The sequence below is a fragment of the Phyllobates terribilis genome, unplaced genomic scaffold (assembly GCF_046119375.1).
Source record: "Phyllobates terribilis strain yellow unplaced genomic scaffold, ASM4611937v1 Scaffold_7__3_contigs__length_470593459, whole genome shotgun sequence".
Lineage (NCBI taxonomy): Eukaryota > Metazoa > Chordata > Amphibia > Anura > Dendrobatidae > Phyllobates > Phyllobates terribilis.
Window position 1 is genome coordinate 101,899,286 of NW_027362767.1, and position 72,089 is coordinate 101,971,374.

A 72,089-nucleotide genomic window follows, 5' to 3' on the forward strand; every position below is an offset into this window, starting at 1 on the left:
CACCACTTTTCCGAGGGGCATTAAAACCGTCTTGTTAAGCTACTGGGACCTCCACGTCTCTTCTGAGGTGCATTAAAAGCATCTTGTTAAGCCATTGTGACCTCCACGTATCTTCTGAGGGGCATTAAAAGCGTCTTGTTAAGCTACTGTGACCTCCACCACTTTTCCGAAGGGCATTAAAACCATCTTCTTAAGCTACTGGGACCTCCACCACTTTTCCGAGGGGCCTTAAAACCGCCTTTTTAAGCTACTGGGACCTCCACGTCTCTTCTGAGGGGCATTAAAAGCGTCTTGTTAAGCTACTGGGACCTCCACCAATTTTCCGAGAGGCACTAAAACCATCTTGTTAAGCTACTGGGACCTCCACCACTTTTCCAAGGGGCATTAAAACCGCCTTTTTAAGCTACTGGGACCTCCACGTGTCTTGTGAGGGGCATTAAAAGCGTCTTTTAAGCTACTGTGACCTCCACCACTTTTCCGAGGTGCATTAAAACCGTCTTGTTAAGCTACTGGGACCTCCACCACTTTTCCGAGTCGCATTAAAAGTGTCTTGTTAAGCTACTGGGACCTCCACGTCTCTTCTGAGGGGCATTAAAAGTGTCTTGTTAAGGTACTGTGACCTCTACCACTTTTTCCGAGCGGCATTAAAAGCAACTTGTTAAACTACTGGGACCTCCACCACTTTTCCGAGGGGCATTAAAAGCGTCTTGTTAAGCTGCTGGGACCTCCACCACTTTTCCAAGGGTCATTTAAAGCATCTTGTTAAGCTACTGGGACCTCCACTTCTCTTCTAAGGGGCATTAAAAGCGTCTTGTTAAACTACTGTGATCTCCACCACTTTTCCGATGTGCATTAAAAGCGTCTTGTTAAGCTACTGGGACCTCCACCACTTTTCCGAGGGGCATTAAAAGCGTCTTGTTAAGCTACTGGGACCTCCACCACTTTTCCGAGGGGCATTAAAACCGTCTTGTTAAGCTACTGGGACCTCCACCACTTTTCCAAGGGGCATTAAATCCGTCTTGTTAAGCTACTGGGACCTCCACCACTTTTCCGAGGGGCGTTAAAACCGTCTTGTTAAGCTACTGGGACCTCCACGTCTCTTCTGAGGTGCATTAAAAGCATCTTGTTAAGCTACTGTGACCGCCACCACTTTTCCAAGGGGCATTAACAGCGTCTTGTTAAGCTACTGGGACCTCCACCACTTTTCCGAGTGGCATTAAAATCGTCTTGTTAAGCTACTGGGACTTCCACCACTTTTCCGAGGGGCATTAAAACCGTCTTGTTAAGCAACTGGTACCTCCACGTCTCTTCTGAGGGGCATTAAAAGTGTCTGGTTAAGCTACTGTGACCTCCACCACTTTTCCGAGGGGCATTAAAAGCGTATTGTTAAGCTACTGTGACCTCCACCACTTTTCCGAGGGGCATTAAAACCGTTTTGTTAAGCTACTGGGACCTCCACCACTTTTCCGAGGGGCATTAAAACGGTCTTGTTAAGCTACTGGGACCTCCAGGTCTCTTCTGAGGGGCATTAAAAGTGTCTGGTTAAGCTACTGTGACCTCCACCACTTTTCCGAGGGGCATTAAAAGCGTATTGTTAAGCTACTGTGACCTCCACCACTTTTCCGAGGGGCATTAAAACCGTTTTGTTAAGCTACTGGGACCTCCACCACTTTTCCGAGGGGCATTAAAACGGTCTTGTTAAGCTACTGGGACCTCCAGGTCTCTTCTGAGAGGCATTAAAAGCGTCTTTTTAATCTACTGTGACCTCCACCACTTTTCCGAGGGGCATTAAAAGCGTCTTGTTAAGCTACTGGGACCTCCGCCACTTTTCCGAGTGGCATTAAAACCGTCTTGTTAAGCTACTGGGACCTCCACCACTTTTCCTAGGGTCATTTAAAGCATCCTGTTAAGCTACTGGGACCTCCACCACTTTTCCGAGGGTCATTAAAACCGTCATGTTAAGCTACTGGGACCTCCACCACTTTTCCGAGGGTCATTAAAACAGTCTTGTTAAGCTACTGGGACCTCCACCACTTTTCCGAGGGGCATTAAAAGCGCCTTGTTAAGCTACTGGGACCGCCACCACTTTTCCGAGGGGCATTAAAACCGTCTTGTTAAGCAACTGGGACCTCCACCACTTTTCTGAGGGGCATTAAAACCGCTTTGTTAAGCTACTGGGACCTCCACCACTTTTCCGAGAGGCATTAAAACCGTCTTGTTAAGCTACTGGGACCTCCACCACTTTTCCGAGGGGCATTAAAACCGCCTTTTTAAGCTACTGGCACCTCCACGTCTCTTCTGAGGGGCATTAAAAACATCTTTTAAGCTGCTGTGACCTCCACGAATTTTCCGAGGGGCATTGAAAGCGTCTTGTTAAGCTACTGTGACCTCCACCACTTTTCCGAGGGGCATTAAAACCGTCTTGTTAAGCTACTGGGACCTCCACCACTTTTCCGAGGGGCATTAAAACTGTCTTGTTAAGCTACTGGGACCTCCACCACTTTTCCGAGGGGCATTAAAACCGCCTTTTTAAGCTACTGGCACCTCCACGTCTCTTCTGAGGGGCATTAAAAGCATCTTTTAAGCTGCTGTGGCCTCCACGAATTTTCCGTGGGGCAGTAAAAGCGTCTTTTTAAGCTACTGTGACCTCCACCACTTTTCCGAGGGGCATTAAAACCGTCTTGTTAAGCTACTGGGACCTCCACCACTTTTCCGAGGGGCATTAAAAGCGTCTTGTTAAGCTACTGGGACCTCGACGTCTCTTCTGATGGGCAATAAAAGCGTCTTGTTAAGCTACTGTGACCTCCACCACTTTTCCGAGGGGCATTAAAAGTGTCTTGTTAAGCTACTGGGACCTCCACCACTTTTCCGAGGGGTATTAAAAGCGTCTTGTTAAGCTACTTGGACCTCCACGACTTTTCCGAGGGGCATTAAAACCATCTTGTTAAGCTACTGGGACCTCCACCACTTTTCCGAGGGTCATTAAAACCGTCTTGTTAAGCTACTGGGAACTCCACCACTTTTCCGAGAGGCATTAAAACTGTAATGATAAGCTACTGGGACCTCCACGTCTCTTCTAAGCTGTATTAAAAGCGTCTTGTTAAGCTACTGTGACCTCCACCACTTTTCCGAGAGGCACTAAAACCATCTTGTTAAGCTACTGGGACCTCCACCACTTTTCCAAGGGGCATTAAAACCGCCTTTTTAATCTACTGGGACCTCCACCTCTCTTGTGAGGGGCATTAAAAGCGTCTTTTAAGCTACTGTGACCTCCACCACTTTTCCGAGGGGCATTAAAAGTGTCTTGTTAAGCTATTGGGACCTCCAAGTCTCTTCTGAGGGGCATTAAAAGCGTCTTGTTAAGCTACTGTGACCAACACCACTTTTCCGAGGGGCATCAAAAACCATCTTCTTAAGCTACTGGGACCTCCACCACTTTTCCGAGGGGCTTTAAAACCGCCTTTTTAAGCTACTGGGATCTCCACGTCTCTTCTGAGGGGCATTAAAAGCGTCTCTTAAGCTGCTGTGACCACCACTTTTCCGAGGGGCATTAAAAGCGTCTTGTTAAGCTACTGTGACCTCCACCACTTTTCCTAGCTGCATTAAAACCTTATTGATAAGCTACTGGGACCTCCACGTCTCTTCTGAGGGGCATTAAAAGCGTCTTGTTAAGCTACTGTGACCTCCACCACTTTTCCGAGGGGCATTAAAACCATCTTCTTAAGCTACTGGGACCTCCACCACTTTTCCGAGGGGTCTTAAAACCGCCTTTTTAAGCTACTGGGATCTCCACGTCTCTTCTGAGGGGCATTAAAAGTGTCTTGTTAAGCTACTGTGACCTCCACCACTTTTCCGAGGGGTATTAAAAGCGTCTTGTTAAGCTACTGTGACCTCCACCACTTTTCCGAGGGGCATAAAACCGTCTTGTTAAGCTACTGGGGCCTCCACCACTTTTCCGAGGGGCATTAAAACGGTCTTGTTAAGCTACTGGGACCTCCACGTCTCTTCTGAGGGGCATTAAAAAAGGGTCTTGTTAAGCTACTGTGACCTCCACCACTTTTCCGAGGGGCATTAAAACCGTCTTGTTAAGCTACTGTGACCTCCACCACTTTTCCGAGGGGCATTGAAACCATCTTGTTAAGCTACTGGGACCTCCACCACTTTTCCGAGGGGCATTAAAACCGTCTTGTTAAGCTACTGGGACCTCCACCACTTTTCTGAGGGGCATTAAAACCGTCTTGTTAAGCTACTGAGACCACCACTTTTCCGAGGGGCATTAAAACCGTCTTGTTAAGCTACTGGGACCTACACTTCTCTTCTGAGGGGCATTAAAAGTGTCTGGTTAAGCTACTGTGACCTCCATCACTTTTCCGAGGGGCATTAAAAGCGTCTTGTTAAGCTACTGGGACCTCCACCACTTTTCCAAGTGGCGTTAAAACCGTATTGTTAAGCTCCTGGGACCTCCACTTCTCTTCTGAGGGGCATTAAAAGTGTCTTGTTAAACTACTTTGACCTCCACCACTTTTCCGAGGGGCATTTAAAGCATCTTGTTAAGCTACTGGGACCTCCACCACTTTTCCGAGGGACATTAAAAGCGTCTTGTTAAGCTACTGGGACCTCCACCACTTTTCCGAGGGGCTTTAAAAGCGTCTTGTTAAGCTACTGGGACCTCCACCACTTTTCCGAGGGGCATTAAAACCGTCTTGTTAAGCTACTGGGACCTCCACGTCTCTTCTGAGGTGCATTAAAAGCATCTTGTTAAGCCACTGTGACCTCCACGTATCTTCTGAGGGGCATTAAAAGCGTCTTGTTAAGCTACTGTGACCTCCACCACTTTTCCGAAGGGCATTAAAACCATCTTCTTAAGCTACTGGGACCTCCACCACTTTTCCGAGGGGCCTTAAAACCGCCTTTTTAAGCTACTGGGATCTCCACGTCTCTTCTGAGGGGCATTAAAAGCGTCTTGTTAAGCTACTGTGACCTCCACCACTTTTCCGAGGGGCATTAAAAGCGTCTTGTTAAGCTACTGTGACCTCCACCACTTTTCCGAGGGTCATTAAAACCGTCTTGTTAAGCTACTGGGACCTCCACCACTTTTCCGAGGGGCATTAAAACCGTAATGATAAGCTACTGGGACCTCCACGTCTCTTCTGAGGGGCATTAAAAGCGTCTTGTTAAGCTACTGGGACCTCCACCAATTTTCCGAGAGGCACTAAAACCATCTTGTTAAGCTACTGGGACCTCCACCACTTTTCCAAGGGGCATTAAAACCGCCTTTTTAAGCTACTGAGACCTCCACGTGTCTTGTGAGGGGCATTAAAAGCGTCTTTTAAGCTACTGTGACCTCCACCACTTTTCCGAGGTGCATTAAAACCGTCTTGTTAAGCTACTGGGACCTCCACCACTTTTCCGAGTCGCATGAAAAGTGTCTTGTTAAGCTACTGGGACCTCCACGTCTCTTCTGAGGGGCATTAAAAGTGTCTTGTTAAGGTACTGTGACCTCTACCACTTTTTCCGAGCGGCATTAAAAGCATCTTGTTAAACTACTGGGACCTCCACCACTTTTCCGAGGGGCATTAAAAGCGTCTTGTTAAGCTGCTGGGACCTCCACCACTTTTCCAAGGGTCATTTAAAGCATCTTGTTAAGCTACTGGGACCTCCACTTCTCTTCTGAGGGGCATTAAAAGCGTCTTGTTAAACCTCTGTGATCGCCACCACTTTTCCGATGTGCATTAAAAGCGTCTTGTTAAGCTACTGGGACCTCCACCACTTTTCCGAGGGGCATTAAAAGCGTCTTGTTAAGCTACTGGGACCTCCACCACTTTTCCGAGGGGCATTAAAACCGTCTTGTTAAGCTACTGGGACCTCCACCACTTTTCCAAGGGGCATTAAATCCGTCTTGTTAAGCTACTGGGACCTCCACCACTTTTCCGAGGGGCGTTAAAACCGTCTTGTTAAGCTACTGGGACCTCCACGTCTCTTCTGAGGTGCATTAAAAGCATCTTGTTAAGCTACTGTGACCGCCACCACTTTTCCAAGGGGCATTAACAGCGTCTTGTTAAGCTACTGGGACCTCCACCACTTTTCCGAGTGGCATTAAAATCGTCTTGTTAAGCTACTGGGACTTCCACCACTTTTCCGAGGGGCATTAAAACCGTCTTGTTAAGCAACTGGTACCTCCACGTCTCTTCTGAGGGGCATTAAAAGTGTCTGGTTAAGCTACTGTGACCTCCACCACTTTTCCGAGGGGCATTAAAAGCGTATTGTTAAGCTACTGTGACCTCCACCACTTTTCCGAGGGGCATTAAAACCGTTTTGTTAAGCTACTGGGACCTCCACCACTTTTCCGAGGGGCATTAAAACGGTCTTGTTAAGCTACTGGGACCTCCAGGTCTCTTCTGAGGGGCATTAAAAGTGTCTGGTTAAGCTACTGTGACCTCCACCACTTTTCCGAGGGGCATTAAAAGCGTATTGTTAAGCTACTGTGACCTCCACCACTTTTCCGAGGGGCATTAAAACCGTTTTGTTAAGCTACTGGGACCTCCACCACTTTTCCGAGGGGCATTAAAACGGTCTTGTTAAGCTACTGGGACCTCCAGGTCTCTTCTGAGAGGCATTAAAAGCGTCTTTTTAAGCTACTGTGACCTCCACCACTTTTCCGAGGGGCATTAAAAGCGTCTTGTTAAGCTACTGGGACCTCCGCCACTTTTCCGAGTGGCATTAAAACCGTCTTGTTAAGCTACTGGGACCTCCACCACTTTTCCTAGGGTCATTTAAAGCATCCTGTTAAGCTACTGGGACCTCCACCACTTTTCCGAGGGTCATTAAAACCGTCATGTTAAGCTACTGGGACCTCCACCACTTTTCCGAGGGTCATTAAAACCGTCTTGTTAAGCTACTGGGACCTCCACCACTTTTCCGAGGGGCATTAAAAGCGCCTTGTTAAGCTACTGGGACCGCCACCACTTTTCCGAGGGGCATTAAAACCGTCTTGTTAAGCAACTGGGACCTCCACCACTTTTCTGAGGGGCATTAAAACCGCCTTTTTAAGCTACTGGCACCTCCACGTCTCTTCTGAGGGGCATTAAAAACATCTTTTAAGCTGCTGTGACCTCCACAAATTTTCCGAGGGGCATTGAAAGCGTCTTGTTAAGCTACTGTGACCTCCACCACTTTTCCGAGGGGCATTAAAACCGTCTTGTTAAGCTACTGGGACCTCCACCACTTTTCCGAGGGGCATTAAAACCGTCTTGTTAAGCTACTGGGACCTCCACCACTTTTCCGAGGGGCATTAAAACCGCCTTTTTAAGCTACTGGCACCTCCACGTCTCTTCTGAGGGGCATTAAAAGCATCTTTTAAGCTGCTGTGGCCTCCACGAATTTTCCGTGGGGCATTAAAAGCGTCTTTTTAAGCTACTGTGACCTCCACCACTTTTCCGAGGGGCATTAAAACCGTCTTGTTAAGCTACTGGGACCTCCACCACTTTTCCGAGGGGCATTAAAAGCGTCTTGTTAAGCTACTGGGACCTCGACGTCTCTTCTGATGGGCAATAAAAGCGTCTTGTTAAGCTACTGTGACCTCCACCACTTTTCCGAGGGGCATTAAAAGTGTCTTGTTAAGCTACTGGGACCTCCACCACTTTTCCGAGGGGTATTAAAAGCGTCTTGTTAAGCTACTTGGACCTCCACGACTTTTCCGAGGGGCATTAAAACCATCTTGTTAAGCTACTGGGACCTCCACCACTTTTCCGAGGGTCATTAAAACCGTCTTGTTAAGCTACTGGGAACTCCACCACTTTTCCGAGAGGCATTAAAACTGTAATGATAAGCTACTGGGACCTCCACGTCTCTTCTAAGCTGTATTAAAAGCGTCTTGTTAAGCTACTGTGACCTCCACCACTTTTCCGAGGGGCATTAAAACCATCTTCTTAAGCTACTGGGACCTCCACCTCTCTTGTGAGGGGCATTAAAAGCGTCTTGTTAAGCTACTGTGACCTCCACCACTTTTCCAAGGGGCATTAAAACCGCCTTTTTAATCTACTGGGACCTCCACCTCTCTTGTGAGGGGCATTAAAAGCGTCTTTTAAGCTACTGTGAACTCCACCACTTTTCCGAGGGGCATTAAAAGTGTCTTGTTAAGCTATTGGGACCTCCAAGTCTCTTCTGAGGGGCATTAAAAGCGTCTTGTTAAGCTACTGTGACCAACACCACTTTTCCGAGGGGCATCAAAAACCATCTTCTTAAGCTACTGGGACCTCCACCACTTTTCCGAGGGGCTTTAAAACCGCCTTTTTAAGCTACTGGGATCTCCACGTCTCTTCTGAGGGGCATTAAAAGCGTCTCTTAAGCTGCTGTGACCACCACTTTTCCGAGGGGCATTAAAAGCGTCTTGTTAAGCTACTGTGACCTCCACCACTTTTCCTAGCTGCATTAAAACCTTATTGATAAGCTACTGGGACCTCCACGTCTCTTCTGAGGGGCATTAAAAGCGTCTTGTTAAGCTACTGTGACCTCCACCACTTTTCCGAGGGGCATTAAAACCATCTTCTTAAGCTACTGGGACCTCCACCACTTTTCCGAGGGGTCTTAAAACCGCCTTTTTAAGCTACTGGGATCTCCACGTCTCTTCTGAGGGGCATTAAAAGTGTCTTGTTAAGCTACTGTGACCTCCACCACTTTTCCGAGGGGTATTAAAAGCGTCTTGTTAAGCTACTGTGACCTCCACCACTTTTCCGAGGGGCATAAAACAGTCTTGTTAAGCTACTGGGGCCTCCACCACTTTTCCGAGGGGCATTAAAACGGTCTTGTTAAGCTACTGGGACCTCCACGTCTCTTCTGAGGGGCATTAAAAAAGGGTCTTGTTAAGCTACTGTGACCTCCACCACTTTTCCGAGGGGCATTAAAACCGTCTTGTTAAGCTACTGTGACCTCCACCACTTTTCCGAGGGGCATTGAAACCATCTTGTTAAGCTACTGGGACCTCCACCACTTTTCCGAGGGGCATTAAAACCGTCTTGTTAAGCTACTGGGACCTCCACCACTTTTCCGAGGGGCATTAAAACCGTCTTGTTAAGCTACTGGGACCTCCACCACTTTTCTGAGAGGCATTAAAACCGTCTTGTTAAGCTACTGAGACCACCACTTTTCCGAGGGGCATTAAAACCGTCTTGTTAAGCTACTGGGACCTACACTTCTCTTCTGAGGGGCATTAAAAGTGTCTGGTTAAGCTACTGTGACCTCCATCACTTTTCCGAGGGGCATTAAAAGCGTCTTGTTAAGCTACTGGGACCTCCACCACTTTTCCAAGTGGCGTTAAAACCGTATTGTTAAGCTCCTGGGACCTCCACTTCTCTTCTGAGGGGCATTAAAAGTGTCTTGTTAAACTACTTTGACCTCCACCACTTTTCCGAGGGGCATTAAAAGCATCTTGTTAAGCTACTGGGACCTCCACCACTTTTCCGAGGGACATTAAAAGCGTCTTGTTAAGCTACTGGGACCTCCACCACTTTTCCGAGGGGCTTTAAAAGCGTCTTGTTAAGCTACTGGGACCTCCACCACTTTTCCGAGGGGCATTAAAACCGTCTTGTTAAGCTACTGGGACCTCCACGTCTCTTCTGAGGTGCATTAAAAGCATCTTGTTAAGCCACTGTGACCTCCACGTATCTTCTGAGGGGCATTAAAAGCGTCTTGTTAAGCTACTGTGACCTCCACCACTTTTCCGAAGGGCATTAAAACCATCTTCTTAAGCTACTGGGACCTCCACCACTTTTCCGAGGGGCCTTAAAACCGCCTTTTTAAGCTACTGGGATCTCCACGTCTCTTCTGAGGGGCATTAAAAGCGTCTTGTTAAGCTACTGTGACCTCCACCACTTTTCCGAGGGGCATTAAAAGCGTCTTGTTAAGCTACTGTGACCTCCACCACTTTTCCGAGGGGCATAAAAACCGTCTTGTTAAGCTACTGGGGCCTCCACCACTTTTCCGAGGGGCATTAAAACGGTCTTGTTAAGCTCCTGGGACCTCCACGTCTCTTCTGAGGGGCATTAAAAAAGCGTCTTGTTAAGCTACTGTGACCTCCACCACTTTTCCGAGGGGCATTAAAACCGTCTTGTTAAGCTACTGTGACCTCCACCACTTTTCCGAGGGGCATTAAAACCGTCTTGTTAAGCTACTGGGACCTCCACCACTTTTCCGAGGGGCATTAAAACCGTCTTGTTAAGCTACTGGGACCTCCACCACTTTTCCGAGGGGCCTTAAAACCGCCTTTTTAAGCTACTGGGATCTCCACGTCTCTTCTGAGGGGCATTAAAAGCATCTTGTTAAGCTACTGTGACCTCCACTTCTCTTCTGAGGGGCATTAAAAGTGTCTGGTTAAGCTACTGTGACCTCCACCACTTTTCCGAGGGGCATAAATACCGTCTTGTTAAGCTACTGGGGCCTCCACCACTTTTCCGAGGGGCATTAAAACGGTCTTGTTAAGCTACTGGGACCTCCACGTCTCTTCTGAGGGGCATTAAAAAAGCGTCTTGTTAAGCTCCTGTGACCTCCACCACTTTTCCGAGGGGCATTAAAACCATCTTGTTAAGCTACTGTGACCTCCACCACTTTTCTAAGGGGCATTAAAACCGTCTTGTTAAGCTACTGGGACCTCCACCACTTTTCCGAGGGGCATTAAAACCGTCTTGTTAAGCTACTGGGACCTCCACCACTTTTCCGAGGGGCATTAAAACCGTCTTGTTAAGCTACTGAGAACACCACTTTTCCGAGGGGCATTAAAACCGTCTTGTTAAGCTACTGGGACCTCCACGTCTCTTCTGAGGGGCATTAAAAGCATCTTGTTAAGCTACTGGGACCTCCACATCTCTTCTGAGGGGCATTAAAAGTGTCTGGTTAAGCTACTGTGACCTCCATCACTTTTCCGAGGGGCATTAAAAGCGTCTTGTTAAGCTACTGGGACCTCCACCACTTTTCCAAGTGGCGTTGAAACCGTCTCGTTAAGCTACTGGGACCTCCAACACTTTTCCGAGGGTCATTTAAAGCGTCTTGTTAAGATACTGGGACCTCCACCACTTTTCCGAGGGGCATTAAAACCGTCTTGTTAAGCTACTGGGACCTCCACGTCTCTTCTGAGGTGCATTAAAAGCGTCTTGTTAAGCCACTGTGACCTCCACCACTTTTCCGAGGGGCATTAAAAGTGTCTTGTTAAGCTACTGGGACCTCCACCACTTTTCCGAGGGGCATTAAAAGTGTCTTGTTAAGCTACTGGGACCTCCACCACTTTTCCGAGGGGCTTCAAAAACCATCTTCTTTATCTACTGGGACCTCCACTACTTTTCCGAGGGGCATAAAAACCGTCTTGTTAAGCTACTGGGGCCTCCACCATTTTTCCAGGGGCATTAAAACGGTCTTGTTAAGCTACTGGGACCTCCACGTCTCTTCTGAGGGGCATTAAAAGCATCTTGTTAAGCTACTTTGACCTCCACCACTTTTCCGAGGGGCATTAAAATCATCTTGTTAAGCTACTGTGACCTCCACCACTTTTCCGAGGGGCATTAAAACCGTGTTGTAAAGCTACTGGGACCTCCACCACTTTTCCGAGGGGCATTAAAACCGTCTTGTTAAGCTACTGTGACCTCCATCACTTTTCCGAGGGGCATTAAAAGCGTCTTGTTAAGCTACTGTGACATCCACCTCTTTTCCGAGGGGCATTAAAAGCGTCTTGTTAAGCTACTGGGACCTCCACCACTTTTCCGAGGGGCATTAAAACCGTCTTGTTAAGCTACTGGGACCTCCACCACTATTCCGAGGGTCATTAAAACCGTCTTGTTAAGCTACTGGGACCTCCACCACTTTTCCGAGGGGCATTAAAACCGTAATGATAAGCTACTGGGACCTCCACGTCTCTTCTGAGGGGCATTAAAAGCGTCTTGTTAAGCTACTGGGACCTCCACCAATTTTCCGAGAGGCACTAAAACCATCTTGTTAAGCTACTGGGACCTCCACCACTTTTCCAAGGGGCATTAAAACCGCCTTTTTAAGCTACTGGGACCTCCACGTCTCTTGTGAGGGGCATTAAAAGCGTCTTTTAAGCTACTGTGACCTCCACCACTTTTCCGAGGGGCATTAAAACCGTCTTGTTAAGCTACTGGGACCTCCACCACTTTTCCGAGGGGCATTAAACGCGTCTTGTTAAGCTGCTGGGACCTCCACGTCTCTTCTGAGGGGCATTAAAAGTGTCTTGTTAAGCTACTGTGACCTCTAACACTTTTTCCGAGGGGCATTAAAAGCATCTTGTTAAGCTACTGGGACCTCCACCACTTTTCCGAGGGGCATTAAAAGCATCTTGTTAAGCTACTGGGACCTCCACTTCTCTTCTGAGGGGCATTAAAAGCGTCTTGTTAAACTACTGTGATCTCCACCACTTTTCCGATGTGCATTAAAAGCGTCTTGTTAAGCTACTGGGACCTCCACCACTTTTCCGAGGGGCATTAAAAGCGTCTTGTTAAGCTACTGGGACCTCCACCACTTTTCCGAGGGGCATTAAAACCGTCTTGTTAAGCTACTGGGACCTCCACCACTTTTCCAAGGGGCATTAAATCCGTCTTGTTAAGCTACTGGGACCTCCACCACTTTTCCGAGGGGCGTTAAAACCGTCTTGATAAGCTACTGGGACCTCCACGTCTCTTCTGAGGTGCATTAAAAGCATCTTGTTAAGCTACTGTGACCGCCACCACTTTTCCAAGGGGCATTAACAGCGTCTTGTTAAGCTACTGGGACCTCCACCACTTTTCCGAGTGGCATTAAAATCGTCTTGTTAAGCTACTGGGACTTCCACCACTTTTCCGAGGGGCATTAAAACCGTCTTGTTAAGCAACTGGTACCTCCACGTCTCTTCTGAGGGGCATTAAAAGTGTCTGGTTAAACTACTGTGACCTCCACCACTTTTCCGAGGGGCATTAAAAGCGTATTGTTAAGCTACTGTGACCTCCACCACTTTTCCGAGGGGCATTAAAACCGTTTTGTTAAGCTACTGGGACCTCCACCACTTTTCCGAGGGGCATTAAAACGGTCTTGTTAAGCTACTGGGACCTCCAGGTCTCTTCTGAGGGGCATTAAAAGTGTCTGGTTAAGCTACTGTGACCTCCACCACTTTTCCGAGGGGCATTAAAAGCGTATTGTTAAGCTACTGTGACCTCCACCACTTTTCCGAGGGGCATTAAAACCGTTTTGTTAAGCTACTGGGACCTCCACCACTTTTCCGAGGGGCATTAAAACGGTCTTGTTAAGCTACTGGGACCTCCAGGTCTCTTCTGAGAGGCATTAAAAGCGTCTTTTTAAGCTACTGTGACCTCCACCACTTTTCCGAGGGGCATTAAAAGCGTCTTGTTAAGCTACTGGGACCTCCGCCACTTTTCCGAGTGGCATTAAAACCGTCTTGTTAAGCTACTGGGACCTCCACCACTTTTCCTAGGGTCATTTAAAGCATCCTGTTAAGCTACTGGGACCTCCACCACTTTTCCGAGGGGCATTAAAACCGTCTTGTTAAGCTACTGGGACCTCCACCACTTTTCCGAGGGGCATTAAAAGCGTCTTGTTAAGCTACTGGGACCTCGACGTCTCTTCTGATGGGCAATAAAAGCGTCTTGTTAAGCTACTGTGACCTCCACCACTTTTCCGAGGGGCATTAAAAGTGTCTTGTTAAGCTACTGGGACCTCCACCACTTTTCCGAGGGGTATTAAAAGCGTCTTGTTAAGCTACTTGGACCTCCACGACTTTTCCGAGGGGCATTAAAACCATCTTGTTAAGCTACTGGGACCTCCACCACTTTTCCGAGGGTCATTAAAACCGTCTTGTTAAGCTACTGGGAACTCCACCACTTTTCCGAGAGGCATTAAAACTGTAATGATAAGCTACTGGGACCTCCACGTCTCTTCTAAGCTGTATTAAAAGCGTCTTGTTAAGCTACTGTGACCTCCACCACTTTTCCGAGAGGCACTAAAACCATCTTGTTAAGCTACTGGGACCTCCACCACTTTTCCAAGGGGCATTAAAACCGCCTTTTTAATCTACTGGGACCTCCACCTCTCTTGTGAGGGGCATTAAAAGCGTCTTTTAAGCTACTGTGACCTCCACCACTTTTCCGAGGGGCATTAAAAGTGTCTTGTTAAGCTATTGGGACCTCCAAGTCTCTTCTGAGGGGCATTAAAAGCGTCTTGTTAAGCTACTGTGACCAACACCACTTTTCCGAGGGGCATCAAAAACCATCTTCTTAAGCTACTGGGACCTCCACCACTTTTCCGAGGGGCTTTAAAACCGCCTTTTTAAGCTACTGGGATCTCCACGTCTCTTCTGAGGGGCATTAAAAGCGTCTCTTAAGCTGCTGTGACCACCACTTTTCCGAGGGGCATTAAAAGCGTCTTGTTAAGCTACTGTGACCTCCACCACTTTTCCTAGCTGCATTAAAACCTTATTGATAAGCTACTGGGACCTCCACGTCTCTTCTGAGGGGCATTAAAAGCGTCTTGTTAAGCTACTGTGACCTCCACCACTTTTCCGAGGGGCATTAAAACCATCTTCTTAAGCTACTGGGACCTCCACCACTTTTCCGAGGGGTCTTAAAACCGCCTTTTTAAGCTACTGGGATCTCCACGTCTCTTCTGAGGGGCATTAAAAGTGTCTTGTTAAGCTACTGTGACCTCCACCACTTTTCCGAGGGGTATTAAAAGCGTCTTGTTAAGCTACTGTGACCTCCACCACTTTTCCGAGGGGCATAAAACCGTCTTGTTAAGCTACTGGGGCCTCCACCACTTTTCCGAGGGGCATTAAAACGGTCTTGTTAAGCTACTGGGACCTCCACGTCTCTTCTGAGGGGCATTAAAAAAGGGTCTTGTTAAGCTACTGTGACCTCCACCACTTTTCCGAGGGGCATTAAAACCGTCTTGTTAAGCTACTGTGACCTCCACCACTTTTCCGAGGGGCATTGAAACCATCTTGTTAAGCTACTGGGACCTCCACCACTTTTCCGAGGGGCATTAAAACCGTCTTGTTAAGCTACTGGGACCTCCACCACTTTTCTGAGGGGCATTAAAACCGTCTTGTTAAGCTACTGAGACCACCACTTTTCCGAGGGGCATTAAAACCGTCTTGTTAAGCTACTGGGACCTACACTTCTCTTCTGAGGGGCATTAAAAGTGTCTGGTTAAGCTACTGTGACCTCCATCACTTTTCCGAGGGGCATTAAAAGCGTCTTGTTAAGCTACTGGGACCTCCACCACTTTTACAAGTGGCGTTAAAACCGTATTGTTAAGCTCCTGGGACCTCCACTTCTCTTCTGAGGGGCATTAAAAGTGTCTTGTTAAACTACTTTGACCTCCACCACTTTTCCGAGGGGCATTTAAAGCATCTTGTTAAGCTACTGGGACCTCCACCACTTTTCCGAGGGACATTAAAAGCGTCTTGTTAAGCTACTGGGACCTCCACCACTTTTCCGAGGGGCTTTAAAAGCGTCTTGTTAAGCTACTGGGACCTCCACCACTTTTCCGAGGGGCATTAAAACCGTCTTGTTAAGCTACTGGGACCTCCACGTCTCTTCTGAGGTGCATTAAAAGCATCTTGTTAAGCCACTGTGACCTCCACGTATCTTCTGAGGGGCATTAAAAGCGTCTTGTTAAGCTACTGTGACCTCCACCACTTTTCCGAAGGGCATTAAAACCATCTTCTTAAGCTACTGGGACCTCCACCACTTTTCCGAGGGGCCTTAAAACCGCCTTTTTAAGCTACTGGGATCTCCACGTCTCTTCTGAGGGGCATTAAAAGCGTCTTGTTAAGCTACTGTGACCTCCACCACTTTTCCGAGGGGCATTAAAAGCGTCTTGTTAAGCTACTGTGACCTCCACCACTTTTCCGAGGGTCATTAAAACCGTCTTGTTAAGCTACTGGGACCTCCACCACTTTTCCGAGGGGCATTAAAACCGTAATGATAAGCTACTGGGACCTCCACGTCTCTTCTGAGGGGCATTAAAAGCGTCTTGTTAAGCTACTGGGACCTCCACCAATTTTCCGAGAGGCACTAAAACCATCTTGTTAAGCTACTGGGACCTCCACCACTTTTCCAAGGGGCATTAAAACCGCCTTTTTAAGCTACTGGGACCTCCACGTGTCTTGTGAGGGGCATTAAAAGCGTCTTTTAAGCTTCTGTGACCTCCACCACTTTTCCGAGGTGCATTAAAACCGTCTTGTTAAGCTACTGGGACCTCCACCACTTTTCCGAGTCGCATTAAAAGTGTCTTGTTAAGCTACTGGGACCTCCACGTCTCTTCTGAGGGGCATTAAAAGTGTCTTGTTAAGGTACTGTGACCTCCACCACTTTTCCTAGCTGCATTAAAACCTTATTGATAAGCTACTGGGACCTCCACGTCTCTTCTGAGGGGCATTAAAAGCGTCTTGTTAAGCTACTGTGACCTCCACCACTTTTCCGAGGGGCATTAAAACCATCTTCTTAAGCTACTGGGACCTCCACCACTTTTCCGAGGGGTCTTAAAACCGCCTTTTTAAGCTACTGGGATCTCCACGTCTCTTCTGAGGGGCATTAAAAGTGTCTTGTTAAGCTACTGTGACCTCCACCACTTTTCCGAGGGGTATTAAAAGCGTCTTGTTAAGCTACTGTGACCTCCACCACTTTTCCGAGGGGCATAAAACAGTCTTGTTAAGCTACTGGGGCCTCCACCACTTTTCCGAGGGGCATTAAAACGGTCTTGTTAAGCTACTGGGACCTCCACGTCTCTTCTGAGGGGCATTAAAAAAGGGTCTTGTTAAGCTACTGTGACCTCCACCACTTTTCCGAGGGGCATTACAACCGTCTTGTTAAGCTACTGTAACCTCCACCACTTTTCCGAGGGGCATTGAAACCATCTTGTTAAGCTACTGGGACCTCCACCACTTTTCCGAGGGGCATTAAAACCGTCTTGTTAAGCTACTGGGACCTCCACCACTTTTCCGAGGGGCATTAAAACCGTCTTGTTAAGCTACTGGGACCTCCACCACTTTTCTGAGGGGCATTAAAACCGTCTTGTTAAGCTACTGAGACCACCACTTTTCCGAGGGGCATTAAAACCGTCTTGTTAAGCTACTGGGACCTACACTTCTCTTCTGAGGGGCATTAAAAGTGTCTGGTTAAGCTACTGTGACCTCCATCACTTTTCCGAGGGGCATTAAAAGCGTCTTGTTAAGCTACTGGGACCTCCACCACTTTTCCAAGTGGCGTTAAAACCGTATTGTTAAGCTCCTGGGACCTCCACTTCTCTTCTGAGGGGCATTAAAAGTGTCTTGTTAAACTACTTTGACCTCCACCACTTTTCCGAGGGGCATTAAAAGCATCTTGTTAAGCTACTGGGACCTCCACCACTTTTCCGAGGGACATTAAAAGCGTCTTGTTAAGCTACTGGGACCTCCACCACTTTTCCGAGGGGCTTTAAAAGCGTCTTGTTAAGCTACTGGGACCTCCACCACTTTTCCGAGGGGCATTAAAACCGTCTTGTTAAGCTACTGGGACCTCCACGTCTCTTCTGAGGTGCATTAAAAGCATCTTGTTAAGCCACTGTGACCTCCACGTATCTTCTGAGGGGCATTAAAAGCGTCTTGTTAAGCTACTGTGACCTCCACCACTTTTCCGAAGGGCATTAAAACCATCTTCTTAAGCTACTGGGACCTCCACCACTTTTCCGAGGGGCCTTAAAACCGCCTTTTTAAGCTACTGGGATCTCCACGTCTCTTCTGAGGGGCATTAAAAGCGTCTTGTTAAGCTACTGTGACCTCCACCACTTTTCCGAGGGGCATTAAAAGCGTCTTGTTAAGCTACTGTGACCTCCACCACTTTTCCGAGGGGCATAAAAACCGTCTTGTTAAGCTACTGGGGCCTCCACCACTTTTCCGAGGGGCATTAAAACGGTCTTGTTAAGCTCCTGGGACCTCCACGTCTCTTCTGAGGGGCATTAAAAAAGCGTCTTGTTAAGCTACTGTGACCTCCACCACTTTTCCGAGGGGCATTAAAACCGTCTTGTTAAGCTACTGTGACCTCCACCACTTTTCCGAGGGGCATTAAAACCGTCTTGTTAAGCTACTGGGACCTCCACCACTTTTCCGAGGGGCATTAAAACCGTCTTGTTAAGCTACTGGGACCTCCACCACTTTTCCGAGGGGCCTTAAAACCGCCTTTTTAAGCTACTGGGATCTCCACGTCTCTTCTGAGGGGCATTAAAAGCATCTTGTTAAGCTACTGTGACCTCCACTTCTCTTCTGAGGGGCATTAAAAGTGTCTGGTTAAGCTACTGTGACCTCCACCACTTTTCCGAGGGGCATAAATACCGTCTTGTTAAGCTACTGGGGCCTCCACCACTTTTCCGAGGGGCATTAAAACGGTCTTGTTAAGCTACTGGGACCTCCACGTCTCTTCTGAGGGGCATTAAAAAAGCGTCTTGTTAAGCTCCTGTGACCTCCACCACTTTTCCGAGGGGCATTAAAACCATCTTGTTAAGCTACTGTGACCTCCACCACTTTTCTGAGGGGCATTAAAACCGTCTTGTTAAGCTACTGGGACCTCCACCACTTTTCCGAGGGGCATTAAAACCGTCTTGTTAAGCTACTGGGACCTCCACCACTTTTCCGAGGGGCATTAAAACCGTCTTGTTAAGCTACTGAGACCACCACTTTTCCGAGGGGCATTAAAACCGTCTTGTTAAGCTACTGGGACCTCCACGTCTCTTCTGAGGGGCATTAAAAGCATCTTGTTAAGCTACTGGGACCTCCACATCTCTTCTGAGGGGCATTAAAAGTGTCTGGTTAAGCTACTGTGACCTCCATCACTTTTCCGAGGGGCATTAAAAGCGTCTTGTTAAGCTACTGGGACCTCCACCACTTTTCCAAGTGGCGTTGAAACAGTCTCGTTAAGCTACTGGGACCTCCAACACTTTTCCGAGGGTCATTTAAAGCGTCTTGTTAAGATACTGGGACCTCCACCACTTTTCCGAGGGGCATTAAAACCGTCTTGTTAAGCTACTGGGACCTCCACGTCTCTTCTGAGGTGCATTAAAAGCGTCTTGTTAAGCCACTGTGACCTCCACCACTTTTCCGAGGGGCATTAAAAGTGTCTTGTTAAGCTACTGGGACCTCCACCACTTTTCCGAGGGGCATTAAAAGTGTCTTGTTAAGCTACTGGGACCTCCACCACTTTTCCGAGGGGCATTAAAAGTGTCTTGTTAAGCTACTGGGACCTCCACTACTTTTCCGAGGGGCATAAAAACCGTCTTGTTAAGCTACTGGGGCCTCCACCATTTTTCCAGGGGCATTAAAACGGTCTTGTTAAGCTACTGGGACCTCCACGTCTCTTCTGAGGGGCATTAAAAGCATCTTGTTAAGCTACTTTGACCTCCACCACTTTTCCGAGGGGCATTAAAATCATCTTGTTAAGCTACTGTGACCTCCACCACTTTTCCGAGGGGCATTAAAACCGTGTTGTAAAGCTACTGGGACCTCCACCACTTTTCCGAGGGGCATTAAAACCGTCTTGTTAAGCTACTGTGACCTCCATCACTTTTCCGAGGGGCATTAAAAGCGTCTTGTTAAGCTACTGTGACATCCACCTCTTTTCCGAGGGGCATTAAAAGCGTCTTGTTAAGCTACTGGGACCTCCACCACTTTTCCGAGGGGCATTAAAACCGTCTTGTTAAGCTACTGGGACCTCCACCACTATTCCGAGGGTCATTAAAACCGTCTTGTTAAGCTACTGGGACCTCCACCACTTTTCCGAGGGGCATTAAAACCGTAATGATAAGCTACTGGGACCTCCACGTCTCTTCTGAGGGGCATTAAAAGCGTCTTGTTAAGCTACTGGGACCTCCACCAATTTTCCGAGAGGCACTAAAACCATCTTGTTAAGCTACTGGGACCTCCACCACTTTTCCAAGGGGCATTAAAACCGCCTTTTTAAGCTACTGGGACCTCCACGTCTCTTGTGAGGGGCATTAAAAGCGTCTTTTAAGCTACTGTGACCTCCACCACTTTTCCGAGGGGCATTAAAACCGTCTTGTTAAGCTACTGGGACCTCCACCACTTTTCCGAGGGGCATTAAACGCGTCTTGTTAAGCTGCTGGGACCTCCACGTCTCTTCTGAGGGGCATTAAAAGTGTCTTGTTAAGCTACTGTGACCTCTAACACTTTTTCCGAGGGGCATTAAAAGCATCTTGTTAAGCTACTGGGACCTCCACCACTTTTCCGAGGGGCATTAAAAGCATCTTGTTAAGCTACTGGGACCTCCACTTCTCTTCTGAGGGGCATTAAAAGCGTCTTGTTAAACTACTGTGATCTCCACCACTTTTCCGATGAGCATTAAAAGCGTCTTGTTAAGCTACTGGGACCTCCACCACTTTTCCGAGGGGCATTAAAAGCGTCTTGTTAAGCTACTGGGACCTCCACCACTTTTCCGAGGGGCATTAAAACCGTCTTGTTAAGCTACTGGGACCTCCACCACTTTTCCAAGGGGCATTAAATCCGTCTTGTTAAGCTACTGGGACCTCCACCACTTTTCCGAGGGGCGTTAAAACCGTCTTGATAAGCTACTGGGACCTCCACGTCTCTTCTGAGGTGCATTAAAAGCATCTTGTTAAGCTACTGTGACCGCCACCACTTTTCCAAGGGGCATTAACAGCGTCTTGTTAAGCTACTGGGACCTCCACCACTTTTCCGAGTGGCATTAAAATCGTCTTGTTAAGCTACTGGGACTTCCACCACTTTTCCGAGGGGCATTAAAACCGTCTTGTTAAGCAACTGGTACCTCCACGTCTCTTCTGAGGGGCATTAAAAGTGTCTGGTTAAACTACTGTGACCTCCACCACTTTTCCGAGGGGCATTAAAAGCGTATTGTTAAGCTACTGTGACCTCCACCACTTTTCCGAGGGGCATTAAAACCGTTTTGTTAAGCTACTGGGACCTCCACCACTTTTCCGAGGGGCATTAAAACGGTCTTGTTAAGCTACTGGGACCTCCAGGTCTCTTCTGAGGGGCATTAAAAGTGTCTGGTTAAGCTACTGTGACCTCCACCACTTTTCCGAGGGGCATTAAAAGCGTATTGTTAAGCTACTGTGACCTCCACCACTTTTCCGAGGGGCATTAAAACCGTTTTGTTAAGCTACTGGGACCTCCACCACTTTTCCGAGGGGCATTAAAACGGTCTTGTTAAGCTACTGGGACCTCCAGGTCTCTTCTGAGAGGCATTAAAAGCGTCTTTTTAAGCTACTGTGACCTCCACCACTTTTCCGAGGGGCATTAAAAGCGTCTTGTTAAGCTACTGGGACCTCCGCCACTTTTCCGAGTGGCATTAAAACCGTCTTGTTAAGCTACTGGGACCTCCACCACTTTTCCTAGGGTCATTTAAAGCATCCTGTTAAGCTACTGGGACCTCCACCACTTTTCCGAGGGTCATTAAAACCGTCATGTTAAGCTACTGGGACCTCCACCACTTTTCCGAGGGTCATTAAAACCGTCTTGTTAAGTTACTGGGACCTCCACCACTTTTCCGAGGGGCATTAAAAGCGCCTTGTTAAGCTACTGGGACCGCCACCACTTTTCCGAGGGGCATTAAAACCGTCTTGTTAAGCAACTGGGACCTCCACCACTTTTCTGAGGGGCATTAAAACCGCTTTGTTAAGCTACTGGGACCTCCACCACTTTTCCGAGAGGCATTAAAACCGTCTTGTTAAGCTACTGGGACCTCCACCACTTTTCCGAGGGGCATTAAAACCGCCTTTTTAAGCTACTGGCACCTCCACGTCTCTTCTGAGGGGCATTAAAAACATCTTTTAAGCTGCTGTGACCTCCACAAATTTTCCGAGGGGCATTGAAAGCGTCTTGTTAAGCTACTGTGACCTCCACCACTTTTCCGAGGGGCATTAAAACCGTCTTGTTAAGCTACTGGGACCTCCACCACTTTTCCGAGGGGCATTAAAACCGTCTTGTTAAGCTACTGGGACCTCCACCACTTTTCCGAGGGGCATTAAAACCGCCTTTTTAAGCTACTGGCACCTCCACGTCTCTTCTGAGGGGCATTAAAAGCATCTTTTAAGCTGCTGTGGCCTCCACGAATTTTCCGTGGGGCATTAAAAGCGTCTTTTTAAGCTACTGTGACCTCCACCACTTTTCCGAGGGGCATTAAAACCGTCTTGTTAAGCTACTGGGACCTCCACCACTTTTCCGAGGGGCATTAAAAGCGTCTTGTTAAGCTACTGGGACCTCGACGTCTCTTCTGATGGGCAATAAAAGCGTCTTGTTAAGCTACTGTGACCTCCACCACTTTTCCGAGGGGCATTAAAAGTGTCTTGTTAAGCTACTGGGACCTCCACCACTTTTCTGAGGGGTATTAAAAGCGTCTTGTTAAGCTACTTGGACCTCCACGACTTTTCCGAGGGGCATTAAAACCATCTTGTTAAGCTACTGGGACCTCCACCACTTTTCCGAGGGTCATTAAAACCGTCTTGTTAAGCTACTGGGAACTCCACCACTTTTCCGAGAGGCATTAAAACTGTAATGATAAGCTACTGGGACCTCCACGTCTCTTCTAAGCTGTATTAAAAGCGTCTTGTTAAGCTACTGTGACCTCCACCACTTTTCCGAGAGGCACTAAAACCATCTTGTTAAGCTACTGGGACCTCCACCACTTTTCCAAGGGGCATTAAAACCGCCTTTTTAATCTACTGGGACCTCCACCTCTCTTGTGAGGGGCATTAAAAGCGTCTTTTAAGCTACTGTGAACTCCACCACTTTTCCGAGGGGCATTAAAAGTGTCTTGTTAAGCTATTGGGACCTCCAAGTCTCTTCTGAGGGGCATTTAAAGCGTCTTGTTAAGCTACTGTGACCAACACCACTTTTCCGAGGGGCATCAAAAACCATCTTCTTAAGCTACTGGGACCTCCACCACTTTTCCGAGGGGCTTTAAAACCGCCTTTTTAAGCTACTGGGATCTCCACGTCTCTTCTGAGGGGCATTAAAAGCGTCTCTTAAGCTGCTGTGACCACCACTTTTCCGAGGGGCATTAAAAGCGTCTTGTTAAGCTACTGTGACCTCCACCACTTTTCCTAGCTGCATTAAAACCTTATTGATAAGCTACTGGGACCTCCACGTCTCTTCTGAGGGGCATTAAAAGCGTCTTGTTAAGCTACTGTGACCTCCACCACTTTTCCGAGGGGCATTAAAACCATCTTCTTAAGCTACTGGGACCTCCACCACTTTTCCGAGGGGTCTTAAAACCGCCTTTTTAAGCTACTGGGATCTCCACGTCTCTTCTGAGGGGCATTAAAAGTGTCTTGTTAAGCTACTGTGACCTCCACCACTTTTCCGAGGGGTATTAAAAGCGTCTTGTTAAGCTACTGTGACCTCCACCACTTTTCCGAGGGGCATAAAACCGTCTTGTTAAGCTACTGGGGCCTCCACCACTTTTCCGAGGGGCATTAAAACGGTCTTGTTAAGCTACTGGGACCTCCACGTCTCTTCTGAGGGGCATTAAAAAAGGGTCATGTTAAGCTACTGTGACCTCCACCACTTTTCCGAGGGGCATTAAAACCGTCTTGTTAAGCTACTGTGACCTCCACCGCTTTTCCGAGGGGCATTGAAACCATCTTGTTAAGCTGCTGGGACCTCCACCACTTTTCCGAGGGGCATTAAAACCGTCTTGTTAAGCTACTGGGACCTCCACCACTTTTCCGAGGGGCATTAAAACCGTCTTGTTAAGCTACTGGGACCTCCACCACTTTTCTGAGGGGCATTAAAACCGTCTTGTTAAGCTACTGAGACCACCACTTTTCCGAGGGGCATTAAAACCGTCTTGTTAAGCTACTGGGACCTACACTTCTCTTCTGAGGGGCATTAAAAGTGTCTGGTTAAGCTACTGTGACCTCCATCACTTTTCCGAGGGGCATTAAAAGCGTCTTGTTAAGCTACTGGGACCTCCACCACTTTTCCAAGTGGCGTTAAAACCGTATTGTTAAGCTCCTGGGACCTCCACTTCTCTTCTGAGGGGCATTAAAAGTGTCTTGTTAAACTACTTTGACCTCCACCACTTTTCCGAGGGGCATTAAAAGCATCTTGTTAAGCTACTGGGACCTCCACCACTTTTCCGAGGGACATTAAAAGCGTCTTGTTAAGCTACTGGGACCTCCACCACTTTTCCGAGGGGCTTTAAAAGCGTCTTGTTAAGCTACTGGGACCTCCACCACTTTTCCGAGGGGCATTAAAACCGTCTTGTTAAGCTACTGGGACCTCCACGTCTCTTCTGAGGTGCATTAAAAGCATCTTGTTAAGCCACAGTGACCTCCACGTATCTTCTGAGGGGCATTAAAAGCGTCTTGTTAAGCTACTGTGACCTCCACCACTTTTCCGAAGGGCATTAAAACCATCTTCTTAAGCTACTGGGACCTCCACCACTTTTCCGAGGGGCCTTAAAACCGCCTTTTTAAGCTACTGGGATCTCCACGTCTCTTCTGAGGGGCATTAAAAGCGTCTTGTTAAGCTACTGTGACCTCCACCACTTTTCCGAGGGGCATTAAAAGCGTCTTGTTAAGCTACTGTGACCTCCACCACTTTTCCGAGGGGCATAAAAACCGTCTTGTTAAGCTACTGGGGCCTCCACCACTTTTCCGAGGGGCATTAAAACGGTCTTGTTAAGCTCCTGGGACCTCCACGTCTCTTCTGAGGGGCATTAAAAAAGCGTCTTGTTTAGCTACTGTGACCTCCACCACTTTTCCGAGGGGCATTAAAACCGTCTTGTTAAGCTACTGGGACCTCCACCACTTTTCCGAGGGGCATTAAAACCGTCTTGTTAAGCTACTGAGACCACCACTTTTCCGAGGGGCATTAAAACCGTCTTGTTAAGCTACTGGGACCTCCACGTCTCTTCTGAGGGGCATTAAAAGCATCTTGTTAAGCTACTGGGACCTCCACATCTCTTCTGAGGGGCATTAAAAGTGTCTGGTTAAGCTACTGTGACCTCCATCACTTTTCCGAGGGGCATTAAAAGCGTCTTGTTAAGCTACTGGGACCTCCACCACTTTTCCAAGTGGCGTTGAAACAGTCTCGTTAAGCTACTGGGACCTCCAACACTTTTCCGAGGGTCATTTAAAGCGTCTTGTTAAGATACTGGGACCTCCACCACTTTTCCGAGGGGCATTAAAACCGTCTTGTTAAGCTACTGGGACCTCCACGTCTCTTCTGAGGTGCATTAAAAGCGTCTTGTTAAGCCACTGTGACCTCCACCACTTTTCCGAGGGGCATTAAAAGTGTCTTGTTAAGCTACTGGGACCTCCACCACTTTTCCGAGGGGCATTAAAAGTGTCTTGTTAAGCTACTGGGACCTCCACCACTTTTCCGAGGGGCATTAAAAGTGTCTTGTTAAGCTACTGGGACCTCCACTACTTTTCCGAGGGGCATAAAAACCGTCTTGTTAAGCTACTGGGGCCTCCACCATTTTTCCAGGGGCATTAAAACGGTCTTGTTAAGCTACTGGGACCTCCACGTCTCTTCTGAGGGGCATTAAAAGCATCTTGTTAAGCTACTTTGACCTCCACCACTTTTCCGAGGGGCATTAAAATCATCTTGTTAAGCTACTGTGACCTCCACCACTTTTCCGAGGGGCATTAAAACCGTGTTGTAAAGCTACTGGGACCTCCACCACTTTTCCGAGGGGCATTAAAACCGTCTTGTTAAGCTACTGTGACCTCCATCACTTTTCCGAGGGGCATTAAAAGCGTCTTGTTAAGCTACTGTGACATCCACCTCTTTTCCGAGGGGCATTAAAAGCGTCTTGTTAAGCTACTGGGACCTCCACCACTTTTCCGAGGGGCATTAAAACCGTCTTGTTAAGCTACTGGGACCTCCACCACTATTCCGAGGGTCATTAAAACCGTCTTGTTAAGCTACTGGGACCTCCACCACTTTTCCGAGGGGCATTAAAACCGTAATGATAAGCTACTGGGACCTCCACGTCTCTTCTGAGGGGCATTAAAAGCGTCTTGTTAAGCTACTGGGACCTCCACCAATTTTCCGAGAGGCACTAAAACCATCTTGTTAAGCTACTGGGACCTCCACCACTTTTCCAAGGGGCATTAAAACCGCCTTTTTAAGCTACTGGGACCTCCACGTCTCTTGTGAGGGGCATTAAAAGCGTCTTTTAAGCTACTGTGACCTCCACCACTTTTCCGAGGGGCATTAAAACCGTCTTGTTAAGCTACTGGGACCTCCACCACTTTTCCGAGGGGCATTAAACGCGTCTTGTTAAGCTGCTGGGACCTCCACGTCTCTTCTGAGGGGCATTAAAAGTGTCTTGTTAAGCTACTGTGACCTCTAACACTTTTTCCGAGGGGCATTAAAAGCATCTTGTTAAGCTACTGGGACCTCCACCACTTTTCCGAGGGGCATTAAAAGCATCTTGTTAAGCTACTGGGACCTCCACTTCTCTTCTGAGGGGCATTAAAAGCGTCTTGTTAAACTACTGTGATCTCCACCACTTTTCCGATGAGCATTAAAAGCGTCTTGTTAAGCTACTGGGACCTCCACCACTTTTCCGAGGGGCATTAAAAGCGTCTTGTTAAGCTACTGGGACCTCCACCACTTTTCCGAGGGGCATTAAAACCGTCTTGTTAAGCTACTGGGACCTCCACCACTTTTCCAAGGGGCATTAAATCCGTCTTGTTAAGCTACTGGGACCTCCACCACTTTTCCGAGGGGCGTTAAAACCGTCTTGATAAGCTACTGGGACCTCCACGTCTCTTCTGAGGTGCATTAAAAGCATCTTGTTAAGCTACTGTGACCGCCACCACTTTTCCAAGGGGCATTAACAGCGTCTTGTTAAGCTACTGGGACCTCCACCACTTTTCCGAGTGGCATTAAAATCGTCTTGTTAAGCTACTGGGACTTCCACCACTTTTCCGAGGGGCATTAAAACCGTCTTGTTAAGCAACTGGTACCTCCACGTCTCTTCTGAGGGGCATTAAAAGTGTCTGGTTAAACTACTGTGACCTCCACCACTTTTCCGAGGGGCATTAAAAGCGTATTGTTAAGCTACTGTGACCTCCACCACTTTTCCGAGGGGCATTAAAACCGTTTTGTTAAGCTACTGGGACCTCCACCACTTTTCCGAGGGGCATTAAAACGGTCTTGTTAAGCTACTGGGACCTCCAGGTCTCTTCTGAGGGGCATTAAAAGTGTCTGGTTAAGCTACTGTGACCTCCACCACTTTTCCGAGGGGCATTAAAAGCGTATTGTTAAGCTACTGTGACCTCCACCACTTTTCCGAGGGGCATTAAAACCGTTTTGTTAAGCTACTGGGACCTCCACCACTTTTCCGAGGGGCATTAAAACGGTCTTGTTAAGCTACTGGGACCTCCAGGTCTCTTCTGAGAGGCATTAAAAGCGTCTTTTTAAGCTACTGTGACCTCCACCACTTTTCCGAGGGGCATTAAAAGCGTCTTGTTAAGCTACTGGGACCTCCGCCACTTTTCCGAGTGGCATTAAAACCGTCTTGTTAAGCTACTGGGACCTCCACCACTTTTCCTAGGGTCATTTAAAGCATCCTGTTAAGCTACTGGGACCTCCACCACTTTTCCGAGGGTCATTAAAACCGTCATGTTAAGCTACTGGGACCTCCACCACTTTTCCGAGGGTCATTAAAACCGTCTTGTTAAGTTACTGGGACCTCCACCACTTTTCCGAGGGGCATTAAAAGCGCCTTGTTAAGCTACTGGGACCGCCACCACTTTTCCGAGGGGCATTAAAACCGTCTTGTTAAGCAACTGGGACCTCCACCACTTTTCTGAGGGGCATTAAAACCGCTTTGTTAAGCTACTGGGACCTCCACCACTTTTCCGAGAGGCATTAAAACCGTCTTGTTAAGCTACTGGGACCTCCACCACTTTTCCGAGGGGCATTAAAACCGCCTTTTTAAGCTACTGGCACCTCCACGTCTCTTCTGAGGGGCATTAAAAACATCTTTTAAGCTGCTGTGACCTCCACAAATTTTCCGAGGGGCATTGAAAGCGTCTTGTTAAGCTACTGTGACCTCCACCACTTTTCCGAGGGGCATTAAAACCGTCTTGTTAAGCTACTGGGACCTCCACCACTTTTCCGAGGGGCATTAAAACCGTCTTGTTAAGCTACTGGGACCTCCACCACTTTTCCGAGGGGCATTAAAACCGCCTTTTTAAGCTACTGGCACCTCCACGTCTCTTCTGAGGGGCATTAAAAGCATCTTTTAAGCTGCTGTGGCCTCCACGAATTTTCCGTGGGGCATTAAAAGCGTCTTTTTAAGCTACTGTGACCTCCACCACTTTTCCGAGGGGCATTAAAACCGTCTTGTTAAGCTACTGGGACCTCCACCACTTTTCCGAGGGGCATTAAAAGCGTCTTGTTAAGCTACTGGGACCTCGACGTCTCTTCTGATGGGCAATAAAAGCGTCTTGTTAAGCTACTGTGACCTCCACCACTTTTCCGAGGGGCATTAAAAGTGTCTTGTTAAGCTACTGGGACCTCCACCACTTTTCTGAGGGGTATTAAAAGCGTCTTGTTAAGCTACTTGGACCTCCACGACTTTTCCGAGGGGCATTAAAACCATCTTGTTAAGCTACTGGGACCTCCACCACTTTTCCGAGGGTCATTAAAACCGTCTTGTTAAGCTACTGGGAACTCCACCACTTTTCCGAGAGGCATTAAAACTGTAATGATAAGCTACTGGGACCTCCACGTCTCTTCTAAGCTGTATTAAAAGCGTCTTGTTAAGCTACTGTGACCTCCACCACTTTTCCGAGAGGCACTAAAACCATCTTGTTAAGCTACTGGGACCTCCACCACTTTTCCAAGGGGCATTAAAACCGCCTTTTTAATCTACTGGGACCTCCACCTCTCTTGTGAGGGGCATTAAAAGCGTCTTTTAAGCTACTGTGAACTCCACCACTTTTCCGAGGGGCATTAAAAGTGTCTTGTTAAGCTATTGGGACCTCCAAGTCTCTTCTGAGGGGCATTTAAAGCGTCTTGTTAAGCTACTGTGACCAACACCACTTTTCCGAGGGGCATCAAAAACCATCTTCTTAAGCTACTGGGACCTCCACCACTTTTCCGAGGGGCTTTAAAACCGCCTTTTTAAGCTACTGGGATCTCCACGTCTCTTCTGAGGGGCATTAAAAGCGTCTCTTAAGCTGCTGTGACCACCACTTTTCCGAGGGGCATTAAAAGCGTCTTGTTAAGCTACTGTGACCTCCACCACTTTTCCTAGCTGCATTAAAACCTTATTGATAAGCTACTGGGACCTCCACGTCTCTTCTGAGGGGCATTAAAAGCGTCTTGTTAAGCTACTGTGACCTCCACCACTTTTCCGAGGGGCATTAAAACCATCTTCTTAAGCTACTGGGACCTCCACCACTTTTCCGAGGGGTCTTAAAACCGCCTTTTTAAGCTACTGGGATCTCCACGTCTCTTCTGAGGGGCATTAAAAGTGTCTTGTTAAGCTACTGTGACCTCCACCACTTTTCCGAGGGGTATTAAAAGCGTCTTGTTAAGCTACTGTGACCTCCACCACTTTTCCGAGGGGCATAAAACCGTCTTGTTAAGCTACTGGGGCCTCCACCACTTTTCCGAGGGGCATTAAAACGGTCTTGTTAAGCTACTGGGACCTCCACGTCTCTTCTGAGGGGCATTAAAAAAGGGTCATGTTAAGCTACTGTGACCTCCACCACTTTTCCGAGGGGCATTAAAACCGTCTTGTTAAGCTACTGTGACCTCCACCGCTTTTCCGAGGGGCATTGAAACCATCTTGTTAAGCTGCTGGGACCTCCACCACTTTTCCGAGGGGCATTAAAACCGTCTTGTTAAGCTACTGGGACCTCCACCACTTTTCCGAGGGGCATTAAAACCGTCTTGTTAAGCTACTGGGACCTCCACCACTTTTCTGAGGGGCATTAAAACCGTCTTGTTAAGCTACTGAGACCACCACTTTTCCGAGGGGCATTAAAACCGTCTTGTTAAGCTACTGGGACCTACACTTCTCTTCTGAGGGGCATTAAAAGTGTCTGGTTAAGCTACTGTGACCTCCATCACTTTTCCGAGGGGCATTAAAAGCGTCTTGTTAAGCTACTGGGACCTCCACCACTTTTCCAAGTGGCGTTAAAACCGTATTGTTAAGCTCCTGGGACCTCCACTTCTCTTCTGAGGGGCATTAAAAGTGTCTTGTTAAACTACTTTGACCTCCACCACTTTTCCGAGGGGCATTAAAAGCATCTTGTTAAGCTACTGGGACCTCCACCACTTTTCCGAGGGACATTAAAAGCGTCTTGTTAAGCTACTGGGACCTCCACCACTTTTCCGAGGGGCTTTAAAAGCGTCTTGTTAAGCTACTGGGACCTCCACCACTTTTCCGAGGGGCATTAAAACCGTCTTGTTAAGCTACTGGGACCTCCACGTCTCTTCTGAGGTGCATTAAAAGCATCTTGTTAAGCCACAGTGACCTCCACGTATCTTCTGAGGGGCATTAAAAGCGTCTTGTTAAGCTACTGTGACCTCCACCACTTTTCCGAAGGGCATTAAAACCATCTTCTTAAGCTACTGGGACCTCCACCACTTTTCCGAGGGGCCTTAAAACCGCCTTTTTAAGCTACTGGGATCTCCACGTCTCTTCTGAGGGGCATTAAAAGCGTCTTGTTAAGCTACTGTGACCTCCACCACTTTTCCGAGGGGCATTAAAAGCGTCTTGTTAAGCTACTGTGACCTCCACCACTTTTCCGAGGGGCATAAAAACCGTCTTGTTAAGCTACTGGGGCCTCCACCACTTTTCCGAGGGGCATTAAAACGGTCTTGTTAAGCTCCTGGGACCTCCACGTCTCTTCTGAGGGGCATTAAAAAAGCGTCTTGTTTAGCTACTGTGACCTCCACCACTTTTCCGAGGGGCATTAAAACCGTCTTGTTAAGCTACTGTGACCTCCACCACTTTTCCGAGGGGCATTAAAACCGTCTTGTTAAGCTACTGGGACCTCCACCACTTTTCCGAGGGGAATTAAAACCGTCTTGTTAAGCTACTGGGACCTCCACCACTTTTCCGAGGGGCCTTAAAACCGCCTTTTTAAGCTACTGGGATCTCCACGTCTCTTCTGAGGGGCATTAAAAGCATCTTGTTAAGCTACTGTGACCTCCACTTCTCTTCTGAGGGGCATTAAAAGTGTCTGGTTAAGCTACTGTGACCTCCACCACTTTTCCGAGGGGCATAAATACCGTCTTGTTAAGCTACTGGGGCCTCCACCACTTTTCCGAGGGGCATTAAAACGGTCTTGTTAAGCTACTGGGACCTCCACGTCTCTTCTGAGGGGCATTAAAAAAGCGTCTTGTTAAGCTCCTGTGACCTCCACCACTTTTCCGAGGGGCATTAAAACCATCTTGTTAAGCTACTGTGACCTCCACCACTTTTCTGAGGGGCATTAAAACCGTCTTGTTAAGCTACTGGGACCTCCACCACTTTTCCGAGGGGCATTAAAACCGTCTTGTTAAGCTACTGGGACCTCCACCACTTTTCCGAGGGGCATTAAAACCGTCTTGTTAAGCTACTGAGACCACCACTTTTCCGAGGGGCATTAAAACCGTCTTGTTAAGCTTCTGGGACCTCCACATCTCTTCTGAGGGGCATTAAAAGTGTCTGGTTAAGCTACTGTGACCTCCATCACTTTTCCGAGGGGCATTAAAAGCGTCTTGTTAAGCTACTGGGACCTCCACCACTTTTCCAAGTGGCGTTGAAACCGTCTCGTTAAGCTACTGGGACCTCCAACACTTTTCCGAGGGTCATTTAAAGCGTCTTGTTAAGATACTGGGACCTCCACCACTTTTCCGAGGGGCATTAAAACCGTCTTGTTAAGCTACTGGGACCTCCACGTCTCTTCTGAGGTGCATTAAAAGCGTCTTGTTAAGCCACTGTGACCTCCACCACTTTTCCGAGGGGCATTAAAAGTGTCTTGTTAAGCTACTGGGACCTCCACCACTTTTCCGAGGGGCATTAAAAGTGTCTTGTTAAGCTACTGGGACCTCCACCACTTTTCCGAGGGGCTTCAAAAACCATCTTCTTTATCTACTGGGACCTCCACTACTTTTCCGAGGGGCATAAAAACCGTCTTGTTAAGCTACTGGGGCCTCCACCATTTTTCCAGGGGCATTAAAACGGTCTTGTTAAGCTACTGGGACCTCCACGTCTCTTCTGAGGGGCATTAAAAGCATCTTGTTAAGCTACTTTGACCTCCACCACTTTTCCGAGGGGCATTAAAATCATCTTGTTAAGCTACTGTGACCTCCACCACTTTTCCGAGGGGCATTAAAACCATGTTGTAAAGCTACTGGGACCTCCACCACTTTTCCGAGGGGCATTAAAACCGTCTTGTTAAGCTACTGTGACCTCCATCACTTTTCCGAGGGGCATTAAAAGCGTCTTGTTAAGCTACTGTGACATCCACCTCTTTTCCGAGGGGCATTAAAAGCGTCTTGTTAAGCTACTGGGACCTCCACCACTTTTCCGAGGGGCATTAAAACCGTCTTGTTAAGCTACTGGGACCTCCACCACTATTCCGAGGGTCATTAAAACCGTCTTGTTAAGCTACTGGGACCTCCACCACTTTTCCGAGGGGCATTAAAACCGTAATGATAAGCTACTGGGACCTCCACGTCTCTTCTGAGGGGCATTAAAAGCGTCTTGTTAAGCTACTGGGACCTCCACCAATTTTCCGAGAGGCACTAAAACCATCTTGTTAAGCTACTGGGACCTCCACCACTTTTCCAAGGGGCATTAAAACCGCCTTTTTAAGCTACTGGGACCTCCACGTCTCTTGTGAGGGGCATTAAAAGCGTCTTTTAAGCTACTGTGACCTCCACCACTTTTCCGAGGGGCATTAAAACCGTCTTGTTAAGCTACTGGGACCTCCACCACTTTTCCGAGGGGCATTAAACGCGTCTTGTTAAGCTGCTGGGACCTCCACGTCTCTTCTGAGGGGCATTAAAAGTGTCTTGTTAAGCTACTGTGACCTCTAACACTTTTTCCGAGGGGCATTAAAAGCATCTTGTTAAGCTACTGGGACCTCCACCACTTTTCCGAGGGGCATTAAAAGCATCGTGTTAAGCTACTGGGACCTCCACTTCTCTTCTGAGGGGCATTAAAAGCGTCTTGTTAAACTACTGTGATCTCCACCACTTTTCCGATGTGCATTAAAAGCGTCTTGTTAAGCTACTGGGACCTCCACCACTTTTCCGAGGGGCATTAAAAGCGTCTTGTTAAGCTACTGGGACCTCCACCACTTTTCCGAGGGGCATTAAAACCGTCTTGTTAAGCTACTGGGACCTCCACCACTTTTCCAAGGGGCATTTAAAGCATCTTCTTAAGCTACTGGGACCTCCACCACTTTTCCGAGTGGCATTAAAATCGTTTCGTTGAGCTACTGGGACCTCCACCAATTTTTCGAGGTGCATTAAAACCGTCTTGTTAAGCTACTAAGACCTCCACGTCTCTTCTGAGGGTATTAAAAGCGTCTTGTTAAGCTACTGTGACCTCCACCACTTTTCTGAGGGGCATTAAAACCGTCTTGTTAAGCTACTGGGACCTCCACCACTTTTCCGAGGGGCATTAAAACCGTCTTGTTAAGCTACTGGGACCTCCACCACTTTTCCGAGCGGCATTAAAACCTTATTGATAAGCTACTGGGACCTCCACGTCTCTTCTGAGGGGCATTAAAAGCGTATTGTTAAGCTACTGTGACCTCCACCATTTTTCCGAGGGGCATTAAAACCGTCTTGTTAAGCTACTGGGACCTCCACCACTTTTCCGAGGCTCATTTAAACCGTCTTGTTAAGCTACTGGGACCTCCACCACTTTTCCGAGAGGCATTAAACTCGTAATGATAAGCTACTGGGACCTCCACGTCTCTTCTGAGGGGCATTAAAAGCGTCTTGTTAAGCTACTGTGACCTCCACCACTTTTCCGAGGGGCACTAAAACCATCTTGTTAAGCTACTGGGACCTCCACCACTTTTCCGAGGGGCATTAAAACCGCCTTTTTAAGCTACTGGGACCTCCACGTCTCTTGTGAGAGGCATTAAAAGCGTCTTTTAAGTTACTGTGGCCTCCACCACTTTTCCGAGGGGCATTAAAACCGTCTTGTTAAGCTATTGGGACCTCCACCACTTTTCCGATGGGCATTAAAAGTGTCTTGTTAAGCTACTGGGACCTCCACTTCTCTTCTGAGGGGCATTAAAAGTGTCTTGTTAAGCTACTGTGACCTCCACCACTTTTCCGAGGGGCAATAAAAGCATCTTGTTAAGCTACTGGGACCTCCACCACTTTTCCGAAGGGCATTAAAAGCGTCTTGTTAAGCTACTGGGACCCCTACCACTTTTCCGAGGGTCATTTAAAGCATCTTGTTAAGCTACTGGGACCTCTACTTCTCTTCTGAGGGGCATTAAAAGCGTCGTGTTAAACTACTGTGATCTCCACCACTTTTCCGAGGGGCATTAAAACCGCTTTCTTAAGCTACTGGGACCTCCACCACTTTTCCGAGGGGAATTAAAACCGTCTTGTTAAGCTACTGGGACCTCCACCACTTTTCCGAGGGGCATTAAAACCGCCTTTTTAAGCTACTGGCACCTCCACGTCTCTTCTGAGGGGCATTAAAAACATATTTTAAGCTGCTGTGACCTCCACGAATTTTCCGAGGTGCATTAAAAGTGTCTTGTTAAGCTACTGTGACCTCCACCACTTTTCCGAGGGGCATTAAAACCGTCTTGTTAAGCTACTGGGACCTCCACCACTTTTCCGAGGGGCATTAAAACCGTCTTGTTAAGCTACTGGGACCTCCACCACTTTTCCGAGGGGCATTAAAACCGCCTTTTTAAGCTACTGGCACCTCTACGTCTCTTCTGAGGGGCATTAAAAGCATGTTTTAAGCTGCTGTGACCTCCACGAATTTTCTGAGGGGCATTAAAAGCATCTTGTTAAGCTACTGTGATCTCCACCACTTTTCCGAGGGGCATTAAAACAGTCTTGTTAAGCTACTGGGACCTCCACCACTTTTCCGAGGGGCATTAAAAGCGTCTTGTTAAGCTACAGGGACCTCGACATCTCTTCTGAGGGGCAATAAAAGCGTCTTGTTAAGCTACTGTGACCTCCACCACTTTTGCGAGGGGCATTAAAAGCGTCTTGTTAAGCTACTGGGACCTCCACCACTTTTCCGAGGGGTATTAAAAGCGTCTTGTTAAGCTACTGGGACCTCCACGACTTTTCCGAGGGGCATTAAAACCGTCTTGTTAAGCTACTGGGACCTCCACCACTTTTCCGTGTGTCATTAAAACCGTCTTGTTAAGCTATTGGGAACTCCACCACTTTTCCGAGGGGCATTAAAACCGTAATGATAAGCTACTGGGACCTCCACGTCTCTTCTGAGGGGCATTAAAAGCGTCTTGTTAAGCTACTGGGACCTCCACCACTTTTCCAAGGGGCATTAAAACCGCCTTTTTAAGCTACTGGGACCTCCACCTCTCTTGTGAGGGGCATTAAAAGCGTCTTTTAAGCTACTGTGACCTCCACCACTTTTCCGAGGGGCATTAAAACCGTTTTGTTAAGCTACTGGGACCTCCACCACTTTTCCGAGGGGAATTAAAAGTGTCTTGTTAAGCTACTGGGACCTCCACCACTTTTCCGAGGGGCATTAAAAGTGTCTTGTTAAGCTACTGGGACCTCCACCACTTTTCCGAGGGGCTTCAAAAACCATCTTCTTTATATACTGGGACCTCCACTACTTTTCCGAGGGGCATAAAAACCGTGTTGTTAAGCTACTGGGGCCTCCACCATTTTTCCAGGGGCATTAAAACGGTCTTGTTAAGCTACTGGGACCTCCACGTCTCTTCTGAGGGGCATTAAAAGCATCTTGTTAAGCTACTTTGACCTCCACCACTTTTCCGAGGGGCATTAAAATCATCTTGTTAAGCTACTGTGACCTCCACCACTTTTCCGAGGGGCATTAAAACCGTGTTGTAAAGCTACTGGGACCTCCACCACTTTTCCGAGGGGCATTAAAACCGTCTTGTTAAGCTACTGTGACCTCCATCACTTTTCCGAGGGTCATTAAAAGCGTCGTGTTAAGCTACTGTGACATCCACCTCTTTTCCGAGGGGCATTAAAAGCGTCTTGTTAAGCTACTGGGACCTCCACCACTTTTCCGAGGGGCATTAAAACCGTCTTGTTAAGCTACTGGGACCTCCACCACTATTCCGAGGGTCATTAAAACCGTCTTGTTAAGCTACTGGGACCTCCACCACTTTTCCGAGGGGCATTAAAACCGTAATGATAAGCTACTGGGACCTCCACGTCTCTTCTGAGGGGCATTAAAAGCGTCTTGTTAAGCTACTGGGACCTCCACCAATTTTCCGAGAGGCACTAAAACCATCTTGTTAAGCTACTGGGACCTCCACCACTTTTCCAAGGGGCATTAAAACCGCCTTTTTAAGCTACTGGACCTCCACGTGTCTTGTGAGGGGCATTAAAAGCGTCTTTTAAGCTACTGTGACCTCCACCACTTTTCCGAGGTGCATTAAAACCGTCTTGTTAAGCTACTGGGACCTCCACCACTTTTCCCAGTCGCATTAAAAGTGTCTTGTTAAGCTACTGGGACCTCCACGTCTCTTCTGAGGGGCATTAAAAGTGTCTTGTTAAGGTACTGTGACCTCTACCACTTTTTCCGAGCGGCATTAAAAGCATCTTGTTAAACTACTGGGACCTCCACCACTTTTCCGAGGGGCATTAAAAGCGTCTTGTTAAGCTGCTGGGACCTCCACCACTTTTCCAAGGGTCATTTAAAGCATCTTGTTAAGCTACTGGGACCTCCACTTCTCTTCTGAGGGGCATTAAAAGCGTCTTGTTAAACTACTGTGATCTCCACCACTTTTCCGATGTGCATTAAAAGCGTCTTGTTAAGCTACTGGGACCTCCACCACTTTTCCGAGGGGCATTAAAAGCGTCTTGTTAAGCTACTGGGACCTCCACCACTTTTCCGAGGGGCATTAAAACCGTCTTGTTGAGCTACTGGGACCTCCACCACTTTTCCAAGGGGCATTAAATCCGTCTTGTTAAGCTACTGGGACCTCCACCACTTTTCCGAGGGGCGTTAAAACCGTCTTGTTAAGCTACTGGGACCTCCACGTCTCTTCTGAGGTGCATTAAAAGCATCTTGTTAAGCTACTGTGACCGCCACCACTTTTCCAAGGGGCATTAACAGCGTCTTGTTAAGCTACTGGGACCTCCACCACTTTTCCGAGTGGCATTAAAATCGTCTTGTTAAGCTACTGGGACTTCCACCACTTTTCCGAGGGGCATTAAAACCGTCTTGTTAAGCAACTGGTACCTCCACGTCTCTTCTGAGGGGCATTAAAAGTGTCTGGTTAAGCTACTGTGACCTCCACCACTTTTCCGAGGGGCATTAAAAGCGTATTGTTAAGCTACTGTGACCTCCACCACTTTTCCGAGGGGCATTAAAACCGTTTTGTTAAGCTACTGGGACCTCCACCACTTTTCCGAGGGGCATTAAAACGGTCTTGTTAAGCTACTGGGACCTCCAGGTCTCTTCTGAGAGGCATTAAAAGCGTCTTTTTAAGCTACTGTGACCTCCACCACTTTTCCGAGGGGCATTAAAAGTGTCTTGTTAAGCTACTGGGACCTCCGCCACTTTTCCGAGTGGCATTAAAACCGTCTTGTTAAGCTACTGGGACCTCCACCACTTTTCCTAGGGTCATTTAAAGCATCTTGTTAAGCTACTGGGACCTCCACCACTTTTCCGAGGGTCATTAAAACCATCATGTTAAGCTACTGGGACCTCCACCACTTTTCCGAGGGTCATTAAAACCGTCTTGTTAAGCTACTGGGACCTCCACCACTTTTCCGAGGGGCATTAAAAGCGCCTTGTTAAGCTACTGGGACCGCCACCACTTTTCCGAGGGGCATTAAAACCGTCTTGTTAAGCAACAGGGACCTCCACCACTTTTCTGAGGGGCATTAAAACCGCTTTGTTAAGCTACTGGGACCTCCACCACTTTTCCGAGGGGCATTAAAACCGTCTTGTTAAGCTACTGAGACCTCCACCACTTTTCCGAGGGGCATTAAAACCGCCTTTTTAAGCTACTGGCACCTCCACGTCTCTTCTGAGGGGCATTAAAAACATCTTTTAAGCTGCTGTGACCTCCACGAATTTTGCGAGGGGCATTGAAAGCGTCTTGTTAAGCTACTGTGACCTCCACCACTTTTCCGAGGGGCATTAAAACCGTCTTGTTAAGCTACTGGGACCTCCACCACTTTTCCGAGGGGCATTAAAACCGTCTTGTTAAGCTACTGGGACCTCCACCACTTTTCCGAGGGGCATTAAAACCGCCTTTTTAAGCTACTGGCACCTCCACGTCTCTTCTGAGGGGCATTAAAAGCATCTTTTAAGCTGCTGTGGCCTCCACGAATTTTCCGAGGGGCATTAAAAGCGTCTTTTTAAGCTACTGTGACCTCCACCACTTTTCCGAGGGGCATTAAAACCGTCTTGTTAAGCAACTGGTACCTCCACGTCTCTTCTGAGGGGCATTAAAAGTGTCTGGTTAAGCTACTGTGACCTCCACCACTTTTCCGAGGGGCATTAAAAGCGTATTGTTAAGCTACTGTGACCTCCACCACTTTTCCGAGGGGCATTAAAACCGTTTTGTTAAGCTACTGGGACCTCCACCACTTTTCCGAGGGGCATTAAAACGGTCTTGTTAAGCTACTGGGACCTCCAGGTCTCTTCTGAGAGGCATTAAAAGCGTCTTTTTAAGCTACTGGGACCTCCACCACTTTTCCGAGGGGCATTAAAAGCGTCTTGTTAAGCTACTGGGACCTCGACGTCTCTTCTGATGGGCAATAAAAGCGTCTTGTTAAGCTACTGTGACCTCCACCACTTTTCCGAGGGGCATTAAAAGTGTCTTGTTAAGCTACTGGGACCTCCACCACTTTTCCGAGGGGTATTAAAAGCGTCTTGTTAAGCTACTTGGACCTCCACGACTTTTCCGAGGGGCATTAAAACCATCTTGTTAAGCTACTGGGACCTCCACCACTTTTCCGAGGGTCATTAAAACCGTCTTGTTAAGCTACTGGGAACTCCACCACTTTTCCGAGAGGCATTAAAACCGTAATGATAAGCTACTGGGACCTCCACGTCTCTTCTAAGCTGTATTAAAAGCGTCTTGTTAAGCTACTGTGACCTCCACCACTTTTCCGAGAGGCACTAAAACCATCTTGTTAAGCTACTGGGACCTCCACCACTTTTCCAAGGGGCATTAAAACCGCCTTTTTAATCTACTGGGACCTCCACCTCTCTTGTGAGGGGCATTAAAAGCGTCTTTTAAGCTACTGTGACCTCCACCACTTTTCCGAGGGGCATTAAAAGTGTCTTGTTAAGCTATTGGGACCTCCAAGTCTCTTATGAGGGGCATTAAAAGCGTCTTGTTAAGCTACTGTGACCTCCACCACTTTTCCGAGGGGCATCAAAAACCATCTTCTTAAGCTACTGGGACCTCCACCACTTTTCCGAGGGGCCTTAAAACCGCCTTTTTAAGCTACTGGGATCTCCACGTCTCTTCTGAGGGGCATTAAAAGCGTCTCTTAAGCTGCTGTGACCACCACTTTTCCGAGGGGCATTAAAAGCGTCTTGTTAAGCTACTGTGACCTCCACCACTTTTCCTAGCTGCATTAAAACCTTATTGATAAGCTACTGGGACCTCCACGTCTCTTCTGAGGGGCATTTAAAGCGTCTTGTTAAGCTACTGTGACCTCCACCACTTTTCCGAGGGGCATTAAAACCATCTTCTTAAGCTACTGGGACCTCCACCACTTTTCCGAGGGGTCTTAAAACCGCCTTTTTAAGCTACTGGGATCTCCACGTCTCTTCTGAGGGGCATTAAAAGCGTCTTGTTAAGCTACTGTGACCTCCACCACTTTTCCGAGGGGTATTAAAAGCGTCTTGTTAAGCTACTGTGACCTCCACCACTTTTCCGAGGGGCATAAAACCGTCTTGTTAAGCTACTGGGGCCTCCACCACTTTTCCGAGGGGCATTAAAACGGTCTTGTTAAGCTACTGGGACCTCCACGTCTCTTCTGAGGGGCATTAAAAAAGGGTCTTGTTAAGCTACTGTGACCTCCACCACTTTTCCGAGGGGCATTAAAACCGTCTTGTTAAGCTACTGTGACCTCCACCACTTTTCCGAGGGGCATTGAAACCATCTTGTTAAGCTACTGGACCTCCACCACTTTTCCGAGGGGCATTAAAACCGTCTTGTTAAGCTACTAGGACCTCCACCACTTTTCTGAGGGGCATTAAAACCGTCTTGTTAAGCTACTGAGACCACCACTTTTCCGAGGGGCATTAAAACCGTCTTGTTAAGCTACTGGGACCTACACTTCTCTTCTGAGGGGCATTAAAAGTGTCTGGTTAAGCTACTGTGACCTCCATCACTTTTCCGAGGGGCATTAAAAGCGTCTTGTTAAGCTACTGGGACCTCCACCACTTTTCCAAGTGGCGTTAAAACCGTATTGTTAAGCTCCTGGGACCTCCACTTCTCTTCTGAGGGGCATTAAAAGTGTCTTGTTAAACTACTTTGACCTCCACCACTTTTCCGAGGGGCATTAAAAGCATCTTGTTAAGCTACTGGGACCTCCACCACTTTTCCGAGGGACATTAAAAGCGTCTTGTTAAGCTACTGGGACCTCCACCACTTTTCCGAGGGGCTTTAAAAGCGTCTTGTTAAGCTACTGGGACCTCCACCACTTTTCCGAGGGGCATTAAAACCGTCTTGTTAAGCTACTGGGACCTCCACGTCTCTTCTGAGGTGCATTAAAAGCATCTTGTTAAGCCACTGTGACCTCCACGTATCTTCTGAGGGGCATTAAAAGAGTCTTGTTAAGCTACTGTGACCTCCACCACTTTTCCGAAGGGCATTAAAACCATCTTCTTAAGCTACTGGGACCTCCACCACTTTTCCGAGGGGCCTTAAAACCGCCTTTTTAAGCTACTGGGATCTCCACGTCTCTTCTGAGGGGCATTAAAAGCGTCTTGTTAAGCTACTGTGACCTCCACCACTTTTCCGAGGGGCATTAAAACCGTCTTGTTAAGCTACTGTGACCTCCACCACTTTTTCGAGGGGCATTAAAACCGTCTTGTTAAGCTACTGGGACCTCCACCACTTTTCCGAGGGGCATTAAAACCGTCTTGTTAAGCTACTGGGACCTCCACCACTTTTCCGAGGGGCCTTAAAACCGCCTTTTTAAGCTACTGGGATCTCCACGTCTCTTCTGAGGGGCATTAAAAGCATCTTGTTAAGCTACTGTGACCTCTACTTCTCTTCTGAGGGGCATTAAAAGTGTCTGGTTAAGCTACTGTGACCTCCACCACTTTTCCGAGGGGCATAAATACCGTCTTGTTAAGCTACTGGGGCCTCCACCACTTTTCCGAGCGGCATTAAAATGGTCTTGTTAAGCTACTGGGACCTCCACGTCTCTTCTGAGGGGCATTAAAAAAGCGTCTTGTTAAGCTACTGTGACCTCCACCACTTTTCCGAGGGGCATTAAAACCATCTTGTTAAGCTACTGTGACCTCCACCACTTTTCTGAGGGGCATTAAAACCGTCTTGTTAAGCTACTGGGACCTCCACCACTTTTCCGAGGGGCATTAAAACCGTCTTGTTAAGCTACTGGGACCTCCACCACTTTTCCGAGGGGCATTAAAACCGTCTTGTTAAGCTACTGAGACCACCACTTTTCCGAGGGGCATTAAAACCGTCTTGTTAAGCTACTGGGACCTCCACATCTCTTCTGAGGGGCATTAAAAGTGTCTGGTTAAGCTACTGTGACCTCCATCACTTTTCCGAGGGGCATTAAAAGCGTCTTGTTAAGCTACTGGGACCTCCACCACTTTTCCAAGTGGCGTTGAAACCGTCTCGTTAAGCTACTGGGACCTCCAACACTTTTCCGAGGGTCATTTAAAGCGTCTTGTTAAGATACTGGGACCTCCACCACTTTTCCGAGGGGCATTAAAACCGTCTTGTTAAGCTACTGGGACCTCCACGTCTCTTCTGAGGTGCATTAAAAGCGTCTTGTTAAGCCACTGTGACCTCCACCACTTTTCCAAGGGCCATTAAAAGAGTCTTGTTAAGCTACTGGGATCTCCACCACTATTCCGAGTGGCATTAAAATCTTCTCGTTAAGCTACTGGGACCTCCACCAATTTTCCGAGGTGCATTAAAACCGTCTTGTTAAGCTACTGGGACCTCCACTTCTCTTCTGAGAGGCATTAAAAGCGTCTTGTTAAGCTACTGTGACCTCCAACACTTTTGCGAGGCGCATTAAAACCGTCTTGTTAAGCTACTGGGACCTCCACCACTTTTCCGAGGGGCATTAAAAGCGTCTGGTTAAGCTACTGTGACCTCCACCACTTTTCCGAGGGGCATTAAAAGCGTATTGTTAAGCTACTGTGACCTCCACCACTTTTCCGAGGGGAATTAAAACCGTTTTGTTAAGCTACTGGGACCTCCACAACTTTTCCGAGGGGCATTAAAACGGTCTTGTTAAGCTACTGGGACCTCCACGTCTCTTCTGAGAGGCATTAAAAGCGTCTTTTTAAGCTACTGTGACCTCCACCACTTTTCCGAGGGGCATTAAAAGCGTCTTGTTAAGCTACTGGGACCTCCACCACTTTTCCGAGTGGCATTAAAACCGTCTTGTTAAGCTACTGGGACCTCCACCACTTTTCCTAGGGTCATTTTAAGCATCTTGTTAAGCTACTGGGACCTCCACCACTTTTCCGAGGGTCATTAAAACCGTCATGTTATGCTACTGGGACCTCCACCACTTTTCCGAGGGGCATTAAAAGCGCCTTGTTAAGCTACTGGGACCTCCACCACTTTTCCGAGGGGCATTAAAACCGTCTTGTTAAGCTACTGGGACCTCCACCACTTTTCCGAGGGGCATTAAAACCGCCTTGTTAAGCTACTGGGACCTCCACCACTTTTCCGAGGGGCATTAAAACCTTCTTGTTAAGCTACTGGGACCTCCACCACTTTTCCAAGCTGCATTAAAACCTTATTGATAAGCTACTGGGACCTCCACGTCTCTTCTGAGGGGCATTAAAAGCGTATTGTTAAGATACTGTGACCTCCACCACTTTTCCGAGGGGCATTGAAACCATCTTCTTAAGCTACTGGGACCTCCACCACTTTTCCGAGGGGTCTTAAAACCGCCTTTTTAAGCTACTGGGATCTCCACGTCTCTTCTGAGAGGCATTAAAAGCGTCTTGTTAAGCTACTGGGACCTCCACCACTTTTCCGAGGGGCATTAAAAGCGTCTTGTTAAGCTACTGGGACCTCCACCACTTTTCCGAGGGGCATTAAAAGCGTCTTGTTAAGCTACTGGGACCTCCACCACTTTTCCAAGGGGCATTAAAAGCATCTTCTTAAGCTACTGGGACCTCCACCACTTTTCCAAGGGGCATTAAAAGCATCTTCTTAAGCTACTGGGACCTCCACCACTTTTCCGAGTGGCATTAAAATCGTTTCTTTGAGCTACTGGGACCTCCACCAATTTTTCGAGGTGCATTAAAACCGTCTTGTTAAGCTACTAAGACCTCCACGTCTCTTCTGAGGGTATTAAAAGCGTCTTGTTAAGCTACTGTGACCTCCACCACTTTTCCGAGGGGCATTAAAACCGTCTTGTTAAGCTACTCGGACCTCCACCACTTTTCCGAGGGGCATTAAAACCGTCTTCTTAAGCTACTGGGACCTCCACCACTTTTCCGAGCGGCATTAAAACCTTATTGATAAGCTACTGGGACCTCCACGTCTCTTCTGAGGGGCATTAAAAGCGTATTGTTAAGCTACTGTGACCTCCACCATTTTTCCGAGGGGCATTAAAACCGTCTTGTTAAGCTACTGGGACCTCCACCACTTTTCCGAGGCTCATTTAAACCGTCTTGTTAAGCTACTGGGACCTCCACCACTTTTCCGAGAGGCATTAAACCCGTAATGATAAGCTACTGGGACCTCCACGTCTCTTCTGAGGGGCATTAAAAGCGTCTTGTTAAGCTACTGTGACCTCCACCACTTTTCCGAGGGGCACTAAAACCATCTTGTTAAGCTACTGGGACCTCCACCACTTTTCCGAGGGGCATTAAAACCGCCTTTTTAAGCTACTGGGACCTCCACGTCTCTTGTGAGAGGCATTAAAAGCGTCTTTTAAGTTACTGTGGCCTCCACCACTTTTCCGAGGGGCATTAAAACCGTCTTGTTAAGCTACTGGGACCTCCACCACTTTTCCGATGGGCATTAAAAGTGTCTTGTTAAGCTACTGGGACCTCCACGTCTCTTCTGAGGGGCATTAAAAGTGTCTTGTTAAGCTACTGTGACCTCCACCACTTTTCCGAGGGGCATTAAAACCGCCTTTTTAAGCTACTGGGACCTCCACGTCTCTTGTGAGAGGCATTAAAAGCGTCTTTTAAGTTACTGTGGCCTCCACCACTTTTCCGAGGGGCATTAAAAGCATCTTGTTAAGCTACTGGGACCTCCACCACTTTTCCGAAGGGCATTAAAAGCGTCTTGTTAAGCTACTGGGACCTCTACCACTTTTCCGAGGGTCATTTAAAGCATCTTGTTAAGCTACTGGGACCTCTACTTCTCTTCTGAGGGGCATTAAAAGCGTCTTGTTAAGCTACTGTGACCTCCACCACTTTTCCGAGGGGCATTAAAACCATCTTGTTAAGCTACTGGGACCTCCACCACTTTTCCGAGGGGCATTAAAAGCATCTTGTTAAGCTACTGGGACCTCCACGTCTGTTCTGAGGGGCATTAAAAGCGTCTTGTTAAGCTACTGTGACCTCCACGTCTTTTCCGAGGGGCATTAAACGCGCCTTGTTAAGCTACTGGGACCTCCACCACTTTTCCGAGGGGAATTAAAACCGTCTTGTTAAGCTACTGGGACCTCCACCACTTTTCCGAGGGGCATTAAAACCATCTTGTTAAGCTACTGGGACCTCCACCACTTTTCCGAGGGGCATTAAAACCACCTTTTTAAGCTACTGGCACCTCTACGTCTCTTCTGAGGGGCATTAAAAGCATGTTTTAAGCTGCTGTGACCTCCACGAATTTTCCAAGGGGCATTAAAAGCATCTTGTTAAGCTACTGTGATCTCCACCACTTTTCCGAGGGGCATTAAAACCGTCTTGTTAAGCTACTGGGACCTCCACCACTTTTACGAGGGGCATTAAAAGCGTCTTGTTAAGCTACTGGGACCTCGACGTCTCTTCTGAGGGGCAATAAAAGCGTCTTGTTAAGCTACTGTGACCTCCACCACTTTTCCGAGGGGCATTAAAAGCGTCTTGTTAAGCTACTGGGACCTCCACCACTTTTCCGAGGGGTATTAAAAGCGTCTTGTTAAGCTACTGGGACCTCCACGACTTTTCCGAGGGGCATTAAAACCGTCTTGTTAAGCTACTGGGACCTCCACGACTTTTCCGAGGGGCATTAAAACCGTCTTGTTAAGCTATTGGGAACTCCACCACTTTTCCGAGGGGCATTAAAACCGTAATGATAAGCTACTGGGACCTCCACGTCTCTTCTGAGGGGCATTAAAAGCGTCTTGTTAAGCTACTGGGACCTCCACCACTTTTCCAAGGGGCATTAAAACCGCCTTTTTAAGCTACTGGGACCTCCACCTCTCTTGTGAGGGGCATTAAAAGCGTCTTTTAAGCTACTGTGACCTCCACCACTTTTCCGAGGGGCATTAAAACCGTTTTGTTAAGCTACTGGGACCTCCACCACTTTTCCGAGGGGCATTAAAAGTGTCTTGTTAAGCTACTGGGACCTCCACCACTTTTCCGAGGGGCATTAAAAGTGTCTTGTTAAGCTACTGGGACCTCCACCACTTTTCCGAGGGGCTTCAAAAACCATCTTCTTTATCTACTGGGACCTCCACTACTTTTCCGAGGGGCATAAAAACCGTCTTGTTAAGCTACTGGGGCCTCCACCATTTTTCCAGGGGCATTAAAACGGTCTTGTTAAGCTACTGGGACCTCCACGTCTCTTCTGAGGGGCATTAAAAGCGTCTTGTTAAGCTACTTTGACCTCCACCACTTTTCCGAGGGGCATTAAAACCATCTTGTTAAGCTACTGTGACCTCCACCACTTTTCCGAGGGGCATTAAAACCGTGTTGTAAAGCTACTGGGACCTCCACCACTTTTCCGAGGGGCATTAAAACCGTCTTGTTAAGCTACTGTGACCTCCACCACTTTTCCGAGGGGCATTAAAAGTGTCTTGTTAAGCTACTGTGACATCCACCTCTTTTCCGAGGGGCATTAAAAGCGTCTTGTTAAGCTACTGGGACCTCCACCACTTTTCCGAGGGGCATTAAAACCGTCTTGTTAAGCTACTGGGACCTCCACCACTATTCCGAGGGTCATTAAAACCATCTTGTTAAGCTACTGGGACCTCCACCACTTTTCTGAGGGGCATTAAAACCGTAATGATAAGCTACTGGGACCTCCACGTCTCTTCTGAGGGGCATTAAAAGCGTCTTGTTAAGCTACTGGGACCTCCACCAATTTTCCGAGAGGCACTAAAACCATCTTGTTAAGCTACTGGGACCTCCACCACTTTTCCAAGGGGCATTAAAACCGCCTTTTTAAGCTACTGGGACCTCCACGTCTCTTGTGAGGGGCATTAAAAGCGTCTTTTAAGCTACTGTGACCTCCACCACTTTTCCGAGGGGCATTAAAACCGTCTTGTTAAGCTACTGGGACCTCCACCACTTTTCCGAGGGGCATTAAAAGTGTCTTGTTAAGCTACTGGGACCTCCACGTCTCTTCTGAGGGGCATTAAAAGTGTCTTGTTAAGCTACTGTGACCTCTACCACTTTTTCCGAGCGGCATTAAAAGCATCTTGTTAAGCTACTGGGACCTCCACCACTTTTCCGAGGGGCATTAAAAGCGTCTTGTTAAGCTGCTGGGACCTCCACCACTTTTCCAAGGGTCATTTAAAGCATCTTGTTAAGCTACTGGGACCTCCACTTCTCTTCTGAGGGGCATTAAAAGCGTCTTGTTAAACTACTGTGATCTCCACCACTTTTCCGATGTGCATTAAAAGCGTCTTGTTAAGCTACTGGGACCTCCACCACTTTTCCGAGGGGCATTAAAAGCGTCTTGTTAAGCTACTGGGACCTCTACTTCTCTTCTGAGGGGCATTAAAAGCGTCTTGTTAAGCTACTGTGACCTCCACCACTTTTCCGAGGGGCATTAAAACCATCTTGTTAAGCTACTGGGACCTCCACCACTTTTCCGAGGGGCATTAAAAGCATCTTGTTAAGCTACTGGGACCTCCACGTCTGTTCTGAGGGGCATTAAAAGCGTCTTGTTAAGCTACTGTGACCTCCACGTCTTTTCCGAGGGGCATTAAACGCGCCTTGTTAAGCTACTGGGACCTCCACCACTTTTCCGAGGGGAATTAAAACCGTCTTGTTAAGCTACTGGGACCTCCACCACTTTTCCGAGGGGCATTAAAACCATCTTGTTAAGCTACTGGGACCTCCACCACTTTTCCGAGGGGCATTAAAACCACCTTTTTAAGCTACTGGCACCTCTACGTCTCTTCTGAGGGGCATTAAAAGCATGTTTTAAGCTGCTGTGACCTCCACGAATTTTCCAAGGGGCATTAAAAGCATCTTGTTAAGCTACTGTGATCTCCACCACTTTTCCGAGGGGCATTAAAACCGTCTTGTTAAGCTACTGGGACCTCCACCACTTTTACGAGGGGCATTAAAAGCGTCTTGTTAAGCTACTGGGACCTCGACGTCTCTTCTGAGGGGCAATAAAAGCGTCTTGTTAAGCTACTGTGACCTCCACCACTTTTCCGAGGGGCATTAAAAGCGTCTTGTTAAGCTACTGGGACCTCCACCACTTTTCCGAGGGGTATTAAAAGCGTCTTGTTAAGCTACTGGGACCTCCACGACTTTTCCGAGGGGCATTAAAACCGTCTTGTTAAGCTACTGGGACCTCCACGACTTTTCCGAGGGGCATTAAAACCGTCTTGTTAAGCTATTGGGAACTCCACCACTTTTCCGAGGGGCATTAAAACCGTAATGATAAGCTACTGGGACCTCCACGTCTCTTCTGAGGGGCATTAAAAGCGTCTTGTTAAGCTACTGGGACCTCCACCACTTTTCCAAGGGGCATTAAAACCGCCTTTTTAAGCTACTGGGACCTCCACCTCTCTTGTGAGGGGCATTAAAAGCGTCTTTTAAGCTACTGTGACCTCCACCACTTTTCCGAGGGGCATTAAAACCGTTTTGTTAAGCTACTGGGACCTCCACCACTTTTCCGAGGGGCATTAAAAGTGTCTTGTTAAGCTACTGGGACCTCCACCACTTTTCCGAGGGGCATTAAAAGTGTCTTGTTAAGCTACTGGGACCTCCACCACTTTTCCGAGGGGCTTCAAAAACCATCTTCTTTATCTACTGGGACCTCCACTACTTTTCCGAGGGGCATAAAAACCGTCTTGTTAAGCTACTGGGGCCTCCACCATTTTTCCAGGGGCATTAAAACGGTCTTGTTAAGCTACTGGGACCTCCACGTCTCTTCTGAGGGGCATTAAAAGCGTCTTGTTAAGCTACTTTGACCTCCACCACTTTTCCGAGGGGCATTAAAACCATCTTGTTAAGCTACTGTGACCTCCACCACTTTTCCGAGGGGCATTAAAACCGTGTTGTAAAGCTACTGGGACCTCCACCACTTTTCCGAGGGGCATTAAAACCGTCTTGTTAAGCTACTGTGACCTCCACCACTTTTCCGAGGGGCATTAAAAGTGTCTTGTTAAGCTACTGTGACATCCACCTCTTTTCCGAGGGGCATTAAAAGCGTCTTGTTAAGCTACTGGGACCTCCACCACTTTTCCGAGGGGCATTAAAACCGTCTTGTTAAGCTACTGGGACCTCCACCACTATTCCGAGGGTCATTAAAACCATCTTGTTAAGCTACTGGGACCTCCACCACTTTTCTGAGGGGCATTAAAACCGTAATGATAAGCTACTGGGACCTCCACGTCTCTTCTGAGGGGCATTAAAAGCGTCTTGTTAAGCTACTGGGACCTCCACCAATTTTCCGAGAGGCACTAAAACCATCTTGTTAAGCTACTGGGACCTCCACCACTTTTCCAAGGGGCATTAAAACCGCCTTTTTAAGCTACTGGGACCTCCACGTCTCTTGTGAGGGGCATTAAAAGCGTCTTTTAAGCTACTGTGACCTCCACCACTTTTCCGAGGGGCATTAAAACCGTCTTGTTAAGCTACTGGGACCTCCACCACTTTTCCGAGGGGCATTAAAAGTGTCTTGTTAAGCTACTGGGACCTCCACGTCTCTTCTGAGGGGCATTAAAAGTGTCTTGTTAAGCTACTGTGACCTCTACCACTTTTTCCGAGCGGCATTAAAAGCATCTTGTTAAGCTACTGGGACCTCCACCACTTTTCCGAGGGGCATTAAAAGCGTCTTGTTAAGCTGCTGGGACCTCCACCACTTTTCCAAGGGTCATTTAAAGCATCTTGTTAAGCTACTGGGACCTCCACTTCTCTTCTGAGGGGCATTAAAAGCGTCTTGTTAAACTACTGTGATCTCCACCACTTTTCCGATGTGCATTAAAAGCGTCTTGTTAAGCTACTGGGACCTCCACCACTTTTCCGAGGGGCATTAAAAGCGTCTTGTTAAGCTACTGGGACCTCCACCACTTTTCCGAGGGGCATTAAAACCGTCTTGTTAAGCTACTGGGACCTCCACCACTTTTCCAAGGGGCATTAAATCCGTCTTGTTAAGCTACTGGGACCTCCACCACTTTTCCGAGGGGCGTTAAAACCGTCTTGTTAAGCTACTGGGACCTCCAGGTCTCTTCTGAGAGGCATTAAAAGCGTCTTTTTAAGCTACTGTGACCTCCACCACTTTTCCGAGGGGCATTAAAAGCGTCTTGTTAAGCTACTGGGACCTCCGCCACTTTTCCGAGTGGCATTAAAACCGTCTTGTTAAGCTACTGGGACCTCCACCACTTTTCCAAGGGTCATTTAAAGCATCTTGTTAAGCTACTGGGACCTCCACCACTTTTCCGAGGGTCATTAAAACCGTCATGTTAAGCTACTGGGACCTCCACCACTTTTCCGAGGGTCATTAAAACCGTCTTGTTAAGCTACTGGGACCTCCACCACTTTTCCGAGGGGCATTAAAAGCGCCTTGTTAAGCTACTGGGACCGCCACCACTTTTCCGAGGGGCATTAAAACCGTCTTGTTAAGCAACTGGGACCTCCACCACTTTTCTGAAGGGCATTAAAACCGACTTGTTAAGCTACTGGGACCTCCACCACTTTTCCGAGGGGCATTAAAACCGTCTTGTTAAGCTACTGGGACCTCCACCACTTTTCCGAGGGGCATTAAAACCGCCTTTTTAAGCTACTGGCACCTCCACGTCTCTTCTGAGGGGCATTAAAAACATCTTTTAAGCTGCTGTGACCTCCACGAATTTTCCGAGGGGCATTAAAAGCGTCTTGTTAAGCTTCTGTGACCTTCACCACTTTTCCGAGGGGCATTAAAACCGTCTTGTTAAGCTACTGGGACCTCCACCACTTTTCCGAGGGGCATTAAAACCGTCTTTTTAAGCTACTGGGACCTCCACCACTTTTCTGAGGGGCATTAAAACCGCCTTTTTAAGCTACTGGCACCTCCACGTCTCTTCTGAGGGGCATTAAAAGCATCCTTTAAGCTGCTGTGGCCTCCACGAATTTTCCGAGGGGCATTAAAAGCGTCTTGTTAAGCTACTGTGACCTCCACCACTTTTCCGAGGGGCATTAAAACCGTCTTGTTAAGCTACTGGGACCTCCACCACTTTTCCGAGGGGCATTAAAAGCGTCTTGTTAAGCTACTGGGACCTCGACGTCTCTTCTGATGGGCAATAAAAGCGTCTTGTTAAGCTACTGTGACCTCCACCACTTTTCCGAGGGGCATTAAAAGTGTCTTGTTAAGTTACTGGGACCTCCACCACTTTTCCGAGGGGTATTAAAAGCGTCTTGTTAAGCTACTTGGACCTCCACGACTTTTCCGAGGGGCATTAAAACCATCTTGTTAAGCTACTGGGACCTCCACCATTTTTCCGAGGGTCATTAAAACCGTCTTGTTAAGCTACTGGGAACTCCACCACTTTTCCGAGAGGCATTTAAACCGTAATGATAAGCTACTGGGACCTCCACGTCTCTTCTGAGCTGTATTAAAAGCGTCTTGTTAAGCTACTGTGACCTCCACCACTTTTCCGAGAGGCACTAAAACCATCTTGTTAAGCTACTGGGACCTCCACCACTTTTCAAAGGGGCATTAAAACCGCCTTTTTAATCTACTGGGACCTCCACCTCTCTTGTGAGGGGCATTAAAAGCGTCTTTTAACCTACTGTGACCTCCACCACTTTTCCGAGGGGCATTAAAAGTGTCTTGTTAAGCTACTGGGACCTCCAAGTCTCTTCTGAGGGGCATTAAAAGCATCTTGTTAAGCTACTGTGACCTCCACCACTTTTCCGAGGGGCATAAAACCGTCTTGTTAAGCTACTGGGGCCTCCACCACTTTTCCGAGGGGCATTAAAACGGTCTTGTTAAGCTACTGGGACCTCCACGTCTCTTCTGAGGGGCATTAAAAAAGCGTCTTGTTAAGCTACTGTGACCTCCACCACTTTTCCGAGGGGCATTAAAACCGTCTTGTTAAGCTACTGTGACCTCCACCACTTTTCCGAGGGGCATTAAAAGTGTCTTGTTAAGCTACTGGGACCTCCAAGTCTCTTCTGAGGGGCATTAAAAGCATCTTGTTAAGCTACTGGGACCTCCACCACTTTTCCGAGGGGCATTAAAACCGTCTTGTTAAGCTACTGGGACCTCCACCACTTTTCCGAGGGGCATTAAAACCGTCTTGTTAAGCTACTGGGACCTCCACCACTTTTCTGAGGGGCATTAAAACCGTCTTGTTAAGCTACTGAGACCACCACTTTTCCGAGGGGCATTAAAACCGTCTTGTTAAGCTACTGGGACCTACACTTCTCTTCTGAGGGGCATTAAAAGTGTCTGGTTAAGCTACTGTGACCTCCATCACTTTTCCGAGGGGCATTAAAAGCGTCTTGTTAAGCTACTGGGACCTCCACCACTTTTCCAAGTGGCGTTAAAACCGTATTGTTAAGCTCCTGGGACCTCCACTTCTCTTCTGAGGGGCATTAAAAGTGTCTTGTTAAACTACTTTGACCTCCACCACTTTTCCGAGGGGCATTAAAAGCATCTTGTTAAGCTACTGGGACCTCCACCACTTTTCCGAGGGGCATTAAAAGCGTCTTGTTAAGCTACTGGGACCTCCAGCACTTTTCCGAGGGGCATTAAAAGTGTCTTGTTAAGCTACTGGGACCTCCACCACTTTTCCGAGGGGCTTCAAAAACCATCTTCTTTATCTACTGGGACCTCCACTACTTTTCCGAGGGGCATAAAAACCGTCTTGTTAAGCTACTGGGGCCTCCACCATTTTTCCAGGGGCATTAAAACGGTCTTGTTAAGCTACTGGGACCTCCACGTCTCTTCTGAGGGGCATTAAAAGCGTCTTGTTAAGCTACTTTGACCTCCACCACTTTTCCGAGGGGCATTAAAACCATCTTGTTAAGCTACTGTGACCTCCACCACTTTTCCGAGGGGCATTAAAACCGTGTTGTAAAGCTACTGGGACCTCCACCACTTTTCCGAGGGGCATTAAAACCGTCTTGTTAAGCTACTGTGACCTCCACCACTTTTCCGAGGGGCATTAAAAGTGTCTTGTTAAGCTACTGTGACATCCACCTCTTTTCCGAGGGGCATTAAAAGCGTCTTGTTAAGCTACTGGGACCTCCACCACTTTTCCGAGGGGCATTAAAACCGTCTTGTTAAGCTACTGGGACCTCCACCACTATTCTGAGGGTCATTAAAACCATCTTGTTAAGCTACTGGGACCTCCACCACTTTTCTGAGGGGCATTAAAACCGTAATGATAAGCTACTGGGACCTCCACGTCTCTTCTGAGGGGCATTAAAAGCGTCTTGTTAAGCTACTGGGACCTCCACCAATTTTCCGAGAGGCACTAAAACCATCTTGTTAAGCTACTGGGACCTCCACCACTTTTCCAAGGGGCATTAAAACCGCCTTTTTAAGCTACTGGGACCTCCACGTCTCTTGTGAGGGGCATTAAAAGCGTCTTTTAAGCTACTGTGACCTCCACCACTTTTCCGAGGGGCATTAAAACCGTCTTGTTAAGCTACTGGGACCTCCACCACTTTTCCGAGGGGCATTAAAAGTGTCTTGTTAAGCTACTGGGACCTCCACGTCTCTTCTGAGGGGCATTAAAAGTGTCTTGTTAAGCTACTGTGACCTCTACCACTTTTTCCGAGCGGCATTAAAAGCATCTTGTTAAGCTACTGGGACCTCCACCACTTTTCCGAGGGGCATTAAAAGCGTCTTGTTAAGCTGCTGGGACCTCCACCACTTTTCCAAGGGTCATTTAAAGCATCTTGTTAAGCTACTGGGACCTCCACTTCTCTTCTGAGGGGCATTAAAAGCGTCTTGTTAAACTACTGTGATCTCCACCACTTTTCCGATGTGCATTAAAAGCGTCTTGTTAAGCTACTGGGACCTCCACCACTTTTCCGAGGGGCATTAAAAGCGTCTTGTTAAGCTACTGGGACCTCCACCACTTTTCCGAGGGGCATTAAAACCGTCTTGTTAAGCTACTGGGACCTCCACCACTTTTCCAAGGGGCATTAAATCCGTCTTGTTAAGCTACTGGGACCTCCACCACTTTTCCGAGGGGCGTTAAAACCGTCTTGTTAAGCTACTGGGACCTCCAGGTCTCTTCTGAGAGGCATTAAAAGCGTCTTTTTAAGCTACTGTGACCTCCACCACTTTTCCGAGGGGCATTAAAAGCGTCTTGTTAAGCTACTGGGACCTCCGCCACTTTTCCGAGTGGCATTAAAACCGTCTTGTTAAGCTACTGGGACCTCCACCACTTTTCCAAGGGTCATTTAAAGCATCTTGTTAAGCTACTGGGACCTCCACCACTTTTCCGAGGGTCATTAAAACCGTCATGTTAAGCTACTGGGACCTCCACCACTTTTCCGAGGGTCATTAAAACCGTCTTGTTAAGCTACTGGGACCTCCACCACTTTTCCGAGGGGCATTAAAAGCGCCTTGTTAAGCTACTGGGACCGCCACCACTTTTCCGAGGGGCATTAAAACCGTCTTGTTAAGCAACTGGGACCTCCACCACTTTTCTGAAGGGCATTAAAACCGACTTGTTAAGCTACTGGGACCTCCACCACTTTTCCGAGGGGCATTAAAACCGCCTTTTTAAGCTACTGGCACCTCCACGTCTCTTCTGAGGGGCATTAAAAACATCTTTTAAGCTGCTGTGACCTCCACGAATTTTCCGAGGGGCATTAAAAGCGTCTTGTTAAGCTACTGTGACCTTCACCACTTTTCCGAGGGGCATTAAAACCGTCTTGTTAAGCTACTGGGACCTCCACCACTTTTCCGAGGGGCATTAAAACCGTCTTTTTAAGCTACTGGGACCTCCACCACTTTTCTGAGGGTCATTAAAACCGCCTTTTTAAGCTACTGGCACCTCCACGTCTCTTCTGAGGGGCATTAAAAGCATCCTTTAAGCTGCTGTGGCCTCCACGAATTTTCCGAGGGGCATTAAAAGCGTCTTGTTAAGCTACTGTGACCTCCACCACTTTTCCGAGGGGCATTAAAACCGTCTTGTTAAGCTACTGGGACCTCCACCACTTTTCCGAGGGGCTTTAAAAGCGTCTTGTTAAGCTACTGGGACCTCGACGTCTCTTCTGATGGGCAATAAAAGCGTCTTGTTAAGCTACTGTGACCTCCACCACTTTTCCGAGGGGCATTAAAAGTGTCTTGTTAAGTTACTGGGACCTCCACCACTTTTCCGAGGGGTATTAAAAGCGTCTTGTTAAGCTACTTGGACCTCCACGACTTTTCCGAGGGGCATTAAAACCATCTTGTTAAGCTACTGGGACCTCCACCACTTTTCCGAGGGTCATTAAAACCGTCTTGTTAAGCTACTGGGAACTCCACCACTTTTCCGAGAGGCATTTAAACCGTAATGATAAGCTACTGGGACCTCCACGTCTCTTCTGAGCTGTATTAAAAGCGTCTTGTTAAGCTACTGTGACCTCCACCACTTTTCCGAGAGGCACTAAAACCATCTTGTTAAGCTACTGGGACCTCCACCACTTTTCAAAGGGGCATTAAAACCGCCTTTTTAATCTACTGGGACCTCCACCTCTCTTGTGAGGGGCATTAAAAGCGTCTTTTAACCTACTGTGACCTCCACCACTTTTCCGAGGGGCATTAAAAGTGTCTTGTTAAGCTACTGGGACCTCCAAGTCTCTTCTGAGGGGCATTAAAAGCATCTTGTTAAGCTACTGTGACCTCCACCACTTTTCCGAGGGGCATAAAACCGTCTTGTTAAGCTACTGGGGCCTCCACCACTTTTCCGAGGGGCATTAAAACGGTCTTGTTAAGCTACTGGGACCTCCACGTCTCTTCTGAGGGGCATTAAAAAAGCGTCTTGTTAAGCTACTGTGACCTCCACCACTTTTCCGAGGGGCATTAAAACCGTCTTGTTAAGCTACTGTGACCTCCATCACTTTTCCGAGGGGCATTAAAAGTGTCTTGTTAAGCTACTGGGACCTCCAAGTCTCTTCTGAGGGGCATTAAAAGCATCTTGTTAAGCTACTGGGACCTCCACCACTTTTCCGAGGGGCATTAAAACCGTCTTGTTAAGCTACTGGGACCTCCACCACTTTTCCGAGGGGCATTAAAACCGTCTTGTTAAGCTACTGGGACCTCCACCACTTTTCTGAGGGGCATTAAAACCGTCTTGTTAAGCTACTGAGACCACCACTTTTCCGAGGGGCATTAAAACCGTCTTGTTAAGCTACTGGGACCTACACTTCTCTTCTGAGGGGCATTAAAAGTGTCTGGTTAAGCTACTGTGACCTCCATCACTTTTCCGAGGGGCATTAAAAGCGTCTTGTTAAGCTACTGGGACCTCCACCACTTTTCCAAGTGGCGTTAAAACCGTATTGTTAAGCTCCTGGGACCTCCACTTCTCTTCTGAGGGGCATTAAAAGTGTCTTGTTAAACTACTTTGACCTCCACCACTTTTCCGAGGGGCATTAAAAGCATCTTGTTAAGCTACTGGGACCTCCACCACTTTTCCGAGGGGCATTAAAACCGTGTTGTAAAGCTACTGGGACCTCCACCACTTTTCCGAGGGGCATTAAAACCGTCTTGTTAAGCTACTGTGACCTCCACCACTTTTCCGAGGGGCATTAAAAGTGTCTTGTTAAGCTACTGTGACATCCACCTCTTTTCCGAGGGGCATTAAAAGCGTCTTGTTAAGCTACTGGGACCTCCACCACTTTTCCGAGAGGCACTAAAACCATCTTGTTAAGCTACTGGGACCTCCACCACTTTTCAAAGGGGCATTAAAACCGCCTTTTTAATCTACTGGGACCTCCACCTCTCTTGTGAGGGGCATTAAAAGCGTCTTTTAACCTACTGTGACCTCCACCACTTTTCCGAGGGGCATTAAAAGTGTCTTGTTAAGCTACTGGGACCTCCAAGTCTCTTCTGAGGGGCATTAAAAGCATCTTGTTAAGCTACTGTGACCTCCACCACTTTTCCGAGGGGCATAAAACCGTCTTGTTAAGCTACTGGGGCCTCCACCACTTTTCCGAGGGGCATTAAAACGGTCTTGTTAAGCTACTGGGACCTCCACGTCTCTTCTGAGGGGCATTAAAAAAGCGTCTTGTTAAGCTACTGTGACCTCCACCACTTTTCCGAGGGGCATTAAAACCGTCTTGTTAAGCTACTGTGACCTCCATCACTTTTCCGAGGGGCATTAAAAGTGTCTTGTTAAGCTACTGGGACCTCCAAGTCTCTTCTGAGGGGCATTAAAAGCATCTTGTTAAGCTACTGGGACCTCCACCACTTTTCCGAGGGGCATTAAAACCGTCTTGTTAAGCTACTGGGACCTCCACCACTTTTCCGAGGGGCATTAAAACCGTCTTGTTAAGCTACTGGGACCTCCACCACTTTTCTGAGGGGCATTAAAACCGTCTTGTTAAGCTACTGAGACCACCACTTTTCCGAGGGGCATTAAAACCGTCTTGTTAAGCTACTGGGACCTACACTTCTCTTCTGAGGGGCATTAAAAGTGTCTGGTTAAGCTACTGTGACCTCCATCACTTTTCCGAGGGGCATTAAAAGCGTCTTGTTAAGCTACTGGGACCTCCACCACTTTTCCAAGTGGCGTTAAAACCGTATTGTTAAGCTCCTGGGACCTCCACTTCTCTTCTGAGGGGCATTAAAAGTGTCTTGTTAAACTACTTTGACCTCCACCACTTTTCCGAGGGGCATTAAAAGCATCTTGTTAAGCTACTGGGACCTCCACCACTTTTCCGAGGGGCATTAAAAGCGTCTTGTTAAGCTACTGGGACCTCCACCACTTTTCCGAGGGGCTTTAAAAGCGTCTTGTTAAGCTACTGGGACCTCCACCACTTTTCCGAGGGGCATTAAAACCGTCTTGTTAAGCTACTGGGACCTCCACATCTCTTCTGAGGTGCATTAAAAGCATCTTGTTAATCCACTGTGACCTCCACGTATCTTCTGAGGGGCATTAAAAGCGTCTTGTTAAGCTACTGTGACCTCCACCACTTTTCCGAAGGGCATTAAAACCATCTTCTTAAGCTACTGGGACCTCCACCACTTTTCCGAGGGGCCTTAAAACCGCCTTTTTAAGCTACTGGGATCTCCACGTCTCTTCTGAGGGGCATTAAAAGCGTCTTGTTAAGCTACTGTGACCTCCACCACTTTTCAGAGGGGAATTAAAAGCATCTTGTTAAGCTACTATGACCTCCACCACTTTTCCGAGGGGCATACAAACCGTCTTGTTAAGCTACTGGGGCCTCCACCACTTTTCCGAGGGGCATTAAAACGGTCTTGTTAAGCTCCTGGGACCTCCACGTCTCTTCTGAGGGGCATTAAAAAAGCGTCTTGTTAAGCTACTGTGACCTCCACCACTTTTCCGAGGGGCATTAAAACCGTCTTGTTAAGCTACTGTGACCTCCACCACTTTTCCGAGGGGCATTAAAACCGTCTTGTTAAGCTACTGGGACCTCCACCACTTTTCCGAGGGGCATTAAAACCGTCTTGTTAAGCTACTGGGACCTCCACCACTTTTCCGAGGGGCCTTAAAACCGCCTTTTTAAGCTACTGGGATCTCCACGTCTCTTCTGAGGGGCATTAAAAGCATCTTGTTAAGCTACTGTGACCTCCACTTCTCTTCTGAGGGGCATTAAAAGTGTCTGGTTAAGCTACTGTGACCTCCACCACTTTTCCGAGGGGCATAAATACCGTCTTGTTAAGCTACTGGGGCCTCCACCACTTTTCCGAGGGGCATTAAAACGGTCTTGTTAAGCTACTGGGACCTCCACGTCTCTTCTGAGGGGCATTAAAAAAGAGTCTTGTTAAGCTACTGTGACCTCCACCACTTTTCCGAGGGGCATTAAAACCATCTTGTTAAGCTACTGTGACCTCCACCACTTTTCTGAGGGGCATTAAAACCGTCTTGTTAAGCTACTGGGACCTCCACCAATTTTCCGAGAGGCACTAAAACCATCTTGTTAAGCTACTGGGACCTCCACCACTTTTCCAAGGGGCATTAAAACCGCCTTTTTAAGCTACTGGGACCTCCACGTCTCTTGTGAGGGGCATTAAAAGCGTCTTTTAAGCTACTGTGACCTCCACCACTTTTCCGAGGGGCATTAAAACCGTCTTGTTAAGCTACTGGGACCTCCACCACTTTTCCGAGGGGCATTAAAAGTGTCTTGTTAAGCTACTGGGACCTCCACGTCTCTTCTGAGGGGCATTAAAAGTGTCTTGTTAAGCTACTGTGACCTCTACCACTTTTTCCGAGCGGCATTAAAAGCATCTTGTTAAGCTACTGGGACCTCCACCACTTTTCCGAGGGGCATTAAAAGCGTCTTGTTAAGCTGCTGGGACCTCCACCACTTTTCCAAGGGTCATTTAAAGCATCTTGTTAAGCTACTGGGACCTCCACTTCTCTTCTGAGGGGCATTAAAAGCGTCTTGTTAAACTACTGTGATCTCCACCACTTTTCCGATGTGCATTAAAAGCGTCTTGTTAAGCTACTGGGACCTCCACCACTTTTCCGAGGGGCATTAAAAGCGTCTTGTTAAGCTACTGGGACCTCCACCACTTTTCCGAGGGGCATTAAAACCATCTTGTTAAGCTACTGGGACCTCCACCACTTTTCCAAGGGGCATTAAATCCGTCTTGTTAAGCTACTGGGACCTCCACCACTTTTCAGAGGGGCGTTAAAACCGTCTTGTTAAGCTACTGGGACCTCCAGGTCTCTTCTGAGAGGCATTAAAAGCGTCTATTTAAGCTACTGTGACCTCCACCACTTTTCCGAGGGGCATTAAAAGCGTCTTGTTAAGCTACTGGGACCTCCGCCACTTTTCCGAGTGGCATTAAAACCGTCTTGTTAAGCTACTGGGACCTCCACCACTTTTCCAAGGGTCATTTAAAGCATCTTGTTAAGCTACTGGGACCTCCACCACTTTTCCGAGGGTCATTAAAACCGTCATGTTAAGCTACTGGGACCTCCACCACTTTTCCGAGGGTCATTAAAACCGTCTTGTTAAGCTACTGGGACCTCCACCACTTTTCCGAGGGGCATTAAAAGCGCCTTGTTAAGCTACTGGGACCGCCACCACTTTTCCGAGGGGCAGTAAAACCGTCTTGTTAAGCAACTGGGACCTCCACCACTTTTCTGAGGGGCATTAAAACCAACTTGTTAAGCTACTGGGACCTCCACCACTTTTCCGAGGGGCATTAAAACCGTCTTGTTAAGCTACTGGGACCTCCACCACTTTTCCGAGGGGCATTAAAACCGCCTTTTTAAGCTACTGGCACCTCCACGTCTCTTCTGAGGGGCATTAAAAACATCTTTTAAGCTGCTGTGACCTCCACGAATTTTCCGAGGGGCATTAAAAGCGTCTTGTTAAGCTACTGTGACCTCCACCACTTTTCCGAGGGGCATTAAAACCGTCTTGTTAAGCTACTGGGACCTCCACCACTTTTCCGAGGGGCATTAAAACCGTCTTTTTAAGCTACTGGGACCTCCACCACTTTTCTGAGGGGCATTAAAACCGCCTTTTTAAGCTACTGGCACCTCCACGTCTCTTCTGAGGGGCATTAAAAGCATCCTTTAAGCTGCTGTGGCCTCCACGAATTTTCCGAGGGGCATTAAAAGCGTCTTGTTAAGCTACTGTGACCTCCACCACTTTTCCGAGGGGCATTAAAACCGTCTTGTTAAGCTACTGGGACCTCCACCACTTTTCCGAGGGGCATTAAAAGCGTCTTGTTAAGCTACTGGGACCTCGACGTCTCTTCTGATGGGCAATAAAAGCGTCTTGTTAAGCTACTGTGACCTCCACCACTTTTCCGAGGGGCATTAAAAGTGTCTTGTTAAGTTACTGGGACCTCCACCACTTTTCCGAGGGGTATTAAAAGCGTCTTGTTATGCTACTTGGACCTCCACGACTTTTCCGAGGGGCATTAAAACCATCTTGTTAAGCTACTGGGACCTCCAACACTTTTCCGAGGGTCATTAAAACCGTCTTGTTAAGCTACTGGGAACTCCACCACTTTTCCGAGAGGCATTAAAACCGTACTGATAAGCTACTGGGACCTCCACGTCTCTTCTGAGCTGTATTAAAAGCGTCTTGTTAAGCTACTGTGACCTCCACCACTTTTCCGAGAGGCACTAAAACCATCTTGTTAAGCTACTGGGACCTCCACCACTTTTCAAAGGGGCATTAAAACCGCCTTTTTAATCTACTGGGACCTCCACCTCTCTTGTGAGGGGCATTAAAAGCGTCTTTTAACCTACTGTGACCTCCACCACTTTTCCGAGGGGCTTTAAAAGTGTCTTGTTAAGCTACTGGGACCTCCAAGTCTCTTCTGAGGGGCATTAAAAGCATCTTGTTAAGCTACTGTGACCTCCACCACTTTTCCGAGGGGCATAAAACCGTCTTGTTAAGCTACTGGGGCCTCCACCACTTTTCCGAGGGGCATTAAAACGGTCTTGTTAAGCTACTGGGACCTCCACGTCTCTTCTGAGGGGCATTAAAAAAGTGTCTTGTTAAGCTACTGTGACCTCCACCACTTTTCCGAGGGGCATTAAAACCGTCTTGTTAAGCTACTGTGACCTCCACCACTTTTCCGAGGGGCATTAAAACCGTCTTGTTAAGCTACTGGGACCTCCACCACTTTTCCGAGGGGCATTAAAACCGTCTTGTTAAGCTACTGGGACCTCCACCACTTTTCCGAGGGGCATTAAAACCGTCTTGTTAAGCTACTGGGACCTCCACCACTTTTCTGAGGGGCATTAAAACCGTCTTGTTAAGCTACTGAGACCACCACTTTTCCGAGGGGCATTAAAACCGTCTTGTTAAGCTACTGGGACCTACACTTCTCTTCTGAGGGGCATTAAAAGTGTCTGGTTAAGCTACTGTGACCTCCATCACTTTTCCGAGGGGCATTAAAAGCGTCTTGTTAAGCTACTGGGACCTCCACCACTTTTCCAAGTGGCGTTAAAACCGTATTGTTAAGCTCCTGGGACCTCCACTTCTCTTCTGAGGGGCATTAAAATTGTCTTGTTAAACTACTTTGACCTCCACCACTTTTCCGAGGGGCATTAAAAGCATCTTGTTAAGCTACTGGGACCTCCACCACTTTTCCGAGGGGCATTAAAAGCGTCTTGTTAAGCTACTGGGACCTCCACCACTTTTCCGAGGGGCTTTAAAAGCGTCTTGTTAAGCTACTGGGACCTCCACCACTTTTCCGAGGGGCATTAAAACCGTCTTGTTAAGCTACTGGGACCTCCACATCTCTTCTGAGGTGCATTAAAAGCATCTTGTTAATCCACTGTGACCTCCACGTATCTTCTGAGGGGCATTAAAAGCGTCTTGTTAAGCTACTGTGACCTCCACCACTTTTCCGAAGGGCATTAAAACCATCTTCTTAAGCTACTGGGACCTCCACCACTTTTCCGAGGGGCCTTAAAACCGCCTTTTTAAGCTACTGGGATCTCCACGTCTCTTCTGAGGGGCATTAAAAGCGTCTTGTTAAGCTACTGTGACCTCCACCACTTTTCAGAGGGGCATTAAAAGCATCTTGTTAAGCTACTGTGACCTCCACCACTTTTCCGAGGGGCATAAAAACCGTCTTGTTAAGCTACTGGGGCCTCCACCACTTTTCCGAGGGGCATTAAAACGGTCTTGTTAAGCTCCTGGGACCTCCACGTCTCTTCTGAGGGGCATTAAAAAAGCGTCTTGTTAAGCTACTGTGACCTCCACCACTTTTCCGAGGGGCATTAATAGCATCTTGTTAAGCTACTGGGACCTCCACCACTTTTCCGAGGGGCATTGAAAGCGTCTTGTTAAGCTACTGGGACCTCCACCACTTTTCCGAGGGGCTTTAAAAGCGTCTTGTTAAGCTACTGGGACCTCCACCACTTTTCCGAGGGGCATTAAAACCGTCTTGTTAAGCTACTGGGACCTCCACATCTCTTCTGAGGTGCATTAAAAGCATCTTGTTAATCCACTGTGACCTCCACGTATCTTCTGAGGGGCATTAAAAGCGTCTTGTTAAGCTACTGTGACCTCCACCACTTTTCCGAAGGGCATTAAAACCATCTTCTTAAGCTACTGGGACCTCCACCACTTCTCCGAGGGGCCTTAAAACCGCCTTTTTAAGCTACTGGGATCTCCACGTCTCTTCTGAGGGGCATTAAAAGCGTCTTGTTAAGCTACTTTGACCTCCACCACTTTTCAGAGGGGCATTAAAAGCATCTTGTTAAGCTACTGTGACCTCCACCACTTTTCCGAGGGGCATAAAAACCGTCTTGTTAAGCTACTGGGGCCTCCACCACTTTTCCGAGGGGCATTAAAACGGTCTTGTTAAGCTCCTGGGACCTCCACGTCTCTTCTGAGGGGCATTAAAAAAGCGTCTTGTTAAGCTACTGTGACCTCCACCACTTTTCCGAGGGGCATTAAAACCGTCTTGTTAAGCTACTGTGACCTCCACCACTTTTCCGAGGGGCATTAAAACCGTCTTGTTAAGCTACTGGGACCTCCACCACTTTTCCGAGGTGCATTAAAACCGTCTTGTTAAGCTACTGGGACCTCCACCACTTTTCCGAGGGGCCTTAAAACCGCCTTTTTAAGCTACTGGGATCTCCACGTCTCTTCTGAGGGGCATTAAAAGCATCTTGTTAAGCTACTGTGACCTCCACTTCTCTTCTGAGGGGCATTAAAAGTGTCTGGTTAAGCTACTGTGACCTCCACCACTTTTCCGAGGGGCATAAATACCGTCTTGTTAAGCTACTGGGACCTCCACGTCTCTTCTGAGGGGCATTAAAAAAGCGTCTTGTTAAGCTACTGTGACCTCCACCACTTTTCCGAGGGGCATTAAAACCATCTTGTTAAGCTACTGTGACCTCCACCACTTTTCTGAGGGGCATTAAAACCGTCTTGTTAAGCTACTGGGACCTCCACCAATTTTCCGAGAGGCACTAAAACCATCTTGTTAAGCTACTGGGACCTCCACCACTTTTCCAAGGGGCATTAAAACCGCCTTTTTAAGCTACTGGGACCTCCACGTCTCTTGTGAGGGGCATTAAAAGCGTCTTTTAAGCTACTGTGACCTCCACTACTTTTCCGAGGGGCATTAAAACCGTCTTGTTAAGCTACTGGGACCTCCACCACTTTTCCGAGGGGCATTAAAAGTGTCTTGTTAAGCTACTGGGACCTCCACGTCTGTTCTGAGGGGCATTAAAAGTGTCTTGTTAAGCTACTGTGACCTCTACCACTTTTTCCGAGCGGCATTAAAAGCATCTTGTTAAGCTACTGGGACCTCCACCACTTTTCCGAGGGGCATTAAAAGCGTCTTGTTAAGCTGCTGGGACCTCCACCACTTTTCCAAGGGTCATTTAAAGCATCTTGTTAAGCTACTGGGACCTCCACTTCTCTTCTGAGGGGCATTAAAAGCGTCTTGTTAAACTACTGTGATCTCCACCACTTTTCCGATGTGCATTAAAAGCGTCTTGTTAAGCTACTGGGACCTCCACCACTTTTCCGAGGGGCATTAAAAGCGTCTTGTTAAGCTACTGGGACCTCCACCACTTTTCCGAGGGGCATTAAAACCGTCTTGTTAAGCTACTGGGACCTCCACCACTTTTCCAAGGGGCATTAAATCCGTCTTGTTAAGCTACTGGGACCTCCACCACTTTTCCGAGGGGCGTTAAAACCGTCTTGTTAAGCTACTGGGACCTCCAGGTCTCTTCTGAGAGGCATTAAAAGCGTCTATTTAAGCTACTGTGACCTCCACCACTTTTCCGAGGGGCATTAAAAGCGTCTTGTTAAGCTACTGGGACCTCCGCCACTTTTCCGAGTGGCATTAAAACCGTCTTGTTAAGCTACTGGGACCTCCACCACTTTTCCAAGGGTCATTTAAAGCATCTTGTTAAGCTACTGGGACCTCCACCACTTTTCCTAGGGTCATTAAAACCGTCATGTTAAGCTACTGGGACCTCCACCACTTTTCCGTGGGTCATTAAAACCGTCTTGTTAAGCTACTGGGACCTCCACCACTTTTCCGAGGGGCATTAAAAGCGCCTTGTTAAGCTACTGGGACCGCCACCACTTTTCCGAGGGGCATTAAAACCGTCTTGTTAAGCAACTGGGACCTCCACCACTTTTCTGAGGGGCAATAAAACCGACTTGTTAAGCTACTGGGACCTCCACCACTTTTCCGAGGGGCATTAAAACCGTCTTGTTAAGCTACTGGGACCTCCACCACTTTTCCGAGGGGCATTAAAACCGCCTTTTTAAGCTACTGGCACCTCCACGTCTCTTCTGAGGGGCATTAAAAACATATTTTAAGCTGCTGTGACCTCCACGAATTTTCCGAGGGGCATTAAAAGCGTCTTGTTAAGCTACTGTGACCTCCACCACTTTTCCGAGGGGCATTAAAACCGTCTTGTTAAGCTACTGGGACCTCCACCACTTTTCTGAGGGGCATTAAAACCGTCTTTTTAAGCTACTGGGACCTCCACCACTTTTCTGAGGGGCATTAAAACCGCCTTTTTAAGCTACTGGCACCTCCACGTCTCTTCTGAGGGGCATTAAAAGCATCCTTTAAGCTGCTGTGGCCTCCACGAATTTTCCAAGGGGCATTAAAAGCGTCTTGTTAAGCTACTGTGACCTCCACCACTTTTCCGAGGGGCATTAAAACCGTCTTGTTAAGCTACTGGGACCTCCACCACTTTTCCGAGGGGCATTAAAAGCGTCTTGTTAAGCTACTGGGACCTCGACGTCTCTTCTGATGGGCAATAAAAGCGTCTTGTTAAGCTACTGTGACCTCCACCACTTTTCCGAGGGGCATTAAAAGTGTCTTGTTAAGTTACTGGGACCTCCACCACTTTTCCGAGGGGTATTAAAAGCGTCTTGTTATGCTACTTGGACCTCCACGACTTTTCCGAGGGGCATTAAAACCATCTTGTTAAGCTACTGGGACCTCCACCACTTTTCCGAGGGTCATTAAAACCGTCTTGTTAAGCTACTGGGAACTCCACCACTTTTCCGAGAGGCATTAAAACCGTAATGATAAGCTACTGGGACCTCCACGTCTCTTCTGAGCTGTATTAAAAGCGTCTTGTTAAGCTACTGTGACCTCCACCACTTTTCCGAGAGGCACTAAAACCATCTTGTTAAGCTACTGGGACATCCACCACTTTTCAAAGGGGCATTAAAACCGCCTTTTTAATCTACTGGGACCTCAACCTCTCTTGTGAGGGGCATTAAAAGCGTCTTTTAACCTACTGTGACCTCCACCACTTTTCCGAGGGGCATTAAAAGTGTCTTGTTAAGCTACTGGGACCTCCAAGTCTCTTCTGAGGGGCATTAAAAGCATCTTGTTAAGCTACTGTGACCTCCACCACTTTTCCGAGGGGCATAAAACCGTCTTGTTAAGCTACTGGGGCCTCCACCACTTTTCCGAGGGACATTAAAACGGTCTTGTTAAGCTACTGGGACCTCCACGTCTCTTCTGAGGGGCATTAAAAAAGCGTCTTGTTAAGCTACTGTGACCTCCACCACTTTTCCGAGGGGCATTAAAACCGTCTTGTTAAGCTACTGTGACCTCCACCACTTTTCCGAGGGGCATTAAAACCGTCTTGTTAAGCTACTGGGACCTCCACCACTTTTCCGAGGGGCATTAAAACCGTCTTGTTAAGCTACTGGGACCTCCACCACTTTTCCGAGGGGCATTAAAACCGTCTTGTTAAGCTACTGGGACCTCCACCACTTTTCTGAGGGGCATTAAAACCGTCTTGTTAAGCTACTGAGACCACCACTTTTCCGAGGGGCATTAAAACCGTCTTGTTAAGCTACTGGGACCTACACTTCTCTTCTGAGGGGCATTAAAAGTGTCTGGTTAAGCTACTGTGACCTCCATCACTTTTCCGAGGGGCATTAAAAGCGTCTTGTTAAGCTACTGGGACCTCCACCACTTTTCCAAGTGGCGTTAAAACCGTATTGTTAAGCTCCTGGGACCTCCACTTCTCTTCTGAGGGGCATTAAAAGTGTCTTGTTAAACTACTTTGACCTCCACCACTTTTCCGAGGGGCATTAAAAGCATCTTGTTAAGCTACTGGGACCTCCACCACTTTTCCGAGGGGCATTAAAAGCGTCTTGTTAAGCTACTGGGACCTCCACCACTTTTCCGAGGGGCTTTAAAAGCGTCTTGTTAAGCTACTGGGACCTCCACCACTTTTCCGAGGGGCATTAAAACCGTCTTGTTAAGCTACTGGGACCTCCACATCTCTTCTGAGGTGCATTAAAAGCATCTTGTTAATCCACTGTGACCTCCACGTATCTTCTGAGGGGCATTAAAAGCGTCTTGTTAAGCTACTGTGACCTCCACCACTTTTCCGAAGGGCATTAAAACCATCTTCTTAAGCTACTGGGACCTCCACCACTTTTCCGAGGGGCCTTAAAACCGCCTTTTTAAGCTACTGGGATCTCCACGTCTCTTCTGAGGGGCATTAAAAGCGTCTTGTTAAGCTACTGTGACCTCCACCACTTTTCAGAGGGGCATTAAAAGCATCTTGTTAAGCTACTGTGACCTCCACCACTTTTCCGAGGGGCATAAAAACCGTCTTGTTAAGCTACTGGGGCCTCCACCACTTTTCCGAGGGGCATTAAAACGGTCTTGTTAAGCTCCTGGGACCTCCACGTCTCTTCTGAGGGGCATTAAAAAAGCGTCTTGTTAAGCTACTGTGACCTCCACCACTTTTCCGAGGGGCATTAAAACCGTCTTGTTAAGCTACTGTGACCTCCACCACTTTTCCGAGGGGCATTAAAACCGTCTTGTTAAGCTACTGGGACCTCCACCACTTTTCCGAGGGGCATTAAAACCGTCTTGTTAAGCTACTGGGACCTCCACCACTTTTCCGAGGGGCCTTAAAACCGCCTTTTTAAGCTACTGGGATCTCCACGTCTCTTCTGAGGGGCATTAAAAGCATCTTGTTAAGCTACTGTGACCTCCACTTCTCTTCTGAGGGGCATTAAAAGTGTCTGGTTAAGCTACTGTGACCTCCACCACTTTTCCGAGGGGCATAAATACCGTCTTGTTAAGCTACTGGGGCCCCCACCACTTTTCCGAGGGGCATTAAAACGGTCTTGTTAAGCTACTGGGACCTCCACGTCTCTTCTGAGGGGCATTAAAAAAGCGTCTTGTTAAGCTACTGTGACCTCCACCACTTTTCCGAGGGGCATTAAATCCATCTTGTTAAGCTACTGTGACCTCCACCACTTTTCTGAGGGGCATTAAAACCGTCTTGTTAAGCTACTGGGACCTCCACCACTTTTCCGAGGGGCATTAAAACCGTCTTGTTAAGCTACTGGGACCTACACTTCTCTTCTGAGGGGCATTAAAAGTGTCTGGTTAAGCTACTGTGACCTCCATCACTTTTCCGAGGGGCATTAAAAGCGTCTTGTTAAGCTACTGGGACCTCCACCACTTTTCCAAGTGGCGTTAAAACCGTATTGTTAAGCTCCTGGGACCTCCACTTCTCTTCTGAGGGGCATTAAAAGTGTCTTGTTAAACTACTTTGACCTCCACCACTTTTCCGAGGGGCATTAAAAGCATCTTGTTAAGCTACTGGGACCTCCACCACTTTTCCGAGGGGCATTAAAAGCGTCTTGTTAAGCTACTGGGACCTCCACCACTTTTCCGAGGGGCTTTAAAAGCGTCTTGTTAAGCTACTGGGACCTCCACCACTTTTCCGAGGGGCATTAAAACCGTCTTGTTAAGCTACTGGGACCTCCACATCTCTTCTGAGGTGCATTAAAAGCATCTTGTTAATCCACTGTGACCTCCACTTCTCTTCTGAGGGGCATTAAAAGTGTCTTGTTAAACTACTTTGACCTCCACCACTTTTCCGAGGGGCATTAAAAGCATCTTGTTAAGCTACTGGGACCTCCACCACTTTTCCGAGGGGCATTAAAAGCGTCTTGTTAAGCTACTGGGACCTCCACCACTTTTCCGAGGGGCTTTAAAAGCGTCTTGTTAAGCTACTGGGACCTCCACCACTTTTCCGAGGGGCATTAAAACCGTCTTGTTAAGCTACTGGGACCTCCACATCTCTTCTGTGGTGCATTAAAAGCATCTTGTTAATCCACTGTGACCTCCACGTATCTTCTGAGGGGCATTAAAAGCGTCTTGTTAAGCTACTGTGACCTCCACCACTTTTCCGAAGGGCATTAAAACCATCTTCTTAAGCTACTGGGACCTCCACCACTTCTCCGAGGGGCCTTAAAACCGCCTTTTTAAGCTACTGGGATCTCCACGTCTCTTCTGAGGGGCATTAAAAGCGTCTTGTTAAGCTACTTTGACCTCCACCACTTTTCAGAGGGGCATTAAAAGCATCTTGTTAAGCTACTGTGACCTCCACCACTTTTCCGAGGGGCATAAAAACCGTCTTGTTAAGCTACTGGGGCCTCCACCACTTTTCCGAGGGGCATTAAAACGGTCTTGTTAAGCTCCTGGGACCTCCACGTCTCTTCTGAGGGGCATTAAAAAAGCGTCTTGTTAAGCTACTGTGACCTCCACCACTTTTCCGAGGGGCATTAAAACCGTCTTGTTAAGCTACTGTGACCTCCACCACTTTTCCGAGGGGCATTAAAACCGTCTTGTTAAGCTACTGGGACCTCCACCACTTTTCCGGGGGGCATTAAAACCGTCTTGTTAAGCTACTGGGACCTCCACCACTTTTCCGAGGGGCCTTAAAACCGCCTTTTTAAGCTACTGGGATCTCCACGTCTCTTCTGAGGGGCATTAAAAGCATCTTGTTAAGCTACTGTGACCTCCACTTCTCTTCTGAGGGGCATTAAAAGTGTCTGGTTAAGCTACTGTGACCTCCACCACTTTTCCGAGGGGCATAAATACCGTCTTGTTAAGCTACTGGGGCCTCCACCACTTTTCCGAGGGGCATTAAAACGGTCTTGTTAAGCTACTGGGACCTCCACGTCTCTTCTGAGGGGCATTAAAAAAGCGTCTTGTTAAGCTACTGTGACCTCCACCACTTTTCCGAGGGGCATTAAAACCATCTTGTTAAGCTACTGTGACCTCCACCACTTTTCTGAGGGGCATTAAAACCGTCTTGTTAAGCTACTGGGACCTCCACCAATTTTCCGAGAGGCACTAAAACCATCTTGTTAAGCTACTGGGACCTCCACCACTTTTCCAAGGGGCATTAAAACCGCCTTTTTAAGCTACTGGGACCTCCACGTCTCTTGTGAGGGGTATTAAAAGCGTCTTTTAAGCGACTGTGACCTCCACTACTTTTCCGAGGGGCATTAAAACCGTCTTGTTAAGCTACTGGGACCTCCACCACTTTTCCGAGGGGCATTAAAAGTGTCTTGTTAAGCTACTGGGACCTCCACGTCTCTTCTGAGGGGCATTAAAAGTGTCTTGTTAAGCTACTGTGACCTCTACCACTTTTTCCGAGCGGCATTAAAAGCATCTTGTTAAGCTACTGGGACCTCCACCACTTTTCCGAGGGGCATTAAAAGCGTCTTGTTAAGCTGCTGGGACCTCCACCACTTTTCCAAGGGTCATTTAAAGCATCTTGTTAAGCTACTGGGACCTCCACTTCTCTTCTGAGGGGCATTAAAAGCGTCTTGTTAAACTACTGTGATCTCCACCACTTTTCCGATGTGCATTAAAAGCGTCTTGTTAAGCTACTGGGACCTCCACCACTTTTCCGAGGGGCATTAAAAGCGTCTTGTTAAGCTACTGGGACCTCCACCACTTTTCCGAGGGGCATTAAAACCATCTTGTTAAGCTACTGGGACCTCCACCACTTTTCCAAGGGGCATTAAATCCGTCTTGTTAAGCTACTGGGACCTCCACCACTTTTCCGAGGGGCGTTAAAACCGTCTTGTTAAGCTACTGGGACCTCCAGGTCTCTTCTGAGAGGCATTAAAAGCGTCTATTTAAGCTACTGTGACCTCCACCACTTTTCCGAGGGGCATTAAAAGCGTCTTGTTAAGCTACTGGGACCTCCGCCACTTTTCCGAGTGGCATTAAAACCGTCTTGTTAAGCTACTGGGACCTCCACCACTTTTCCAAGGGTCATTTAAAGCATCTTGTTAAGCTACTGGGACCTCCACCACTTTTCCGAGGGTCATTAAAACCGTCATGTTAAGCTACTGGGACCTCCACCACTTTTCCGTGGGTCATTAAAACCGTCTTGTTAAGCTACTGGGACCTCCACCACTTTTCCGAGGGGCATTAAAAGCGCCTTGTTAAGCTACTGGGACCGCCACCACTTTTCCGAGGGGCATTAAAACCGTCTTGTTAAGCAACTGGGACCTCCACCACTTTTCTGAGGGGCATTAAAACCGACTTGTTAAGCTACTGGGACCTCCACCACTTTTCCGAGGGGCATTAAAACCGTCTTGTTAAGCTACTGGGACCTCCACCACTTTTCCGAGGGGCATTAAAACCGCCTTTTTAAGCTACTGGCACCTCCACGTCTCTTCTGAGGGGCATTAAAAACATATTTTAAGCTGCTGTGACCTCCACGAATTTTCCGAGGGGCATTAAAAGCGTCTTGTTAAGCTACTGTGACCTCCACCACTTTTCCGAGGGGCATTAAAACCGTCTTGTTAAGCTACTGGGACCTCCACCACTTTTCTGAGGGGCATTAAAACCGTCTTTTTAAGCTACTGGGACCTCCACCACTTTTCTGAGGGGCATTAAAACCGCCTTTTTAAGCTACTGGCACCTCCACGTCTCTTCTGAGGGGCATTAAAAGCATCCTTTAAGCTGCTGTGGCCTCCACGAATTTTCCAAGGGGCATTAAAAGCGTCTTGTTAAGCTACTGTGACCTCCACCACTTTTCCGAGGGGCATTAAAACCGTCTTGTTAAGCTACTGGGACCTCCACCACTTTTCCGAGGGGCATTAAAAGCGTCTTGTTAAGCTACTGGGACCTCGACGTCTCTTCTGATGGGCAATAAAAGCGTCTTGTTAAGCTACTGTGACCTCCACCACTTTTCCGAGGGGCATTAAAAGTGTCTTGTTAAGTTACTGGGACCTCCACCACTTTTCCGAGGGGTATTAAAAGCGTCTTGTTATGCTACTTGGACCTCCACGACTTTTCCGAGGGGCATTAAAACCATCTTGTTAAGCTACTGGGACCTCCACCACTTTTCCGAGGGTCATTAAAACCGTCTTGTT